The 72,089-nt window shown below is 45.1% G+C and overlaps 1 protein-coding gene and 1 non-coding gene across 3 annotated transcripts; one reads left to right on the top strand and one right to left on the bottom strand.

Moving 5' to 3' along the window:
• Nucleotides 1–4,476: 4,476 nt before the first annotated feature.
• RD3 (RD3 regulator of GUCY2D) lies at nucleotides 4,477–38,595 on the bottom strand. 2 transcript variants are annotated; one of them, XM_054023308.1, is made up of 3 exons: nucleotides 38,441–38,595; nucleotides 18,616–18,936; nucleotides 4,477–6,973 (listed from the first exon to the last, which is right to left on the bottom strand). In XM_054023308.1, the coding sequence occupies exons 2-3, from the start codon at nucleotides 18,915–18,917 to the stop codon at nucleotides 6,676–6,678; spliced, it is 600 nt and encodes a 199-aa protein (XP_053879283.1). In that variant the 5' UTR covers nucleotides 18,918–18,936; nucleotides 38,441–38,595; the 3' UTR covers nucleotides 4,477–6,675. The 2 variants fall into 2 exon arrangements, with proteins under 2 accessions (XP_053879283.1, XP_053879284.1); XM_054023309.1 differs by lacking the exon at nucleotides 38,441–38,595 and adding an exon at nucleotides 37,910–38,122.
• Nucleotides 26,993–27,064, top strand: TRNAE-UUC (transfer RNA glutamic acid (anticodon UUC)). Its single transcript has one exon. It is a non-coding gene; the product is annotated as a tRNA-Glu (tRNA).
• Nucleotides 38,596–72,089: the final 33,494 nt, after the last annotated feature.

Raw genomic sequence — 72,089 nt, forward strand, 5'->3', positions numbered from 1 at the left:
CCTGGGGCAGCCCAAGCATTCATTGCCCCTGGCTGGGCTGCCTGGGCCCTGACTGAGTGCTGTATGGCACATCGGCGCCCTGGTTCTGGTTGGGGGCTCTAAGCACGACTACAACGTTAATAACAACACAGGCTAGCGCCCAGGAGCCAATACAACCACAGCAGCGACTTTAATGAGCACTAGGTTAGAGTAAAACCATCAGTTTCCGCTCCTCACTCGCCCATTTTGAGGTGCACCAATTAACACACAGACCTGATTGGAAACAGATTCGTTACGATTTAAATGCTGGGTTACAGCTGTAAACCACTTAGCTTCAGAGAATGTCAGCTCCTTGGCAGTTGTTTAATCCTAGTTCTTTATCTCCTTAAATCTCAACAGCTGCATGCTGCCCCGGTCACTGCTTGTGTGGAAGGGTGGCGAACAGGCACGGCACGTTGGATTTGGGCCTGTTACTGTTCAGTCATTCTCTAGACTTAGTTAGCACTATAAACGTGCATGGCACTTTGCAGGCAGGAAGCCCTGGTCCCTGGCCCGAAGAGACAAAGCCTGGACAAGTGCTGCTAGACGATGGGAGGGCCTGGCATGCAGGGATAAGACCATGTGGCTGGCTGGGTTTGTCCTGCGGGGCTCGTGGTGATTCTGGCTCTATTTTGAATTGCTAGTTTTGTTTGTAGCCTCACATGATGTTTAGGATCACGAGGGGGCTTTGGACGAGAAACGGGAAGGGGAAGTTGTTGTGGGGCTGGGTGGGGGACACACAAATTCTTGAGGTTGGGGGCAGAGAAGAGGAAGGGAAGGAAGGGGCAGCAGCAAGAGCGGAGGCATAACAGACGAGGCGGCCAATGAAATGTGCAGAGGGCCTTGGGAGGCGGGAGCAGGGGGCCAGAAGCAGACACCATTGGCCAGGATGAGAAAAGCCCCAAACTGTTTATGGCTGCTAATAACCAACTCATGCAATAGTCGATGTTTTGCCGAACACTCGTTTCTCCCCCTCCCCAGCCTCCTCTTGTAAAGCGATGCTCACAGTGTGATTGAACCAACTGACAGAGCCCTGGCTTTTTGGACTATACCGAGCCGACGTGCCTAAAATCCCTATGCCCGTCAAAGGGCATCTGCTGTCGCCTACTGGCTCTATGCACATCCTGGCCTGCCCAGCTGTGCAGCTCTTCCTGTGCCCGAAGGGGTGCTGAGTTTGGCCTTAAATGGTCAATGAAACCCGCCTCAAGCAGAGGCAACGTGTGTGTGTGGGGGGGTCATGCAGGGTCACATTCCTCCCTCCCCTGTTTTGCTGCTTGGCTCGTATTGAGTTAAAAGCTTATTTCTTATTTCCGATCTAAATTTGTCTAGCTTCAACTGCCATCCAGTGGCTCATGTTATAGCGGTCTCTGCTCCATTGCCGAGCCCATTGTTAAATATTTGTTCCCCATGTAGGTACTTACAGACTGTGATCAAGTCACCCCTTAACCGTCTCTTTGTTATGCTAAATACATCGAGCTCCTTGCACTATAAGACATGTTGTCTACTTCTTTAAACACTCTCATGTCTCTTCTCTGAACCCTCTCCAATTTGGCACCAGCCTTCTTGAATTGTTGGCACCAGAACTGGACCCAGTATTCTAGTAGCGGTCACCCCAGTGCCAAACACAGAGGTGAAATAAGCTCTCTACTCTGATTCGCGATTTCCCTGTGTACAACATTGTGACAAACAGAAGAGCGTCAAGTATCGGGGGGAAGCCGTGTTCGTCTGTAGCCACAAAAACTACAAGGAGTCCGGTGGCACCTTAAAGACTAACAGATTTATTTGGGCATAAGCTTTCGTGGGTAAAAAACCCACTTCGTCAGATGCAAGAGTCAAGCAGCTCCAAGCTACTGCTGTTAAAGCTCTCAGCTCTACAAAGAAGATGACCTTGCAGATGTATTGTGGGCATTGCTGCCTGAATTTCAGTGGGGCCGGGTACCCCCAGCTCTCATTAGTGTCAGTGGAAAACATTGTGTGTCCATTTCAATGGCCCAAAATCAGGCCCTCTATGATTTTGTGGAAGAAATAGGTGTATGGATGCTGCAAAAGCAACATTTATGGGTCCATGTGCTGACTTGGCTGTTCCCCCATCCCCAGCCAGCACAGCACAGCAAATCTCCTCCAGGGTGGGACTAGGAGGAGCAATGTTTGTGAAATTTGGGGCACGGCTGGATGTTTCTGAGTTAAAACAAGCTGGCCATGTCCTAACTGAGCTCTTTATAGCTGTGACTGTGATGGTGCCAAGAAGGGAGATTGCTATGGGCTTCACGGGAGCCAGGAGCAGGGCACAACAGCCACGCACCCAGGTCCCCTCGTCCTGCCTCTCTTCAGACACGCAGAGGAGGCATCTGAAAGTGGTCTGATGGGCCAGCTCCAGCCCTGCTGTAACCCCATGGTCGGCTAAGCTTATTATTCATGCCAGGGATGAATTTGGCACTTCATTTATTCATTCCTCTCTAAATGGTTGATCTTGCCCCGTGATTGGACTTTCTCCCACACTTTGGCATCTGAGAGTCCGTTGATATCAGAGGCTCAACTGGAAGCCTAAAGAAAATTCTGCAAAAGGTAAGCTGAGTGTTTGTCCTGCTGAAAAGGAAGAGTTGTGTCCTTCTCCGGGAAATAGACACCTTGGTTAGAAAGAAGGAATGGTCTAGTGGCCTGACATTGACCTGGCAGCCAGGTTCTCCTATGCTGTAACCACAGGGCTGACATGGACTCCAGCTGTGGGTTTGAGCAAGGCCTCTGAAACTTTCTGTCCTGTCTCTCAAGGGTGCTGGGAGGACTACCGCTAATGTAAGTCTGTAGTGTACTCCGATGGTGTCGGTACTAATATAGTTTCCTACTACGAGAACGAGCGCATGGCAGACACGTTCTGTGTTGTAATAACAGCTGTATATCAACGCCCCTCTTTGCTCAGAAATCCATCGCATATTGCATTGATACACCCAGTACTAAAGGTGCCAATACAGAACATGCCAGTGCCTACAAATGACTCCAGTGCCATAGGATGCAATCCAAGAGCATTTAATACAATAGGTGGTTTTGCTAATACATACAAAAGTTGATCATAGGTTTTTTTAAGTGTTTGGATTAGTGCTTTTCTGTTAGGTTTTCTTGTTCCCTCTGCAGTGAGTGCACACATACCAGAGAGCTAAGACCAAGTTAATTCTGTCCTCCAAATTTATATCCTAAAACAAACGAATAAACACGCACTATCACATGTAACTACACACAGAGAACACCAAGTCACAAACCAATGATCTGATTGTCAGATTTTCTGCTCTCTCTGACGCCGAGTGGAAGTAGCCCAGCTCAAACTGGATCTCATTTTTGGAAGCCCTGAGTTTCATTAATGCAGCCAGAGCCTTTGTGCTCTCTCTCTCTAGGAGGACCATGCATCTAATAAGAGACCAGAATTTCCAGCACTGTGCAAAAGTGGGCATCTAGCCAGAATACTCAGCCCAGAGTGGTTCACGTAGAGCGGATGTAAGAGCTATTCCAGCACATACTTGGGCAGCTGCTGAAGATTTAGTCCTGGCCTTAGTTTCTGTTGTCCTCCCCCAGCTCTGCTTTTAGCCTGTGATTTGGGCATGTGGCATGCTGATGTAGGAGAACTCTGCCGACTGCCCACAGCACTGCGGGAGCAACATCAGTGGCTTTGGGCATGTGAGTAAGGGTTTGGCAGGCCAGGCCCTGTTCATGCAGAGTAGTCAGGAAGGTGGCCATTGTCCCAAGAGGGCTGCCCATTCCACCTTGGAGTATTGGTGGTTGGCTGAGGTGTTTCTCTCCCCCCTCTCCCCCTTACTTCCTCTGCCTAGTGCTCAAGTGAACACTGCAGCCATATTTGACGCTGTCCCTGTGCCTGTGAGAGAAGAAGGTCTGTGACCCATGCACTCCAAACTGCTCTCTTCCAGCACCCAGTGCGGCGGGTTTCAGATTAGCTGCCCCCTCTCTCAACAGACAGCATGGCAAAGTCATAGTCAGAACTCTGGGAGAGCACAAGAGTTTCCTGAAGCGATGAAAGATGGTTCGAGGGCACAAAAACATCTCTCTTTCTAGTCAGCCACACCATTAATGTTCTAATTCTATGCTGCAGAATTCAGACCTAGCATTGCACCGGGCCAGCCTAGCCCCGTGAACGAGTGGCCCAAAAACAGCCCGTGAAACTCACGCTACAGCTAGCAAAAGCTGCTTTTTATAATATCCACACATGCCCACTCCACCCCCACACCTCCCACCTGAAGCTACGTCCACACTAGGAGCACTTTATCGGTATAGGAATACCAGTCTACTACACCAGCAAAGCTCTCCTAGTACAGGGTTTACCCACTTTACCAACAAAGCTGCACTTTGTACCAATATAGTAACCTCCCCCCACCCCCATGAACGAAACAAGCTAACCCCTCCCCCCCATGAACGAAACAAGCTACGCCCCCTCCCCCATGAATAAAACAAGCTATTCTGGTACTAACGTTATCTCAGTACAAATTATTCCCTAAGAAAAATTCAGGTTTCTGCTTCAATTGTTCCTTTTAAAGCTTGACTAAAGGGCCAAACGTGCCCTTGCTGCATGCAGCCATGACCCTATGGACCTGGCTGAAGCTGGGCCTGTTTTTGCCAATGGTAAATGTGAGCCAAAATTGCTCAATAGCTCGGTGTAGCCCTTCTAATAGGCTAATGGGTGGATTGTTTCCGCAGGACTCATCCATGGAAGGGCCACTGCACACAGGGCCACTCCACTAACCATCCTGCTTCTGAGGCAGTTTTCCTCCCTGCCCTGTGCTCCAGGGGGGTCCTCAGGAGGCAGTCCGTGGTTCTGTATGTGTTTGTACAGGGAGAGGTTGAGCAAAGGGCATGAGCGTTGTCATGGGTCATGGTAAAGCTACCTGAGTGAACATAGCCTGAGACTGCATTACCTTCTCCAGCGTACCCATAGGGTGCTGCCCACCCCAGAGAAGGAGTTCTGGGGCCATGTGCCAGTGTGGGAAACCCCACTGCCAGGGAGTGGGCTGGAGGGCAAACGGAGAGTCCAGCGACACAGGGCCCTTGTGTGAATAAGCTTCACCTCCAGCCAATATCTGGTGCTGAGCAGGTTCTGGGAGTGGGGCAAACCCGCCTTCCATCATGCTGATCTGGGTCAAACTGCCCTAGGCAAAGCTTGCAGGGAGCCTCTTTCCCTTATGTCCTTCCGTAGGAGTTTTCCCACTGGCTGAAGAGCCCCTAGATGTTAAGCGTTAGCACCGATGCAGCATCAGAGACTTTTCAGACAGCAGAGCCAGTCCTCCCACTAGGAGTTCTCCCAAAGGATGGCAGGTTGGGCCCACTCAGAAATCTCCATTGGCATTTTCCTGCATCTTCAAAGGGCCAATTTCAGAACCTCTCTTTTGCTATAGTCTGAGATTTTTTTTCCCCCTTGAAAAGATTTATTGCCTCACTGGCCATCAACCCGTTATATCCAGAAAAGCTCTCTTCTTAATATCCAGGACAAAAAGATTATGAAACGAACCTACATTCTCTCCCTACAGCGGAAATAAATCACGTCAGCAATTTGTTGGAATGACCTCTAACACTCTGGGACATAGAAAAATCCCTATATGTGAATACTGATTTCCTGCCCCCTAGTTATATACTCCAGTAATCTGCTTTCAGACTCAACCTTGCCAGTCATTTCAATGCATCTACTTATTAAATGGAATATGAGCTGTAGCACTTACTGGAATTGCCTGGGTATCTCAATATGAGACAGTTTTGATCCAGTTGGGTTTTAATACTTGGGTTTATAACCTAATCTCTCCTTGCAACAAAAATGAAAATTAAGAGGGACTCGGGGGATTTTAATGGAGCCTCAAATGTGCACACACAGCCTTGTATGCGTGCAGTATCTACATGTGCCGGAGTCCATGTTTGTGCATGCAGACAGCATGTGTCTGCAAAGCTGGTAGTTCGACATCTGACTGACCTGCACATGCAAAAAAGTCTGCATGCATAAAACTGAGCATCCACAATTCTATGCAAAAATCGGCTGCTATTGAAAATGTGACCCTCATTCTAGGAAGTTTGTCATCGATTTTGCATGAAGAGACAGATTATTTTACAATCACACTGAGTGGAAATACGCTGGAATCAGTGTTGAGTTAAGAGGCTTCTCTATAGCACATACATGAATAGAATTTAATGTCTGTCTCAAATAGCTCAATCAGGGACCCTGATTTGGTGGGTCAGATCCTGCAAGCCTCACTGCTGCATGTTCACATGAGGAATCCCATTTAACACAATGGGGCTACAAGTCTCACGTGGTTGAGTGCACTGTGTTTGCAGACACCCAAGTAGAAGGCTGGGAGGGTGGTGGTAATGCACCATGCACCAAACTATTCTCCAATGAGCAGAAACAATAAAACTGAAATAAGAAATGACCATTGACCATCAACTTATTGTAAACCACTAAATTATAGCCAAAGCTAACATGCTAGGTGACAGAGACTATGTGCATCACCATCTGTCACTATAGCCACAGCTCCCAAGAGAGAGACAGACAGAGGCGGACAGAAAGAGAGCGAACTGGGATGCAAGTGAAATAACACATGGCTAGATAATGGTTAACTCATTCTAAAAACCAAACCAGCTCTCTCTCAAATCTCATTCTGGTTATTAATCGAGTCAGTAATCCTTGGCACTCCTAAACTCCGGCATACTCCATACTCTTCTGGTTGGCTCAGTGCCTCGCTCCACGTCCTCTGAAATGGTTTTGATGTTGCTGCTGAATGGGGAAATCCTGGTCCGGGATTTAAATGTCATTAGAGACAGGCTGGTTTTGTGTTTTGTGTTCCACTGCCTCGCAAGCTTCTTGGCCTCGTCTTCCTCTTTGATTTTCTCAGTGGCTTCCTGCAGGACAGAGCGGAAGAGCCGGGCTACTTCTTGTACCTCTGGCTCGTATTCAGCAATAAGTTGCCGGAATCTGAAAAAGTACAAGCAATGGCCAACTTTAATTTTTAAAAAGCTGAGCATTAGTCCAGAGTTCGATATAGAAATTCAATTCCCATTGGGAATGGGTTTGAGCACTTTAATTTGGGGGTATTTCATCAGCTCATAACGTATGATAAGACAGTTGTTAGTCCAGTACCAATTTGGTACAGCACTGGTCTGTGCTGCAAATCAGAGTGTATTTATAATAATAATGCTCCTATGGTACCTTTTCAGGGAGGCTCTCAGAGCAGTTTACAGGCACTAATGAATTTAGCCTCACTACAATACTGGCGGCTAGAGAGACAGTATTATTTCATTTGAGAGGTAGGAAAGCTGAGGCACTGAGAAGCAGAGTGACTTACCTAAGGTCACACAGTGAATCAGTGGCAGAACTAGGTGTAGAGCCCATGACTCCTGACTCCCAGTCATGTGGTCTAACCACTAGGCTGTGTTCCCACCTGCACCTGGAGAGCATGTAGTTCCACTCACCCGACTCTCATACTGGTAGCATCTATATTCTAGTTCTAGTTAAATGCTAGTGGATTACACCCATGAACAGACAGCCATAACTGTTTAATGCTGAGAACTGCATATATTTAATAAAACCAAAACTATATGATGCTTGTAAAGCATTGTAGATTCTTCTATAGAATTTAATAGTGATGAAAGCCATAGGTTTCTATAGAAATGAAATCTGATGCTGCAGGAATTGTCCTAAAAACCTGAAGAATGAAGTTCTTTCTATAGGTTTTTTGAACCATCCTATGGAATGTACTAGGAAATTACATCTCTGCAATAGCATTGGATAGTTTCATTTAAAATCCTACGGCAAGATTATCATTCCCTTGTATTCCAAAGGACTTTTCCACATGGGATGAAGTAAATCCTTGTGTAAATTCTAACTGTTTGGCCTCTACTGTGCAAGAATATCATCGTGAAGCACGATTGTACTGGTGAATGGCACTGAATGCGTGTTTTAACACTAGTTTTACACAGCCAAACATCTCAATGTGCTTCACTTCCTATGGTAGCACAGTAAACATATCTGAGCATTGCCCAGTGCTGCCTGGCGCTGAGTGCACTCAGCTCCAATGAAAGCTAATGGGAGTTCAAAGTCCTGAGCACCTGCCAAGACTGAGCCTATAGTCTCTGATCCAAAGCCCATTGCAGTCAATGGAAGATCTCCCACTGACTTCAATGACTTTGGAACAGTTCCTTAATGCAATAAACAAAGCCCTTATGGACTTTGACTATCGGAGGCACAGAGAACCCCTGAACACTCCCAGTTGGACTGAGAGAGTCTGATTCCATCAACCCATACTGACATGAGTGTTCAGGATGCATGTAAGCTGCACATGCTTTTACCGTTTAAAATAATAGGCCGACCGACTCAGATGCAGGGACTGAACAAGTGGGGGAAGGGGCGATGCTTACGGGTTAATATGTAAAGATGTTAATTGACAGAGACAATGTTGCTGGCACATTGGCAAAGTGTTGCTTTTAAGCAGTGCCCTTAGGCTGTGTTCTTGGCTCTTTGCTAGGTCCAGCTAGCAAATGGATTTACTTTATTCCCTCCCTTATAGTCAGAAACTTCCAGAGATGGAACTATCCAAAAATGAGGTCTTTTCAACACCAATGAAGTAGCCTCAGCATGTAGGAAAAGTGCCCTCAAGAGATCTTTCACTCCACAGGAATGAATTTGATGATACATTCTTGTGTTAGTACTCAGAACTCAGATTAGTACAACTGAAATCATTTTCTAAATCAAATTAATTTTCACCATCCTGACTATCTGTTGGACAGCGTGGCCAACAAGACTGGGATGGTCAGTTTCACTTCTGTGTTTTCATGAACAACAGAAGTCTACAGCATTTGAATAGGAGCATGTTTCAATGAACACAAACAACCCCAAAGCCTGTTTCACTGCCGTTTAAAAAAAGATTGAAATAATTTCTCTGAGGTTTCGTTCTTTTTAAACAAAATGTGAATGTAGATTTAGCCACTTGACTCTGCCCATTAAAATGTCACCACATTAGGGGCACATAAATGCAGCAAAAGGAATTGCCAAGTGTGATGCATGGCTAGAAAGGGTTAAACATCCTGCAAAATAAATAACCCTCAAAAGACATGTGGGGAGATAATATTTGTGTTTTTGTGTATTTACATATGTACGAGTAGTGTGGACAATGTAACCAACAGTCCTGTGCTGGATTCTGTGCTGGATTCTGATAGCTCAGAGATCAAAAGAACATCCTAGAATTTAAATGAATTGTGAACCCGGGATATCTCAGTATTCATCTCTCTTTGAAATGTCCTGGGAAGGGTGAAGGAACAAGCATATGGCCTTATGTTAATTCTATAGCTAAGTACCGGTGATGGACCTCCTTCAAAGTCCTGCTGAACACCTTCTGAATTCCAACTTGTCAAAAGACATGAAATTGTATAAAAGATCCTGGGGTCCTGATTCTGCCATCTCAGCTCTGCTTGGGCTTCATTGGGGGAAGTTTGAGTTGCACGACTGAGGTCCTAGTTATGCTGGTACACCCTGAATATGAGATTTGGACATTGCTATAACCCAGGGGTAGGCAACCTATGGCACGCGTGCCAAAGGTGGCACGCGAGCTGATTTTCAGTGGCACTCACAGTGCCGGGTCCTGGCCACCAGTCCCGGGGACTCTGCATTTTAATTTAAGTTTAAATGAAGCTTCTTAAACATTTTTAAAACCTTGTTTACTTTATATACAACAATAGTTTAGTTATATAATATAGACCTATAGAAAGAGACCTTCTAAAAACATTAAAATGTGTTACTGGCACGCGAAACCTTAAATGAGAGTGAATAAATGAAGACTCGGCACACCACTTCTGAAAGGTTGCCGACCCCGGCTATAACCTATGAACTATTTTGGAAAGAACTCTCTGCAACTACAAAGCTCACCATCTATGCTATGAATCTGAACCTCAGTGGACTGAACTCATGTCTGTAAGTATATTGATCTTTTAACCATACTCACGCTGTTGTTTTTAAATACATTTTAGTTTAGTTAATAAGAATTAGCTGTAGCGTGTATTTGGGTAAGATCTGTAATATTCAATAACCTGGGAGATAATGTGTCCAATCCTTTGGGAGTGGTAGAACCTTTTCTTTTATATGATGAAATAAGATTTACAGAAATTTTCATCATATTTGACATGGAGGCCTGAGGCTGGATCACTTTAAGGGAACTGTGTTGTTTGGAGTTCTGAGTAACAGGTAAGGTGATAAAGAAGCTGTTTTATGCTGGTTTGGTAAATCTAAGTATTGGAATATCCACCAGCTTTATGGGGACTGTCTGCCTCATTCTTTGCAGTTCACCCTAATTGAGTGCCTATAGCTGGCCCCCGCTGGGACTCCGGTCACACCAAGTAAGGGATGTTCCTAGATATAAGGTGCAAAATATATATGTGGAACAAAGAAGGAACTATTTCTCAGGAGGAAGAGTGGGCAGGTTATCATAGGCTCAAGGCAAGAGCCAGCTCACACTCCAGCTGAGGTTTACATGTCTATTTGTGCTGCTGCTGGACAAAAATATATATTAACCATGGCAACTTGTGCATCACAGGAGAGACTGTGTTTCCTAAGACAAATCAACTTATTGTTATTTTTAACAGAGTAAATATATGACAGCAAACTTTTTTCATCCATAAGCCACTTTTGTGAACAGCTAGTTATTGCAAAACTTTTATTTTTCTGTAATTTTTCCATTTTTTTAAAAAAAGTATTGACTATCCCAGTCTCAGATCGTTTCCTCCTCTCCTCCAATTTAATTTTGTTGCTTTTTGGCTTCTTAGGGTATGTCCAGACTACCCGCCGTATCGGCGGGTAGCGATCGATTTATCGGGGATCGATATATCACGTCTCGTTAAGACGCGATATGTCGATCCCCGAACGCACTCCCCGTCGACTCTGGAACTCCACTGGAGCAAGAGGCGGTAGCGGAGTTGACGGGGGAGCCGCGGCCGTCGATCCCACGCCGTGAGGACCCAATGTAAATCGATCTAAGATACTTCGACTTCAGCTATGCTGTTCACGTAGCTGAAGTTGCGTATCTTAGATCGATTCCCCCCTCCCTTAGGATGAGTCAAGATGGATATCATCTTACTTCTGTGCTTTCTTACAGTAAGATAAGAGTCCTTAGTCTTTACTCAGGCAAAACTCTGTAGGAGTGTTTCTTGAGTAAGCACTGCAGGATTGGGCCTGAAGTTTGTCACTTGTTGAGGGATCCCTCATGTGACTGGTGTGTAATCAATAAATCGTGTGCAGGGTGGTGGTTTCCCACATCAGGTCCTGTTTCTCATATTTCAACGTCTAGAATGGGTTTGTGCATCTTTTTCTCCTGTACCTTTCCCCTTCTTCAGCACTAATGATAGACATGTTCTTCTGAGCATATAGTAATTGTACAAACATCAAATTATGACTGTTTCCAACCCAAGAAGGAAGGATGAGGAGGGAGTCAGAACATTCCACTCACTGAACACTACTGCCCATCATCTAGGACTTTGCCAAGGGAAGTAATGCTTAGCTGGCATATGCTTAACAAACTGCCTCCCTGGTAAGAAATCTGCATGGCTCCCCAGTCATATTAACTGGATGCTGCAGGGGAGGAACCATCACCAACAACAGAGGGATGAGTTGTCAGACAAATACTGTCTCATGCCAAGAAAGAACCAGAGACACTTGCTACAGAGGTTGCTCAGAGCAGAGTGTTTAATCACAAAATCAGGGTCACTATGTTTTCCCCCTAAAATGTTTGGGTTCTCTTACATACCAAAACAAGCACACAGAATCATAGGACTGAAAGGGCCCTCGAGAGGTCATCTAGTCCAGTCCCCTGCACTCCTGGCAGAACTAAGTATTATCTAGACCATCCCTGACTGGTGTTTGTCTAACGTGCTCTTAAAAATCTCCAATGATGGCGATTCCACAACCTCCCTAGGCAATTTATTCCAGTGTTTAACTGCCTTGAAAGTTAGAAAGTTTTTTCTAATGTCCAACCTAAATCGCCCTTGCTACAATTGAAGCCCATTGCTTCTTGTCCTATCCTCAGAGGTTAAGGAGAACAATTTTTCTCCCTCCTCCTTGTAACACTCTTTTATGTACTTAAAAACTGTTATGTCCCCTCTCAATCTTCTCTTCTCCAGACTAAACAAACATAATTTTTCAATCTTCCCTCAAAGGTCATGTTTTCTAGACCTTTAATCATTTTTGTTGCTCTTCTCTGGCCTTTCTCCAATTTGTCCACATCTTTCCTGAAATGTGGTGCCCAGAATTAGACACAGTACTCCAGTTGAGGCCTAATCAGTGCAGAGTAGACTGGAAGAATTACTTCTCGTGTCTTGCTTACCTGCTAATACATTCCAGAATGTTGCAAAAAAAGTAAACATCTGTGTTACACTGTTGACTCATATTTAGTTTCTAATCCACTACAACCTTAAGATCCCGTTCTGCAGTACTCCTTCCTAGGCAGTCATTTCCCAATTTATATGTGTGCAACTAATTGTTCCTTCCTAAGTGGACTGTTACTTATCACCTTATTGTCTTCTAGATGTTTGCAAATTGATTACTTAATTATTTGCTCCATTATCTTTCCGGGTAATGAAGTTAACATGACTGGTCTGTAATTCCCCAGGTTGTCCTTATTTACCCTTTTATAGATTGGCACTATATTTGCCCTTTTTGAATACTCTGCAATCTCTCCCGTCTTCCATGACTTTTCAAAGGTAATCACTAAGGGCTCAGATATCTCCTCAGTCAGCATCCCTGATGCCATTCAGAATTGCCCTCGGTGCATTCCTGAATCTTTTCTCAGATATGGAGACCATCATATACTAAGCATTTCCATGCCAGTATTAGTCAGATTAGCAGGAGTATCAGTCAAAGTGTGGAATGCAATATTGACTGATCCAGCAGTACTGGCTTCAGTGTAAAAGGTGTGACACAGAAGTGGTGGTAATACTATTCACAAGGCACAGAGATTAGTATCCATCAATTCCAGTGTCTATTGTTACACTAAGGGTAGGTCTATACTTACCTCCGGGTCCGGCAGTAAGCAATTGATCTTCTGGGATTGATTTATCGCGTCTTGTCTAGACGCGATAAATCGATCCCGGAAGTGCTTGCTGTCGACGCAGGTACTCCTGCTCGGCGAGAGGAGTACGCGGCATCGATGGGGGAGCCTGCCTGCCACGTCTGGACCCGAGGTAAGTTTGAACTAAGGTACTTGGACTTCAGCTATATTATTCACGTAGCTGAAGTTGCGTATCTTAGTTCGAAGTGGGGGGTTAGTGTGGACCAGGCCTAGGACACAGATTTCTTACATGCAGTTGTTCAGTGGAATCAGGGTCACCATTCTTCTAGGCTGGATTAACACCCTAGCGTTCTGTCAGAGAATAATTTCAAAGCAGACAATCCTTTCTGATTAGCAAAGCCCCTCGTGCTGAATAGGTAACAGCATTTTCTTACTCATCAGAAGATTACATCTTTATTTACAAAGCATAATTTGTGAACAAAGCTATTCTTTAAAATATCTGAGGTTAAAAGTGGTTTCTTAGGACAGGGAACTGTCCAGTGGAAGTTGGTGTTAATTCAGGTTGTGCTGTACGCCAGCCCATTTTCTGAGCAATGCTCTAACCATGCCTGTTTATGTTCTTTCTAGGACCCCAATTCAGAAACACACTTAAGCATGAATGAGGCTTCACTTTAAGTATATGTTTTGGTGGGATTTAAGAACTTCTTATAGTTATGCAGATGCTTAAGTGCTTTGCTGAAGTGGAGCTATATGTTATTTGAATTGCTTAAATAAACTATTAACTGCTAAATGCTGGTGATAAGCCGCTAGTTGATTCCCAAATTTATTTTGTTAAACAACATTTTGGTTATACTTTGCAGCAATAAACAGACTCATAGACTCATAGACATTAAGGTCAGAAGGGACCATTATGATCATCTGGTCTGACCCCCTGCATGCTGCAGGCCGCAAGACCCTTCCCTGGACCCTACCGTTGAAGTCCCCAATCCTGTGTTTTAGTGACTTCAATCGGCTGGGACCCTCCTGCTAGTGATCCCTGCCCCATGCTGCGGAGGAAGGCGAAAAACCTCCAGAGGCTCAGCCAATCTACCCTGGAGGAAAATTCCTTCCCGACCCCAAATATGGCGATCAGTAATACCCCGAGCATATAGGCAAGAGTCTCTAGCCTGACCCTTGTTGGCCATTATGCTGTTCATGTACCATTGCTTGGTTTTCCTTGGCTACTATGTTTTATCATTAAACCATTCCCTCCATAAACTTATCCAACTTAATCTTAAAACCAGACAGGTCTGTCGCCCCCACCGTTTCCCTCGGAAGGCCGTTCCAATATTTCACCCCTCTGATGGTCAGAAACCTTCGTCTAATTTCAAGCCTAAACTTCCCCCCGGCCAGTTTGTATCCATTCGTTCTCGTGTCCACATTAGTACTAAACTGGAATAATTCCTCTCCCTCCCTTGTATTAACCCCTCTGATATATTTAAAGATAGCAATCATATCCCCCCTCAGCCTTCGCTTTGTCAGACTAAACAACCCAAGCTCCTCTAATCTCTTTTCATACGACAGGTTTTCCATTCCTCTGATCATCTTAGTCGCCCTTCTCTGCACCCGTTCCAGTTTGAGTTCATCTTTTTTAAACATTGGAGACCAGAACTGCACACAGTACTCCAAATGAGGTCTCACCAGCGCCTTATACAACGGAAGCAGGATCTCCCTATCTCTACTAGATATACCTCACCTAATACATCCCAAGACCGCATTGGCTTTTTTCACCGCCACGTCACATTGCCGACTCATAGTCATCCTGCGGTCCACAAGGACCCCTAGGTCCTTCTCCTCTTCCGTTACTTCTAACCAATGCGTCCCCATCTTGTAACTAAAATTGTTATTATTCGTCCCCAAGTGCATCACCTTACAGCTTTACTGTAGAAAATTATTTAACGTTCAAAAGATTGCATTGTTCACACCAACCCCCACCCTCCAAACAAATCAGCTTTGCAGCTAAGCCGGTAAACTGTAAGCAAATAAACTTTTGATCTCAGTAATTTGTTTCTCATTCAATGTCAGGTAAACTATAAAATCTGCTTCCTTTTTTATAGTCCTTACTAAATTATAACCCTTAATAACCTGTGGTATTAATGATACCTTAGTTTAGTAAAATCTGATTTGCTCTTAAGTATGCAATTTTTTACATTTCTCTCCATCTTGGACAAGGTAAACAGAGTGGGTAGTTTCACTTTTGTTTCTAGTCAGTTTCACTTTCGGCAGGAGATGAGCCAAACAGGCAGTGATCAGATCTGGATTAGGGGTAGGTTTGAAGTTCAAGAGCAGTGAAATCCAACAAACTGTTCTTGCACAATCTCAGATCCAACTGTAGAAATCTTGTGAGATCAACTATGCTCCTGAAAATTTCACCATTGTGGGATGTATCTAAACTGGATCAATCAGTCCATCTAGGCTGTCAGCATTTCTAATATGCCTATCACTCTAGCATCTGGGTACTAGGATCGAAATCATAGACCCAGTGCAGTCAATGGCAAAACCCCCATTGACTTCACTGAGGCCAAAGATTTCAACCTAGATATATAAAACAGGTGTCTTTTGGTTTTGAATTCAACACAGAGCAAAACTGAATGAGTTTTAGGTTTATGTTGGCAGGAGATGAATCAGAATCCCTTGGAATTTGATGGAAACGATAGTTGAATTTAAGGTTTCATTTTGGGCCTATTTCTAGATCCCTCTTGAATTTGAAAAGGAAAAAATCCACCAGAGAAACATATCTACTTGTGTTAGGTTGTGCAAATGCTCATTTTGTACAATACCTACATTCTAGGCCAGTTTGACCTGACAATCTCAATTTAAAAACTTTAATATCTAAAGAGAGTGAATTTGCAGACATATATCTAATATCTAGCAAAAGCTCCTGGTTGCTTTTGCTAGATATCAGTCAAATGATGACTGGGGTGCTCATATGAAAATCACCTGGGTCTTTTGGAGGAGCACATGGCATTGCTGACAAAAGCTATCGGATGTTTTTTCTTACTATGACTCTTAATTTAGCAATTCATTCACATTATCAAAGGAAGAGACCTGCCCAACAATAGCAAATACAATGAACAGAATGAACCCTGTAATTTTATGACATAGCCCCTAACAATGGAGTCTGACTATTATAATCAACTTGCTGAGTATCAAAAAGGGACAGTGGCCCTTCAAATGCCTGAACTGGAAGGAAAAGCTATTGTGCAATCCCGATGAACCTTTTATCTGCACTTCACTGGAACACGTTATGCAGAATTGTATGCTGTCTCGCTCAAAGGCTCCTCTTCTAAGCTACAACTGTTTGTGCAGCCTCTGACTTTCCAATGACAAGTTGTGGGTCTTTTTAAATGCAAGATGATTATTTTACAAGCAGTTGTGTTTAAACTAATGGTGATCTTTATACTTATAGCATGACAGAATGTTATGGGATGCTCTCTATTTTTGAGAGAGAGAGGAAGGATTGAGAGTGAGATGGCCTGAGATTAAGTCACTGGACTCTGGAGCTCTGAGCTGAATTCCCAGCTCTGCCAAAGATATCTTGTGTGATCTTGGGCAAGTCATTTAATGTCCCCAAGTTTCTGTCCCCCATTTGTAAAATGGGGATAATACATCCTTTGCCTGTCTCGTCTAATAGTTTGTAAGCTCTTTAGGAGAGGGAGTATCTCTGGCTCTGTGCACGTACAGTGTCTAGCACAATGGGCCTTGGCCGGCACCTCTAGGTGATACTGTAATACAATTAATGATGATGATGATGGATCCTTTTTAATAAGGAAGGTTATGTCCTATTGTCCTTAGTCACAACTGCTTCACAAACACAGCCAACTAGTACTAGGGAGCAGATGTATTTACTGCAATGTAGGGCCAAGTCCTGAACAATGCTGAGCACCTGCAGGAGCCACAGAAGTCAATGGAAGATGCAAATGCTCAGCTCCTCTTGTGATCTGACCCAGGGAGAAAATGAACTGTGCTGTACGTCAGATTGATTTGGGGCTTATACATTAGAAGATGGGAGCCTCAAGTTTCGCCAGTAACCACCCACTGCCATCACAGGAAGCCAGTCTCATGGGATACGCCCATCTGCCAGAGGATCCTTGCTCAGTCCTCCAGAGGCAGGGGAAAAGAGCTCAGGTTCCGTTCCTTCCTGTGTGGTTTATAATGGGTTCTGTGTTCTGATTGTGAATGAGTGCATGGCCAGTGCTGTTTTGAACTGTTCTGCTTTCAGATGAATAATACTGGTAAAACCCTGCAGGGACCAATTTGGCCATTTTGGTTTAAACCATCAGTAAATCCTAGACTCTGCCATCACCTGGGAGCCCTGCAAGGGAACAGAGGAGCCTCTGACAGTCTCCCCATCCCATCCCACAGGAATGAATCAACTCCCCCACCGGGGGAAGAGGAGCGCCTTTCCCAGTCTCCTTGCATTTGCAGGAAGGATCCGTGCACGGGCAGCAGCAGAAGGGCCCCAGGGTGTGCTGTGGCTCACTTCCCTGCATTGTTGGCACTGGTGGCCAGAGAGAGGGAAACAGGAGACCATTAGTCCCGTTGGGATATACGTTCAGTGCTTGTAAAAAGGTATAAGCTCCCCCCCGCCAATCTTTTGTTTCCTAATCAAAACAATGGGAAATGTATCTTAAAAAAACAAAAAGAAAGGGAGAGAGGCTCAGGGCCTGATTCTCCTCTCACTTGAATCAGTTTTACTCCAGGGAAAGTGCACTACTCACTGGAGTCACTCCTGATTACACCAGGCTCGCTGCATTAACTTCAGTGCAGACCCCATCTTTAATATCAAATGTAAATAATACTCTCTCTACTCGAGGTTGACTCAACAGTGAGCAGAGCTTCCCCCAGCCAGTGTCTGGGCAGACTATGTGCATCTTACAGGTCTCAAACAAACCCTCGTGGTCCCTCCATAGTAACTCTACAAAGTAAGCCAAAATGGAGCATTTGCTGGTCAAAACACGAGGAGCTCGTTCTCAGCCTCTCTCAGCCGGAAGTTGCTTTTTGCATCTCTTCTTTGCAGCAGGAAATACTTTCATCTCTCACCCCTGTATTAACAAACTTTGACCCTATACTATTAGATCTTTGTTCCCATAACCTCCCAGTCTACTTCCACTTGACCCATTCTGCTTCCATTTAAAATTATCAGCTGTAGTAAATGGCAATAAATATCAGTGTGATCGTACATGTAGTGTTGCTTTCTGATTGTGAATTTGAGGTTCTCGTTATAACAAATAATGAATAATACTTAATACTTCTGTAGCACCTTTCATCTGAGGTATCCGAAAGCACCAAACATTAATTGACTCTCATACCAACAGTGCAAGGCAAGTATGATTATACCTGTTTTACATATGGGGAAAATGAGGCACAACGGTTATTTGGCCAGTGGTCATACAGTGAGTCACTGTCACAGCCTGCATTGAAACACAGGTATGCCAACTCCCAGTCCTGTGTTCTAACCACTAGGAAATCTGCCTCACTGCGTGGGATGCGCAGCAGTCCTGTGTCTACAAAGCCTCCATTATACCTGAGTAGGACTGGCCCACAGTAGGAGGGATGTATTTTGGTGCACATGTCCTCCAGCTGCAGCCGCTCCCCTGGGCTGATGTCATAGCTGTGCTTAGGCTTTGGGTAGCTAACCAGCCAGCCGTAGTCCACGCCCGTCTTTATCTTGCGATATTCATTCTCTCTCTCTCGTTGCTGTTTCTCTGCCTGCTTGATCTGCCAGCCTAGTTCCATCATTAGTGTCTCCACCACCATCTCTGTGGGGCTCCTTTGGGAAATCCGGCTCGGTGGCTCATTCCACCTGAACCAGGAAGCCAGCGACATGCTTGCCCAGTTCTTTTACCTGTAAAGAAAAAACACATTATTGTTAATGCGTTCACTGCAGACGCTGCATCTCTCCAATTTGCGGTGCTGGATTTTCCAGAGCTCAGCACCCAGCACCTCCCCACCTAGACCAGTAAGTGCTGCTGGGTACTGAGCACTTTTGAAAAATCTCATCAATAGAGGCCCAGTTGTGCTTGGCCTTTGTGCAGGTTTGCAGGGGGAGAAGGAAGGTGCAAGGAGACACTGCCTCCCCCCCACACACACACTATGCCCAGGCATTAAAGGGCCAGCGGGTCACAATCACAGCATCTGAGCTTAGAAGAGCACAGTGCCTGCTGCTCTATTCATTTAACCATGGGGAAGAATAATGCACTAAAGGGAACAGAGGCAGGGTCAAAGCCTGAGCAGCTTCCCCTGCCAAACCCCTGCATATTTGAGAGCTGAGAGAGGGACTGTAGGACAATCCTTCCCAAACTCTCTGTGGGACAGAGTGGCTCCACGCCATCCGCAACCCACAGCTGGGCCCTGAATGTTCCTGCAGTTATCTTCCAGTAGCAATGGAGCTCTCAGGAGTTGATCAGGTATTGGGGGCAGCTTCACTGGTGCTGATGGAAAGTGGTGTGAATTACAATGATATCTCACATGTGACCAACCAAGGATCTGAGGATAGGAAAGTGCGTATGATCATCTCCATTTTACAGATGGGGAAACTGAGGCACACAAAGGCAAAAAGACTTGTCCAAGGTCATAGATTAAAGCTGGGACTCTCCTGTATGTACACATACACACACTCTCTCTCTCTCTCTCTCATGTTTTTAACACCATAACCATCACTATGGTTCCTTCCTACCATTCACACCTTTCTGTTCCAGTAAAAGTCTCCACCCCAGGAGGAATTCACACCAAAGGAGGACAAGCTGTGTTACCGCCACCATCCTCCCTTGGAGCTTCCACTGGCAGAGGTAGCTCCAGTTTGCAGCCAGGGGTCCCGAGTCCTGCCAGCAGACTGAGGCAGTGTGCCGAATCAGCACATCCTGCGCTCACTCTGGCTACACTCCCTTCTCAGCCACATCCTGCTAATGAACACAGCATATTATTGTATCTGATGACATATCTTAGTGCCCTGGTCATAAGGAATTCCTCCTAGTTAATGGCAGTGAAGTGTGGGCCAGTAGTTAGCAGACAGCTGGTCCTCCGGGCGGCCCTGTTGGACACTGAGTCGCTGCCTGGCCTTGGGCAAGTCATTTATACAAACCAAGGCACACAAAGGTTATCTGTAAAATGGTAACAATGATACTGACCTGCCCCACAGGAGCTTTGTGAGAGCTGATAAAATTGGGGGCAGGGGTCACATACTCCACAGCTTCTGTCAGCTGAGTTCATTGCATGCACCAGAGGCTCCTTGCATCTCTCCATTCCCTCCACAAGTTCTCCATGTGCTACCCTTCCACCCCCCCCCTCTATTCAGCTATTCCTTGCACCCCACCACCACCAGGGGTTCTTTGTGCCCCCTGACTGATCCCTTCCCCCATACCAGGGTGTCCCATTCTTCCCCCCCCCCCCCGCCCCCAACCCCATGCCAGGGGCTTTGCATGTGTCTTCTTTCCTAGAGGGTTGCATACTTCATTGCATATGTTGCTTAGGTAGGCAGAGCTGTATTCCTCCCATTCCACTCCCCCTCCCCTGCCAACGCTCACTCCCCTCCAGGTCCCTGCTTCCCCCCCCCATTCCCAAGCCTTAGAGGAAGCATTTTTAGTGGTGGAAGCAGGGTCCGAGAAGTAGGCAGGCCACTCATTCAGTATTAAACTGAACAGTCATTTGCTTTTCCAGGGTTTGCCCCCCATCAGGTACTCAGACAAAACTGCATGTGGTTTTGTCCAGTATTGGATGGGGGATGCCCTTTTGAAGAGAATATTGCTCTGCACAGGTCACGCTGGCGGAGGCAGAGCTACATGCTTTTAAAAAAATGGCACCTCCTGCGTGGCATGACCTTACACACACTGCACATTTGATGTCACACCAACAGGGGCAGGCCCACACCATTCCCAGAAGTACTGGAATGCCCAGTGTTCCAGGAATGTGTGAATGGCCACCCTACCCAGAGGGGATTGGGGTGGGAGGGAGGAGGGACCATTACAGCTCAACTATGTAAGCAATGAAGTGTATCCCCCCTTCATGGGGCTGGCCTGTTTCCTGCCTGTGCAGGGGCAGAACTGTGTGGGGTGTCATGTAATGCCCTGAGAGCAGTGCAGCGAGGAGAAGCCACTCGCATGCAGGAATGGGGTTGGACTGTGTCTGTCTCTTTGACATTCCTACAAACGTTTTTTCAAGTTTTCTGATTGTCACCAAAATCAAGCGGATTCTGCCCATTGATGCCTAGCACATTCCGTGAAGTTCTGGAATTCACTGGATGCAGCCTTCAAAAGTTATTGTGCTGCATACAGACAAACAGAGAAATGCCATCAAGTTGTGTTTAGGGCCTCGCTTTGCTTGGCCAAAAACATCTGTGAAATTCTTTGAGATCCTCAATTGAAAAGAACTGGAGGGACAATTTTTTGTCAGTAACGATGGGGTGAAGAACGAGCGTGCAGGTGCAGATTAGATCTAGGCTCAGCTCTAGGGCCTGGATTTGAGGCTGAATCCTGCTTTTGGGCTCAATGGTACTAAAGTCCTATGAGCTGCCTTCATAAGATTTCAGCACCAAGTAGTAGAAGCCTCACAAGATCAGTTGATCCCACAAAAGTTCCATCTTCCTGATTGCTGTTTAAGGAACTCAGGTAGCCTGTGCAGGGTTTGTAATTGAATTAGTATCGTTTACCCCTATTGGTTTTTGCCTGCCAGAGGCTGCCCATGCCAGCTATAGAAGAATTCAGTGAGTGCCAGTCACAGTCTCCTCAACACAACAGCTGCCTGGTTCCTTACCTGCTACGTTCTGTGTTGTTTTCTTGGAATAAAGCCTGAAACTGTTTCAGCTGAACCTGTCAGTTGTGAGTGTTAGCTTGTTCCAGGACATGGTGGAACTCTCAAGACCAGCCACTCTCATATTTCAGCCACATCTGAAAATAGGTTCAGGATCTGACCCAGAACCAAAACAAGAGTGGCAGGTCTGGAACAGGGAATTCAAATGTGAACACCCTCTCCTCCTATCTAATACACAAAGGGGTTTGGATCTGGGGGTCAGCTCATCTCTAATTATATTATTGCTGGTAGCAGTAGCAGTTGTATTAACCATAGTGTCATACAGAGCTTTTGATTTAAATGGAGGACTTACATGCACCAGGGGAAGGCCCTGGGACCCCCACTGACTTCTAAAAACAGATGACCTGACTGTTCTGGTGTGCTGGAACTGTACAAACAGGCAATATCACAACTATTAATGGAACAGCGAGGGCTGTCCTGGGGGGAAGTGAAAGCATGCATATGCTTGGACTATTATTTTCAAATTAAATGCACCTGTGTTGCTGGATGTGTTTAGATTGCATTTGGGCAGAACATTCAACACCAACGAGCTCCTCCTAGTGTAGTCATTTTAACAGCACTCTATTGTGTCAACAATAATCGCCATTACAATGGTCAGGATAGAGTCCGCAGCAGGTGCTCAGAGCATGAAGAAGAGCATGCACAAAACAACGTCTACTATTTCTTCTCCTAACACTCCTAACACTTACATGCCTTGCTGCTTCCGTCTGTTAGCCCTCAGGGATGGGCACAAAGGATATTTGCAGTGGAGGTTACAGAGAGGCTAATGTCAACCAGTTCTAGATCAGTCAGGAGATGACATGCCATGACTCAAAGGGGCATATGAACCAGGTGATGGGCTAAGGGCCTTGATCCTGCAAAACGCTTGGGACTAACCGAATAAGAGGTGTGGAGAGACGTCTCATGAGGAAATATTTAAGTCAACACAATAAGCGGGTTCAGTAGGCTGGCCAAAAATTTTCCATCTAATTTTTTTTTCCAGTGGAAGATTGTTTGCAACAAAATTAAGATTTTCACAGGAAGTATCTGCTTTATCACCATTTTTGATTATTTTTTTTAAACAGAAAACTGAAAATTCAAAACCCAATTTTTTTTTAGTTTTTAGCTGAACATTTTGGGGTTTTGAGGTTTTGTTTTTTTGATGAAAAAGTCAAAATTTTCCATGGGGGATTTTCCCCTGCCTCCAACCAACTTTAGTGCTCAGCATCTTACAGGACTAGATTCCAACAGGGTGATCCTACATCTGTGGATCCAGGCCTAACACTCTGAAAGGGTTCGCCCCAAAACGAAGAGTATTGCATCATGATGCAAATGTTGTGATGGCACCAGTTAAATATCACAGTGTCATTTATCAGCTTCATCCATTGCTGTGTGAGCAACAAGTTGGGTTGCCAACTTTCTAGTCGCACTAAACCAAATACCCTAGCCCCACCCCTTCCCCGAGGCCCCTCCCCCCCACTCACTACATTCCCCCTCCCTCGGTGGCTCGCTCTCCCCCACCCTCACTCACTTTCACTGGGCTGGGGGTTAGGGTGCGGGGTGTGTGTGAGGGCTCTAACTGGGGGTGTGGGGGCTGGGGTGGGGCTGGGGATGAGGGGTTTTGGGTGCAGGAGGGGACTCCAGACTGGGGGGTGGGGCCAAGGGATTTGGAATGCAGGAGGGGGCTGTGGGTTGAGGCTGGGGGTTGGGGTGCAGGAGGGGGTGAGGGCTCTGGGGTGGGGCCGCAGATGAGGGGTTTGGGGTGTGGGAGGGAGCTCTGGGTTGGGGCAGGGGGTTGGGGTGCAAGGGAGGTAAGGGCTCTGGGCTGGGGGTGAGGGCTTTGGGGTGCAGCCGGGGATGAGTGGCTTGGGGTGCAAGAGGGTGCTCCAGGTTTTGGGGGAGAATCAGGACTGGGGCAGGGGGGTGGGGCTTACCTTGGGCAGCTCCTGGTCAGCGGTGCAGCTGGGGGAGGCTAAGGCAGGCTGCTTGCCTGTCCTGGCACCACACTGTGTGCGCCCTGGAAGCAGCCAGCAGGTCTTGCTCCTAGGCGGGGGGGGCCAGGAGGATCCACGCACCGCTCTTGTCTGCAGGCACCCCCTCCCCAGCTCCCATTGGCTGGTTCCTGGCCAATGGGAGTGTGGAGCCAGTGCTCGGGGTGGGGGCAGAGTGCGGAGCCCCGTGGCCCCCCACCTAGGAGCCAGACCTGCTGGCTGCTTATGGGGCACAGCATGGTGCCAGCCAGGACAGGTAGGGACTAGACTGCCTTAGCACCACAGCACCGCCAACCGGACTTTTAATGGCCTGGTCGGTGGTGCTGACCGGAGCCACCAGGGTCTCTTTTCCACCGGGTGTTCCAGTTGAAAACGGTTACCTGGTCACCCTAGCAACAAGGAAGGCAGAAGCTATGAAGTAGCCTGGAGTTGTCCCAACATTAGGCTCTTCATACCACATCGCTGAACCATGCTAACAGCCATGTTTACAAAAGAAGGCAGGGATTTGGGATGGCTCAGGTTTTGAGTGTCCAACTGGAGGCCTTGACTTCAGATCCTCAGCATTTCTGAAAATCAGTCCCTAGGAGTCTCAAGTTGGGCACTCCAAAATGAAGCCTGGCAGAATTAATGGACTCTTCTGACCAGCTGGGTCTATTTTTTTAAAACAGGGTAGGTAGCAGCAGCCATGCACTAGCAGAATGAAAGCCTCATAACAGAGCTAGTCAAAAATATTCTGTCAAAAAACTTTCTTTGATGGAAAATGGCTTTTTTGGCAAATCAAAAGTTTTAATGAAAAGTGTCCATTTGTGTGACAAAAAATTGGATTTTCATAAAAAGGTAAAAAATGTTCAGTTTTAAGTAACTGAAAACTGGATTTAAATTTTTTTTTAAACTGAAGCTTGTCTTGGTTTGGGTTTTTCTAATGAAACACACCAAAAAGTTGAAGAAAATTTTCAATGAAAATGAAAAAAATTTCATTGAAATTTTTCACAGGGGAAAAAAGCAATTTCCTGATGAGTTCTCCCTCAATCATCTCTTGATGATGGCTGCTAGTAAACTGCACATCTAAGTCCTGACGCTCCACAGATTTACACGGAACATTAATAGGAGGTGAGAGTAGCAGCACAGTAAGTGGTGTGAAGAACCAGCAGTGAAGCAGTTAACACAACGTATAGAGGTGGTATATAATGTATTTGGCTTGGCTCTTGTTTTAAAATGATTACATATTGTAATTCACCTTCCACTTCACTTGTACGCTTCAGAACACTATCTCAAGCACTCTGCGAGCTAAGCACCAACACGTCCACTCCTCCTCTAGGCAGGATGACCTATAAGATAATTTCAACCTTGATTTTCTAGGTCAAATTGTGTACATTTGATTTTAAACATTAACTTTAATAAAATTTTTAAGCTGATGAAGCCCCTAGAGAGAGATGTACCAACTTACACAGGTCTGAATTTGGCCTTATACCTCTACACTTCTGTTGATGCCTTCATACTGTCACAAAACCATTTAAATAAGCAACTCAAATAGTTAAATGACTTAAAGCATAAATCTCATTGACTTTCAATGGAACATATGATCCTAAATCACTTAGGTGCTTTTGAAAGTCCCACCAATAAGCTTAGATCTAAAATCTGAAAATGGCAGCAGCCTCAGAAGCCAGGAGAGAAGGAGAATTTCATATCTAAGTTGCAAAGTGACTAAAGCTCTAGTCCCCAATATAGTGATAATTACCAAAAGCTCATAATCACTTAGAACTCAAGGTACAACTTGGAATATCCTAAGTGCTTCTGGACTCCCAGAAGTAGTAGTGGTCAAAGGGCTTTTCTTCTCCATATGGCAAGGAAATTGTTTCAAAAGTGGACCTTGCTGCAGTGAGCCACACCTTTTGTCACTTCAAGACTGCATTACTGCAAGGTGCTCTATTCAGGACTATATTTGAAGACCACATGGAAATTCAGCTAGAGTGGAACAAAGTTGTCTGCTTGCTTACTGGTGTGCCAGGTATGGAGCGCATTGCACGGTTACTCCATAGACATCACTGGCATCCAATTTAGTATTCAGGTGCAATTCCTGGTGTTGGTTTTAATCTAAAAAGCCCTGCATGGTTTGGATCCTGGTTATCTTTGAGACCACTTCTCTCTTCATGCCTCAACCTGGAGGTTGAGACCAGGTGGGAAGCTCGAGCTGACAAATCTAGATTAGTATATTTAGCATCAGAGTATTCTCTGTGAGGAGCCCCTCAATTCTGGAACTTGTTTCCTGTGCTGGTCCAGAAGTTCACGAGTCAATTGACTTTCAGGGCATGATGTAGATCTATCTATTTATTTACCAAGGCTTTTGCCTGATGAGATAAGCTGGGAGGGTTGGAGTTCTGTGTTGGCAGTGGGAGATTTCCAGTTTGATGCTATGTCATTTTAAGATGTAATTGTGTGTGATTTCATATTTTTTCCATGACCCTAAAAGTGCAAGTAATAAAATGAAAAATAAAAAATACAAATACAGTAGGGAACAAGATTTCTAAGATTACAAATTGGAGTTCTAGGAACTCCACAAATGTTATGTATGCAAAATCAGATCTTAATACAGAAGGACTGGGAAAGTGTGTTGAAAATAGCTAACTTGGGAGGAACCTTTTTTGGTAAGATTGCCCCATTCTGCAAGGGTTTTGCTCAAAAATCAGTCAACAAATCAATAAAGTTCAAAAGTGGAGTCTAGAAGTAATCAAAGTGTGTATCAGAGTGGGGCACAAACCTGGAAATGGTTCTTACAATTACCTCCCAGTTTCCTACTGGATCTACAAATGTAGGTGATATGATTGTTCATCAATGTGCATGTCACTAAAAGAATCCACACCATTAAAGAAAGGTGCCCCAAGAAGTCTATATTCTGTTCTTGGGGTCCCAAGTTTGAAAATATTGTACAGTCTAATTTTTAGACTCTTCCAGATTCAGAAAATGTGCCACACTGGATCAAACCACTGGTCCAGTATCCTGCATCTAACAGCAACTAATACCCGATCCTTCAGAAGAAGGTAAAAAACAAAGCAAAGATTACAAGTTCTGTGGGACAAGGACCATATATGTGTGTAAGGCAACACATACATACACATATATACACAGTCCCATGTGGTCTAGTGGTCAGGATTCCTGGTTTTCACCCAGGTGGCCTGGGTTCAATTCCCGGTGTGGGAATAGTGCAGCACATACACTTCTGGTGCTCTATAAATAATGATGCCCTAACTAGTTGTGCACATGAGGGAACCCTGGGGTGATTAGTTTATGCCCCGAAGCTTTGATTACCCTTATGTTAGCAGGCAGAGCAACAACCATTGGAAATGATCCTGCTCCTACTGAACTCCCATACAGTACAGTGGGAGCAGGTGCCAGTTCCCTTCCTATTAATGACAATGGTAATATCACCAGGATGACTCCAGTTCTTTCAAGCCAGCCTCTCTCACTTTCACATTACCACAGATGGCAATGTCTGCCTGTTGCAGATCTAGCCCACCTGTATAGGTGACTAAGCTCACATGGGAATGGTGGGCTGATGGTTCTGAGTCCATAACTCCATTACCCGAAAATACATCTATGCTCTGTTACATACTTAGATGGTATTTTTGTATTTGTGAGTTTACCATGTGTTCACCAGTATGTTATTAAAGGTTAAGATACCTTGACAGATCCAGTAAGAGGCACTGAGGCAAGCTCACTGCTAGAAAAAGTGGATGGTAGAATGAACTAAGATATTGTAAAGATTTAAATGTCTCTGCACTCTCACTCACATGACTGGGTAATTTATATTAAAGAGAAACTATTCTGCAGTTATTTAGAAAAGATGCAAATACCTACAACATTTAGCAGCACCTTCCTTCATCTGATACAGGTTGAGCTGGGTCACTCATATAACGTGTGGGTATTTTACCAATGTTTTTAGCAGCCAACAGGCTAATTAGTGCTATATTCCTGTCAATTAGCCTGTTCTTATTACTGTCTGAGTCTGACCTCACACTGGTATATACGCACCAGTGTACGCACAGCCTAGTGAGAGGAGAGCTAGGCCCTGTAAGGGTAACTTGTGAAGCTGAACAGATTATAACTGCCCATCATCTTCCAACTAGTGCAATTGCTGGCTGTTTTATTAGAGGCAGCAGGGCCCCTAATGGATAGAGCAGGAAACTGGGAGTCAGGAAACCTGGGTTTTAATTCCCACTGACTCACTATGGGTACGATCTTGCTGAGCTCTTCTTATGGCCTTCAGCTTTTTGATCTGTTTCAGTGGCTCTTTATCAAGAGCTGTGAGGGAGTGCAGCTTTGAAAAGTGTTGCTGTAGCCGGGCATCAGAGTGGTGCTGCAAGATGATAATCACTTCTGAAAAGAGTTCAGGCACACTGGTATCAATGGGAGTTTTGCCTGAGCAAGGACTGCAGGTTGACTTGTCCAGTCCCCACCAAGTAACTAAATGACTTGGGAATACAAGTCCCACAGGCTTTCAACAGGGCTTGTAGTCCTCAGTGTCCTAGGTGCTTTTGAAAAAAATCACATGCCCCAATAAGAAGGGTGTAGGGCAGGCAGAGCAGATGGCCTGCAATTCACACTGCCTGTTTTCTAACAGAGGGAAAATCCAGTCCAAGCATCTCATGAAAGCTACAGTCAGTGCTAGTTGTCCCTAGGTGGTTCTTGTTTGCATGAAGCTGTTTTTCCATCCTCTTCCTTTCTAGCGCTGGAAACCGGCCACATACACTCAGTGGAACTGACAAGCCACCCCCCCTCATCCTGCCATTGGTCTTTTCAGCCCAGGGAAGGGACCAGGGGCTCCACTAATTGCAACTGCTGTTTTCAATTTAAAGTCCACACTGGGGCTAATCATTAAGTAACATGAAATGTCTTTTCTAGGAAGGACACAAAGGACTGGGGCTTACAGTCAGGTTGCAGGATGCTGATGACCAAGAGGGCTCAGCCTGCCTCCCTTCTGGGGAACAGGGCTAACACAGCCATCTGTGTTAAATAACAACAGTGCTGCATCTGGCTACAAATCCTTCTGTTGGACAATAAGTCAGTTTTGCTGCTACTCAGAGTAGCCCATTCATGTTTCAGAGAGCTGGCTTTGACCATGCTCAGTTTATAAACTGGTCAAATACTAATAAATTAAAAATATTAAACCGTTCATAAAAATCTCCACTCCAGAAGTAGTGTAGAGTTTGAGGAATTTTGCCTACTCAACTCTATATTTCCTTTTGGAAATAACACCTTCTCCTCAAAGTTGACCATGTTTGACATCAGATAGTATATTTTACATGGTTGCTTTTTCAATGTACATATATAACTATACCTGTACCTGGATTATACAATATTTCTATACTTGTACCTGTAGCTGGATGTTAATATTGACCGAAGGGGAGTTTCCTTGATTGTCAGTGATCATGTTCATAGGAAATGCCATTGAGTAACCTTAGTTGTAAACAGCTAAACTAACGGCCCTTTCTGTGTAAGCATTTCCTTCCAGAGATGGGCCACTCCATCCCCTGTATCTTCACCAGCTCCCTGTGGCTGCCTCCATTCCTCTTCCAACTCTTCCTCCCTTGACTCCGTCCATGTTCCCCCTTGTGCTCTTTGTCTCTGGCTCCCTTAAACATTTATAAATATAAAGATGTAGAAGTGGAAGGGCCAGGAAGGGAGGAAATCAATGTGGGAGCTAGTGCAGACAATGAACTGAGGAGCCAGGAAAGTACCAAGCCCATATGTGTTTTCAACTGGAACACCCGGTCAGAAAGGGATCCTGGCAGGCTGTTGACTGTTCAGTTGGCAATGGTGTGCAGCAGGGCTGACGGGCTCCCTGCTAGCCGCCACACCGCACGACTCCCGGGAAGCAGCCTGCATGTGCTCCCTCTGGCTCATAGACCAGGGATCTCAAACTCAAATCACCACAAGGGCCACATGAGGACTAGTGCATTGGCCTGAGGGCCGCATCACTGAAATTTTTCCATACAACGATACAAAAGTATTGTCAAAAATGAAAAAAATCAAGAGTAATATAGTATGCTATTAAAAGTCCATGTATTAAACTTCTTAAAAATTGTAATGCTAAAAGTCAGTGCTAATTTTGACAGTCATTTCATTTTTGGCCACTTAGCTGGCAGCGTTTTGCATCAACCAGAGCATCAATATTAGGTTTGATATCCTGAGATGAAACCCATCTCAGTGTTGCTTGCAAATTGTACCACATTCCATACAAAAAACTACACTAAGAGAATGTTAAGGACTGCACATTATTAGGGTTATTATTATTAGTGCCAAAATTAGGGTTGCACACACAACTTTTTCTCTACTTCTTCTCTCTTTGAGACTTTGTGTACTGTTTCTCATATAATATATACCTTTTTTCTACACCCTTAAATTGTATAGCATCTTACAGTGATTTTTCTACTGACTTTTATTGCATTGTCACAGTAGCCCAATATATGCTTATTAGCAAGGACTTGCCACTTAGCCACTCAAGTTTATGGTAAGTATGAGTGAGGGTGGCAAATGTGTGTTATGATGGGAAGCTGTGTTGATTTGTGCCTGGGTTGTGTTGTGCTGGGAGATTTTGGTTGATTTGTGTTGCTGGCAAATAAGGGGTGTGTGCCGGGGCGAGGGGCTATCTGTATTTGGACTTGCTGGTTGTGTTGATATGTGAGGTGGCAGCTAGGCACAAGTGTGTGGCCGTCGGGCCAAGTAATCCACCATCTGTGAAGTCTCCCTCATACAACCAATGAAACTGTAGGATGCAAATTAGTTATTGAGTAATGGTGGTGATTGGTTGAGTCATCTCTGATATCACAATGGTATAGTACTCTTGGCACAGCACAGATACACACCTTTCTGTAGTCGTACACCAATTGTTAAGTCAAAATAGCTGAGAACTTCAAAGTTGGTTGGTAACAGACTGCAAAACCCCACTCCATCCCTTCCATGAGGCCCTGCCCCTGCCTCGCCTCTTCCCACCCCTTCCATGCCCCCGTTCCAATCCCTTCCCCAAAGTCCTTGCCCCAACTCCACCCCCTCTCTGCCCCTATTCCAACCCCTTCCCCAAATCCCCATCCCAGCCCCGCCTCTTCTCTGCCTGCTCCCCTGAGCACGCCACATTCCCGCTCCTCCCCGCCCCCGGAAAGTCCTAAGCGCCTCCCAACAGCTGTTTGGTGGCGGGAAGTGGAGGAGCGGGGACATGGTGCGCTGGGGGAGACAGGGGGTGAGGGGAGTTTGGCTGCTGGTGGATGCAGAGCACCCACTAATTTTTCCCCGTGGGTGCTCCAGCCCCGGAGCATCCACGGAGTTGGTGCCTATGGCAGGCTGCAGGAAATAGGGTGTCCAGACAGCAAATGTGAAAAATCGGGACGGGGGTGGGGGGTAATAGGAGCCTATACAAGAAAAAGACCCCAAAATCGGGACTGTCCCTATAAAATCGGGACATCTGGTCACCCTAGCAGGAAATAACTCCACAGGCTATATGCCCCTCATCCCTGGCCCCACCCCAGAGCCTGCACCCCCAGCTGGAGTTCTCACCCCCTCCAGCACCCCAGCCCCAAGCCAGCCCAATGAAAATGAGCAAGTGAGTGAGGTTGGGGAGAGCGAGCGACAGAGGGAGGGGGACTGGAGTGAGCAGGGGGTGGGGCCTTGGAGAAGGGGCGGGGCATGGGTGGGGCCTCACAGGAGGGGCAGGGCAAGGGTGTTCAGTTTTGTGCAAGTAGAAAGTTCGCAACTCTAGTTTTGGCTCCCTGGCTTCCTAGGTCTGCTCTCTACCCCTCCCCCAGCCCCACTACTGTGCTGTGGTATACATTTCTTTGACTTGCTGGCTGGCTATTCTGACTGCAGGCTGCTCATATAGACAGACCCTGATTCCCTTCAGGCTCCTACAAATCAGGCACGCTCAACTACCGGGAGTCTCAGTCTGACAGACTTGCTAAGTTTTATTAGAAGGGGTCTGCTCTGTTGTGAATCACAGGAGGTTCATCAGATGGAGAATGTGCTTCCCTGGCAGAAAGAAGAGTTAAGCAAGCAAAGTGTCTCCCTTTCTCCCCGATGCCATGTCCCTGCCTCCAACACCAACAAAAGAGGGCATGGATCAGTGTTCATGTCGCACTCCCCGTCAGTACCTGGCCCCAGCCCGGAAAGCTAATCATCCAACCAGCAGACCAAATTCGGTGATGAAACCTGATCACATGCCACCCGAGGCACATTGCACATACACTAAGAAAAGGCACCAATAAACAAAACGGAGGGAGGAGGCAGAAGGTGAGACTGGCAGTCAAATTGGGTTGAAAAGCAGGGCTTGGATCTTGGAGGGGCACATTGTCAAACTTACTATACAGTCCTATCAGTACAGGAATGCCACTGGCAAAATGTATTGGTTTGCCGGAGCCTTGGGGGTACTTGTAGGAGTAGGAGGAAGAAATCTACCGTGAAGGGCTTGGATGATTGTCTATGAAGTTAATTCAAAGCCCATTGAAATCAATAGAAAGACTCCCATTGACTTCACTTGGCTATAGATCTGGTCCTATATGATCAACCTGTTAGCCAGGCAAAGAAATTCAGCCCCTGGCTCACTAATGGGCTGGGGAGCCATGATGCTCCCTGCTGCCCAGCTTGCCTGTCTCGCTCACCAGCCTGAGGAATGGAGCTGGGCAGTCAGGGAGCAGACAACTGAGTGGTGGCAGTGCATGGCAGATACTGACACGCCTTTGAGCTTTCCGTACAGCTTGTGAAAAGGTTATGAAAAATAGTGGGGATACATTTTAAAAATGTGACAAACCCAGCATCAGAGATGTGATGATAATCTGTGAGCAAATGTGTGGAGGGAGTTTGGAGGGACTGTGGGTCACAGGGAGGCAAAAAAGTGAAACTAGGTGAGGGAAAGTTAATAATTACCTTATCCAAAACCCCACCATCAATCCAACCATCCTCTGAACAGCAACTGTGTTAAATCTGGAGACTAAATTCAATCACTGACATCTCAAATGGGAGTTTTAATCCTGCTTTAAGTGAAAAGCTCAGCACAGCCCTAATTATGAAGTTGCTACTGACGCCTCTGTAATAGTAATTATATAACATGCCATACAACTGTAATAAAAATATCTGCTTTCTTCCTACATCAACAGTTCTCCACTTTTTCCATATGGGGACCACTTTTTCCATACCAGGGCCCCTAGTACCACCACCCCTTCCCATCTAGTAGCCATGATCCTCTCACCTTTATACTTAGCAATAGGGGATGGACAGAGTGATTGTGACCTCCTGATACCTATTTGCAGCCTCCTTGAGGTCATGACTCTAGTTTGAGAACCCAATCTATGTAATAAACCATAAAAATGGAAGGAAAGTCTTGTACTTAAGAGGAAAGTTTGGAAGTCAGGGAATCTGGATTATATTCCTGGTTGTGCCACAGACTTCCTGTGTGATTTTGGACTAGTTGCTTAACCTCTCTGTTTCCTAATCGGTAAAATGGGCATAATCAAATGTATCTATCCCACCGGGATGTTCTGAGGCTTAATTCATTAGTACCGTAAAGCACATTGACCTTCTCACATACAAAGCAGGACAAATATAACAAGTTATGCAACATCTTTCTTGTTCCCAACAAGTGGAATTAAAAGACATAATTCTTGCGCACATTTCAATTATTCTGTTTTGTACCACAGTGGACAAAATATTCTTTGTTTTGCTTTACAAGCTGGACTAGCCAAGTGCTATGGAGGACACAAGATATGGGATGCAAAGGGAATTGTCACTGTAATTAACAGATGTCAGAGGACATGACCCTGTTTCAAATACCAGGGAGGTTTGGATAACTGAGGTGCCTGTAAGTGTAACACTGTAAGGCCATGTCTGCACTAAGGACGCTACAGCCACACAGTTGTAGTGCTGTGGCTGTGCCGCTGTAGGTGCGTATTGTAGATGCTTCCTACATTGGTGGAACGGGTTTTTCCCATCACTGCAGTTAATCCATCTCTCAGAGTGGCGGTAACTAGGTTGATGAAAGAATTCTTCCATTGACCTAGCCATATCTATACTGGGGGTTAGGTCAGGTTAACTATGGCACTCAAGGGTGTGGATTTTTCACATATGATGTAGGTAAGTCAATTTTAAGTGTAGACCAGGTGACCAGGTCTAAGTGAAACGTATTTATTATCAGTCTTTCTGTCTTTCTGGCTATAGGCTTTGCAGGGCTGTAAATAGTCTGACATGATTTCTATGGATGAACTAATTAGACAGTGACAGTTTGGAATGCTAGTAGTAGACTTCCAGGTAAGGCCCTATCCTCCCATCCCTTTCTTACATGAGTAGTGCTTACTGATTCAAGTAGTCAGTAACATCAATGGGACAAGTCAATGTCAGGATTGGGCCCTGTCATTGTATCAGGTTGCTTTTGCTAGAGATGTGACATGACTGACAGTAACTTTCAGAGGCATGTGATGAGTACATTTTTAGCTCCAAGTACAGCATATAATTTTTGTATTTTATATGGAGTAGATGTACGTACATTGAGCAGAGGATCTGGCCCAGTGTATATTGTACTGCTTAAAGGGTAATTTAAGGGAGAACAGAAAATGTTACACAAGGTGCTGTGAGATAAAAGGCTAACCACAAACCAGGAAATATAAAGACATCATATTTCTTCCAAGAGTTAAGATGCATACTGCAACTGTGTTGCATTTTCTACATTTAATGGCACCCACAAGATTGTGTAAGGAACCTTTTTATAAAATTAAAAGCACATGACCTTCCCTATGTTTGTATATTTTCTGAAATATTTTGATTCCTAGAGATTTGTTGTTATAGGAGAAAAACTTTTTTCAATGTGTTTTCAACATACACTTTAATTACAAGAGAGTAAAGGAACATGACATGGACTCAAGTATCAGAGGGGTAGCCGTGTTAGTCTGAATCTGTAAAAAGCAACAGAGGGTCCTGTGGCACCTTTAAGACTAACAGAAGTATTGGGAGCATAAGCTCCCAATACTTCTGTTAGTCTTAAAGGTGCCACAGGACCCTCTGTTGCTTATGACATGGACTGTGACATGAACACTGTAATGGTCGTGATCCAAAGTAACAGAGAAAGCATGTGTTTTGGCTGATCATGGGAAAATATAACAAGGAACATATGCTACCAAGCAGAAAAAAATATATCTACTCCAGATCGACAGCTGATGTAAGAGCCATAGCTCCATTGACTTTAATGGAACTACACTCGTGTAAATCCACATAACTCCACTTAAGTCAAGAGCTATGTTGATTTACAGCAACTGACCTTTATATGTCAAATAAAAAAAGCCAACAGAGTAGATCCCCAACTATGGCTAGGAATCTCCACAGCAGCTAATCTTTATGTTATCTGCAGAAGCAAAAGGGGTTTTGTTTTGTTTTTTACAATTTACTTCAAATGCATAATAGCATTTCACAGTCTACCTACCTATCAGAGCAAATCAGGTTCATCTGCTGAAACCCAGAACTATTTTCATGCCAATTTCCCACACAGACTTCAAGCACTAAACATTTTCTAATGCAGACCACAATAAACAAACAAACAAATAAATAATACAAATGATATCAGTGGAATGGCTTAAACCTAGTAAGCCAGGAAGTTCAGAATTAAGACAAACACTCTTTCCTTAATTCAGTCTTGTGGGTCAACGGTTGTGTAATGTTGATGTTTGCTGCTTAAGAGCTGCCATATTTTACCCCAGAAGTGTCTGCATGTCTGGGATGGAGCAGGTAATCATGAGATTCAAACATCTTAAGTCCAGAAAAGATCATGTAGTCTGGCTTCCTGCATAATACAGACTATCAAATTGCACTCAGTTATGCCTGCTGCAATAGAGGGAATTATTCTTCCCTACCACATAAATAAGTGGTAGAAAGGAATCCCGCAAGAACACATACCATGAGCAACATCTCTTTCCTCTCATTTTGTGGCTCATCTAATTTTAAAGGTATGTTCAAGTAATGTTAAGGATCTGGTGTAAATCCACAATACAAAAGGATTTCAGAATTAAAACTAAATATATATCCCTGACTCACCCTTTGTTAATCCTTAGTTATTGTAACAGTATTCCTTAGCCACAAAAGGGCAAGTCAAGGATGTAACTTCAGCTCAGAAATTCCTTACATTGTGGTTTATACTACAGGTTTATTTAAAAATAACACATTGTGCTTTGATTTATCTTCATATTAAATGGACAGAGTTATTGCTCATGCACTGTGGCCTAGAATTCCAAATTCTTATATCAATGGACCTGTTAAGGTTAACAGAGCTTCCTGTATTATTCCTATATTCCCAGCATAGACCAGACTATGTGCTATGAATATGCAGATGGGATGGTGTGAACTCTAGTACCAATCCATCATCTGGAAAGTTTTGGAGGGATAGTTTATTCACAACAGATAGCATAGTGGCATATGGTGGGAATGTATATTCACAGGAGCATGTGTATCTGTGTATAACAGAGTCACCATCATGAGACTAATAAAATTCCCACTGAAAAGATTTACTGTGGGCTAAATCCTGAAGATCTTATTCATTCCCATGCAGGCAAAACTCCTAGGTTACTACATGGAAATTTTGCCTGTGTAAGTATTGCAGGATATTGGGCTCAGTCTCAAAGTTTGGGGTAGTACAGTAGCTGCTTAAAAATACATATTGATATGAAATTAGTGCTCATGACAACAATGCCAGTTTTCCAGCACTGAAAACTTGACTCCTCTCTCCATAGAACAGTACAGAAAAGACAAGAGCTGGCAAGCTTCCCTTACTCTGTGAAACCCATTTAGTCCTGGGCTTCTCTGCAGAACAGGCTATCAATGATGCCCATTATGACAGCAGTACCTGTCCACTGAGACTCCAAACAGCCTTCCAGGAGGTAACTGAACTGAAACTAAATTGAGGTATTTAGCACTGAGAGCAGAATGTGTGCCTCCATGACACTGGAATAAATACAGAATAACACAACTGATTTCAGTGGAATTATTCTGGATTTACCCAGGTGTAATTGAGAGTAGCATTTGTTCTGGAGCACACACATCTTGATCTGAACAATACTTAGTAACTAACATTGCTTTTCTCTTGTGTTCCTTTTCTTTATATGTACCCTGTTACCCCATGCTTAAACTATCATCTTAGTGACCACTATTTAAATTAAGATCAATTATAACATCTGAGCTGGTAACTGATTTTCTTCAGAAAATACCAGAAGATCACAGGGCCTGATCCAATGCTAATTAAAAATCAGTGGAGTGACTCCCATTACTTTCAAGGGCTTTGGATCAGACCTACAGTTTTTATGGACTGAAAGCTCTGTTTTTTAATTTTAAATTAGAGGGGGATATAAAATACTATGATGATGAAGCGCATATAAGTCCTAGATAGATAGACAGACATATATTTTCATTTTAAAAACAGCTGAGGGTTAGTTTAAAAAAAAGCATAAAAGCATATGATATTTTATTACTGTCATCTAATTCAGTGACAGCACAACAAATATTTTAGGACCTAATTCTTCACATGTCACTCCAGTTTTACAGGTGTAGTCATTGCCATTGAGTCTGGTGGAGTTATGTCTGCGTAAAACTGGAGTAACTGGGAAGGGAATCAGCCCCCTAGTTTTTAAATTGTGTTTTAAATAAGGACAGCATCCAGGGGAAAGACCAAAACAAGCACAGTGGTATGCCAAGATCTAATTTAAAGTGGATGCATGACCCCTTGTAATGACTTGTCACAACATTCAATGAATGGTCTGTGACAGAGGCTGCCCAGTGAATTCTAACCAATTTTCCTGGTAGAATTGCCTCAGTCAAATGCAACTTTGCTGGATTTCAAGACTGCAGTAGTCTCGATTCACTTTTGTGTGCTTGTTTATTCCCCTGGAAGGTGGGAAGTCAAAAATGAACTTACTCCGGGCACTTTCTACGCCAAGTCGGTGATAAATACTGACAGCCAATGTCGAAACTCCTACAGGAGGCTGAGTGGGTTGTCGTGGAGCCGGACAGAGCAAGAGAGGAACTTACCTCCAGCCAGAGCAGACCGCGTCCCCGCGCTCCGGGCGAAGGAAAAGCCCCGCGGCCGCTGCTATTTCGCAGGCTCGGTTCAGCGCCCGACCCGAGCTCCCGTGCGCGGACCACGCCGCAGCGCCCAGCCCGGCCTCGCCCTCGGGCCAGCTCCCACCGCTCCGCTGGGCTGGGCTGGGCTGCCTGCAGGGGCCGGGCCGCCCTTTAGAGGAGCTCCAGCCTCCCCTCCCCTGGCACCTGCCCAACCGCCGCCCCTGCGCTGCCTGCCGCTGCGGTGCCCGGGCTGCCCCCGCGCGGCGGAGGGGACCCAGCCCCGCCCCCCAGAGGCACGTGCCCGGGCTGGCACCCGCCGAGAAGTTGGGGAGCGATGGCCGGCCCGGGAGCCAGGCAGGGGCAGTGCCCTGGCTGCCCACAGCCGCTACCCCCTGGCAATGCGCCCGCCCCACGTGTCTGCAGGCTGGACACACAGTCCCGGTCCCGGGACTCTGCCCGGCCGGCGGAACCCGCCCCGCGGCTCTCCTGTCTCCTTACCCGGGCCGGGCCGCGGCGGGACTCGGGCGAGGAGCGGGGGCGCCCGGAGCCGCTCGGCGGGAAGCCCGGTGGCCACGGGCGGTGCGCGGCGCCCGGCTGCACACTCCGAAGGGACAGGCGGGACAGGCGGGAGGCGCTGCCGGGTCGCCGCGGCGGGCGGGATCAGCCTCCGCTGAGCGCGCGGCCCCCCAGCTGCGGTTGCCATAGAGACCGAGCTAAGCCTAGGTGGGCTGAGAGCTGGGCTGGGCCGGGAGGAGCCGCGGGGCGGGGCGGCCGGGAGAGCGGGGCCACCTGCTCCATTGGCTGTCAGGGCGGTGGCTGCGCTGCCCCGCCCGGGCCCCAGTCCTGCCCCACGTGGGTCCCGCCAGCTTCTGATCTGAAAGCCCAGCTACGTGCCACATGGGCCCGAGAGCGGGGCCCGCGGTAATCGCTCTGCGACCACTCGCCTCGCAAGACTCCTCTGTGTTCTCGTCCTCATAGCGCAGCGCCCTCCCAGGGCTAGATGCGAAGTTCAGGGGTGCGGGTCCCTCCAGGGGCTCGGTTCAGTCCATGGGACCATGTGTAAAGTTCGTGCCTGGATCCGGAGTCAGCATCCAAACACTCCCGAAAGCTTGGAAATGCTCAGAGCCAGGGGTTTGCTTTGAGACCATCTCTAAATTCTTCTGCAGTCTAGGAGGGAGAGACGCTAATTTATTGTTACCATCTGTGTAGCCAAATTTCTAAGGCACCAGTTACCTTGGCATGAAGTCTACATCGCCAGTGTAAGTCTTAATAAGTACGGGCCCCGCAGCTCTAGCTTCAATATACAGTGATATAAAATGGGACATGGAGTCTGGAATTTTTCAGTGTAAATTGATATAATTTTGAATCCAGGGTGTTTAGTAACGAACAGCTACAGCTGTGCAAAATGCAGTACTGTCAGATCACAGCAGTTAGTGCAAATCTTTTATTGGTTGTGGGTCCTGGGACAGAGAAGGAACGAGCTGGTAGGGATGGGTGAGAGGCACAGAGATTGAGGGATGATGGCCTGGAAAGGCAGGTGTGTCTGGAAGGGGTGGGGGAAATGGACAATGACATCTAAACCATTCTGATTAGATAAAACATTTCTGTATCACTGTACATTTACTCAGGGTGGGAAGAGGATCTTTGTGTCCCTCTTGCTTAATCCCCCATGCTGGAGCCAGGCTGAATCTGGCCCATAGAAATAAACACTTCCCTGCCCCCAAAGAACTGTCTAAAGCAAATACAGACAAGAGATGGAGCAACAGTTCAAAACAGTGAGGATCTCAGGATAATTGATGAGATGAAGGTGGTTTCCTGAAGATGGAAGTATACAAGGCGGGATTAAAGGTGAATGGAAGATGAAAGCAGTCAGGCTGTTCCTGGCAGAGGGGCAGCATGATACGGAAGGAGGGAGTGGGAAATGGAGAGGAAGAAGGCAATAAGGCCCGAGGATTGGAAGAGAGCCGGGAGTGAGAAGGGAAGTGGAGGAATGACAGCAGAGGTGAGAGTGGGGGGAAGATTACATAGGAGTACAAGGAGCTGTAATCTGATGTGGTTGGAGATGGGAAACCAATGGAGGGTTTCATAGAGTGGAGGGTGGTAATATAGTCAGAGTGCAAAGAGAGGAAAGGTGACTTAGGCAGTAGTGGGTGGGAGGGTGAGGGACAGACAGTAATCAAGATGAGAGATGACCAAAATGTGGACAAGGTGGGAGAGCAGTGGGGAAAGTAAGGGATGTGTAGATGAGGGAAATCCTAAAAAGAAGTAACCAGATTTAGAAGGAAACCAACTATGGGGGCAGGAGAGAGGAGTCAAAGGTGACACTGAGATTGCCTGGGAGACAGGAAAAAGAGTGGAGTTCTCAGTGGAGTCAGATGAGAACAGGAGTCTATTAATCATAGTCAAGCACCTTGTACTGTGTGCAGGAAAGGCAAAATAGGTAAGTGTGAAACAAAGGGAGAAGAATATGGCTTGTCACCATCCCATGCAGCTTAACTCTCACCTTCTCTATGCCACAGACCATTTATGGCATCACACAGCAGACTGAAAATTCATTAAGGGGCCAATCCTTCTCCCACTGAAGTCAGTGGCCAAACTCCCATTGACTTCAGGGGGAGCCACACCCGGCTGAACAGTCACTGAGCCAAGGCCCTGATTCAGGAAAGCATCCCTGTTCAGGATATCATTTAAGCATATGTGGGACTTAAACATGTGCTTGACTTTAAGCATATGCTTATGTGCTGTCTTGAACAGGGATGGATTTAAACATGTGCTTAAGTGCTTTCCTGAATCAGGGCCCAAATTGTGAAGTCCTTACTCATTATCTATGTAGTACTTACTCAGGCAAAGTGCCCAGTGGAGATTTGGTCCAATGTATATGTCACTACAGGGAAGTGGTTCTGGGGATATGAATAAAGCAAAAGAAAGAGACTGGATGGCCAAAGGGTCAGAGCAGACCAGCTAGGCAGTCCCCTGTTTGAGCCCTGTAACAATATATATTACAGATGAAATTAAAAAACATGATGAGTTTTTTTTATTAAGTGCTGTTTATTATTAGATTGAATACCACAAGCAGACTAACAGAGATTAGCAGAGTCTTCTGCTCTAATTAATCAGGGAGGATTATGTATCTGTCCTCAGCCTCAACTCTAGTCCCGCAGGCTCCCCAGTATGCAGCGATTTATAACAACATTCAGCGTATGCTCCATCCAGCACAGGATTGTGGGGTTTTAATTTAATGCAAACATCACTATAGATGGCTAAAGTCCTTTAGGTTTTCATCCACAAAAATGTCTTTCAAAAGTCACTATCTCTAACTGCATCTCTACTGCAGAACAAACACTAGCTGGGAACCGCCCAGGAATGCCCTGCAACGAATCACTAAGATTTATGATTAAGGAACAATTTATGACTTTCTTTGGGAATATATGGGGCCTCACAAGAAAAAAATCATTCAAATCCCCCACACCCACCCCAGCAGGTGAAATCTAAGGGTTGCTAATTTCAGATTACATTGAAACTTTCTTAAACAACCATTCAAGAGAAGCAGAAATCAGTAGCTTAATGGAGATGTTCTTCGTTCTAACATAGATGGGGCACAATTGTACTCAGAACATTTTTGAAGATCCATTGAGGCAATCTCTTAAGACAAGATGTGGCATCTTGTGCAAGTACTTTTCACTGTACTGTTCACAGTAATATACATGTAGAGTTGTTTTAGTTGGTTTGTTTAGAAGCACACCAAATTCTGCATTGACTCACTGGAATAAATCCAGGCACAGTTACAACATAAATCACAACACATCCTTGTGGAGTTAAAAATAGAACCTTGGTCTTTCAGCTCTAAGAACATAGGCCTTGGACACTGGAGCTAAAGAATGATTCCCTTAACTAGAAGCAATAGTAGGTTCTTTATCTTCTTTGTAGGCCCAGCCACAAAAGGGCAACCTCACTCACACAAAGCCAGTACATTGCATTACACTGGGTTTACAAGTCAGAACAAAATTTGGCCAGTTGGTTGGTATTTTTGGGCTAAATTACTGATGTGTGCTCTACGAGGCAAATGTAATAGACCTTGCTGAGGGAAGAAGTAGGACTGGGACAACATTATTGTTTTCAAAGTTCAAAGCCCTATGGTTGTGAAAGTTGTCAAATCCATAGCTGTATTTTTGTAGCATTTATTTTCTCTCAGTAAAGTTGTCTTTTCAGTCACAGAGAAGCATTTCTTTCTGTTAATTGGTTCAAATCTAGTCAGTCTGCCCACGCAAAAGTACACTATCAGCAAAGAGAAAAAATCCATTCATTTTAGATGATGCAGAGAAACATCAGCTCAGAAAGGAGTCACTGTCTCGTATGACTGAGTACGACAAAAGAGGCTTTCAATGGGACTTCACATTCCGGCGGAGTTGAATGAAGGGCTGAAGAATGGACCGCCTCAGAAAAACCTGTTAAACAGAGCTGGGAACCTGTTAAAGGTATAGATATGCCCAGTATGGAATTTTTATCTTCAAATAAGCATATTCTTTTGTCCTTAAGAACATAAGAATGACCATACTGGGTCAGACTAAAGGTCCATCCAGTCCAGTATCCTGTCTACCGACAGTGACCAGTGCCAGGTGTCCCAGAGGGAGTGAACCTAACAGGTAATGATCAAGTGATCTCTCTCCCGCCATCCATCTCCAATCTGACAAACAGAGGCTAGGGACACCATTCCTTACTCATCCTGGTTAATAGCCATTAATGGACTTAACCTCCATGAATTTATCTAGTTCTCTTTTAAACCTTGTTATAGTCCTAGCCTTCACAACCTCCTCAGGCAAGGAGTTCCACAGGTTGACTATGCGCTGTGTGAAGAAGAACTTCCTTTTATTTGTTTTAAACCTGCTGCTCATTAATTTCATTTGGTGGCCCCTAGTTCTTATATTATGGGAACAAGTAAATAACTTTTCCTTATTCACTTTCTCCACACCACTCATGATTTTATATATCTCTATCATATCCCCCCTTAGTCTCCTCTTTTCCAAGCTGAAAAGTCCTAGTCTCATATGGGACCCATTCCAAACCCCTAATCATTTTAGTTGCCCTTCTATGAACCTTTTCTAATGCCAGTATATCTTTTTTGAGATGAGACGACCACATCTGTACGCAGTATTCAAGATGTGGCCGTACCATGGATTTATATAAGGGCGATAAGATATTCTCAATCTTATTCTCTATCCCCTTTTTGAATGATTCCTAACATCCTGTTTGGTTTTTTGACTACCCTGCACATTGCGTGGACATCTTCAGAGAACTATCCATGATAACACCAAGGGCTCTTTCCTGATTAGTTGTAGCTAAATTAATGTTGTATGTATAGTTGGGGTTATTTTTTCCAATGTGCATTACTTTACATTTATCCATGTTAAAATTCATTTGCCATTTTGTTGCCCAATCACTTAGTTTTGTGAGATCTTTTTGAAGTTCTTCACAGTCTGCTTTGGTCTTAACTATCTTGAGCAGTTTAGTATCATCTGCAAACTTTGCCATCTCACTGTTTACCCCTTTCTCCAGAGCATTTATGAATAAGTTGAATAGGATTGGTCCTAGGACTGACCCTTGGGGAACATCACTAGTTACCCCTCTCCATTCTGAAAATTTACCATTTATTCCTACCCTTTGTTCCCTGTCTTTCAACCAGTTCTCAATCCATGAAAGGATCTTCCCTCTTATCCCATGACAACTTAATTTAAATAAGAGCCTTTGGTGAGAGACCTTGTCAAAGGCTTTCTGGAAATCTAAGTACACTATGTCCACTGGATCCCCTTTGTCCCCATGTTTGTTGACCCCTTCAAAGAACTCTAATAGATTAGTAAGACATGATTTCCCTTTACAGAAACCATGTTGACTTTTGCCCAACAATTTATGTTCTTCTATGTCTCTGACAATTTTATTCTTTACTATTATTTCAACTAATTTGCCTAGTACTGACATTAGACTTACTAGTCTGTAATTGCCGGGATCACCTCTAGAGCCCTTTTTAAATATTGGCATTACATTAGCTATCTTCCAGTCATTGGGTACAGAAGCCGATTTAAAGGACAGTTTACAAACCATAGTTAATAGTTCCGCAATTTCACATTTGAGTTCTTTCAGAACTCTTGGGTGAATGCCATCTGGTCTTGGTGACGTGTTACTGTTAAGTTTATCAATTAATTCCAAAACTTCCTCTAGTGACACTTAAATCTGTGACAATTCCTCAGATTTGTCACCTACAAAGGACGGCTCAGGTTTGGGAATCTCCCTAACATCCTCAGCCGTGAAGACTGAAGCAAAGAATTAATTTAGTTTCTCCGCAATGACTTTAATGTCTTTAAGTCCTCCTTTAGTACACCTCTACCCTGATATAACACGGCCCGATATAACATGAATTTGGATATAACGCGGTAAAGCAGCGCACCTGCGGGGGCGGGGCTGTGCACTCCAGTGGATCAAAGCAAGTTCGATATAACGCGGTTTCACCTATAACGCAGTAAGATTTTTTGGCTCCCGAGGACAGCTTTATATCAGGGTAGAGGTGTATCTTGATCGTCCAGGGGCCCCACTGGTTGTTTAGCAGGCTTCCTGCTTCTGATGTACTTACAAAACATTTTGTTATTACCCTTTGAGTTTTTGGCTAGCTGTTCTTCAAACTCCTTTTTGGCTTTTCTGATTACATTTTTACACTTAATTTGGCAGTGTTTATGCTCCTTTCTATTTACCTCACTAGGATTTGACTTCCACTTTTTAAAAGATGCCTTTTTATCTCTCACTGCTTCTTTTACATGGTTGTTACATGGTCCTTGAAAGAGGAGCCCTCTGAAGTGAGTGAATTCCCCTTTTTCTACTACCCTTTCCGCTGACAGAGTAAGAGCAATAGACGTGCTATTATGTCCTGGTATGTACAAGTTAGGCCTTTCCTGTCTATTCTTCCTTTTTTTGTCTTATGAGAAAACAATAAGGTTTTTGGCTAACTAAACAAGGGAGGTCTTGAAAAACCAACTACTGTTTCTCCCATCTCCAACAGTGTCTGTATGGCTTATTCCAGCTCCAAGTTAGAATTAGTGAGATTGTTAGGATGGACCCAAAGAAAATAAGACCCTGAAATGCTGAAATGTCAAGGATGGACAGGGATTATGTAGCATAATACAAAGGGTATTACTCAGAGTAACCAAATGAAATTAAGGAACGTAGGCAGATATCAGGATAAGGTTTCAGACAATGAGATTTACATGACTGGGGAACAGTTTCCCAAGTGTGGAAGTCCCGTTCACGCAGGTCCTGACTAAACACTAAAAACATGTCTGGTGGAGAAGAGAGCTTCACTGCAGGGGGATGGACTGGACGACTTAACTGGAGTTTTCTCTCTTTAACTTCTGTGATGCTAGGATCTAAAAATACACAAGGCATTCTTAGCTGCATCCATTGTCTGCTGAGCCCAGCTAGTGCTAACTGTATGTTGACCTTGGCATACTTTAGAGCAGCCTGAGCACAGCTGGGGGGTGAGGGGGTACGTAAATTGTGCCACCCCTGGCCAGCCCTGGAAGGCATTGTGCCTCAGAACCACTCCCCTCCTGCTTCACCCTTGCTCCTGCTGTGGGTATGGGGGTAGATGCTTTCAGCTGGCTTCTACCAGCAACAAATTAGAACAGTGGCTTAGCTGTGTGGGCAAAAGTAGGCAATGAAGTCAACAGCCAAGGCTCTGTCCATTCCCTGCTCACCTGCTGTATGAGGCATGAACTGATCATGCAGCCCCTTCTTACTGTGCACCCAAGGTCTGGGTAGCCTGCAGAGGGGCGGCCGTGGGAAGTCACAATCTAGCCCTAATGAATCAGCAACCTGAGGCAAAGCTAGCGATGAGGGTGCTTTGGGTTTTTCAAGCCCACTCAACCTTGCTTTTTAAAAGTGTGGCCTTTGTTGCACTTTGAATTTCATGGAACAAATTTCCCCTCTGTTAAAACCATTATTTTTCAGAGGGAATGTAATGCTAGAACCCCATATTCTGGTATTTCTACCTACAAAGAAGCCCGCGCTAGGCAAACAGGAAAGATCCTTGTCTGAAAGGCATTTTCACCCTGCTTTCTGCACCACCAGGGGAATAAACCTAAAAATCTGCAGGAGTGGCCCTGACTTCGTCTCTTGCCAGAACCAGCAGGAACTGAGGTACACATACTTAAAAGTATTTAGGTGTCAAACTTCTATTAAAATCAATGGGAGTGAGGCACTTCAATACCTTTGAGGATCTGGGCCTGAAAACTTATGTTTAGACCTCAACTTGGCTTCTCTTCTTGCCATTTAGATGTCTATCCTAGTGGAAATTCCAGGTAAGGATTTGTGACTGGGTCTAATTGTTCAGCTAGATTTTGGTAACATAGCAACAGAGCTATTGATCTACTAGTTTCCAGAGCTACATTTCCTCCAATTGAAACATATGCTGATGGAGTGTTGTGGAATTTCTACTTGGTTTGCTGGCATAAATCAGTTATTCATGGATACATGCCATATTAATTACATCCACCAATTTATGCAACCACAGAAAGGGAGGTCATATTTAAAACTCTGGTTCCCAAAATTCTGAGCTTTATTCTGAAGTTAGAACCTGTGATTTTTGGCCAGTTTCTAAATTGGGTTAAACAATTTCTTCTCTTTCTAGGCCAGCCACATCTGCTGTTCCATGTGCCCATTACCCAACAGGCCAGTGAAATGTTATTGGATGCCCCAGAAGGGCTGCATTGATGAAGTTAAAAACAATTATTCAGCAATGACATCCCCTCCCAGTTTCATAAGCAGAAAATGATTTATGCAGATGCCCGTGGCAAACTATATTCCCTACAGCAGGCATTTAGTCTGGGTGCAATCATTCATTTGTTCTGAAGCTTTACCTGCAGGTATGGGTTGTGGCATCACATTGTGTCACTACTTGCTGCACCATTGGAGTGTAAAGTTACACACATGCAGTGTGAAGGCTGAAAATGGAAGCGGAATATACAACAGCTGTTGATCGGCAACTGTCAAAGCTATATTTGGGATAATTCAGGCTCTGCCTAGTAGAGATTCTCTAATGCATTAAATATTTTGCAGTTCATCTGCCATATTACCCTCTATTCTACATGATGTAAACCTTCAGTCTGATGAGAAAATATTTACATTCTAACTCAAGAAAGACTATTTGTGAGGTAACTGCCCATTTTCTATTGTCATTGTATCGTAGCAGCTTTCTGAAATCTGTTGCCATTCTAAATGGTTAAACAAGCTATATACCAGTAAGAGTAATCTGCTCTTCTGTAATATGGTTAGGACTAAGGTATGCAGTTAGAGCAGTGGTTCTCAAAGCTGGTCCACCGCTTGTCCCTCACCCCGTGCCATTTCCCGCAGCCCCTATTGGCCTGGAGTGGCGAACCATGGCCAGTGGGAGCCATGATCGGCCGAACCTGCGAATGCAGCAGGTAAACAAACTGGCCCAGCCCACCAGGGGCTTTCCCTGGACAAGTGGCGGCCCTAGTTTGAGAACCACTGAATTAGAGTGTTGCTTAAGCTCTAATCTCAGAAAAAGCAGTGATTACCCACAGAAGCCAACTGGCAGACTGTTTATAGTATAATCACAAGATAACTTGTGAGCTGTTCAGAGTGTATTTGTCCAAAGATTAACCACATTTAGCAGCTTAATAGTTTTCAACTTTCTTCTTCTGGCACTTCAGTTGATATACAGCAAGCAAAGTTTGCAAAAATACTGTATAGGATCTGTGACCGCTTGTAACTGACAGCAGAAGAATGGAGAGGTCTCAGTTAACGGTTACTAGCAGTTGTGATGTAAGAGAACTTCAGATGGTGTTTCTCCACTTGGAGAGCAGTCTAGGGAGGAGCAGTGGGGGAGGTGCAAGCTATCTGACCCTAGATCAACCTCTCTCTCCCCCCCTACACACACACAGCACATGTATTCCCAGGGCTATATATATAAGTTCCAGGTGGCTCCTTTAAAGCCTTTCCTCCATTTGCACAGCAACCCTTAATTCAGTTGGCCACATGAGTATTTCACATCTCCAGGACTGCAGGCTTAGGCAGCAGTCTGGTGGCCCAAACTTCTCTTGTCCTTGGCCATGGGACTGCCACACCCCTGAGCAACATGTTGTCATAGATGTGAGAGAGTGGGGATGGAGCCACCAGGGCTTGTGAAGGTGAGATAGGGGGGACAGCCATCAAGAGAAGGGGCAACCAGAGAAATAGAAAGCTAAAAAGAGGACAGAAAAAGAGGAGAGAGAGAGAGATGGTAGCAACTCTACTGAGGCCTGGCAAAAGGGAACATGGGGTTGGGGAGACATAGGCACCTAGTTGTCATTTTACCTTAATGGAGGGAACTTTACTCTCAAAAAAGCCTGTTAAGCGAGGAGGTGAGAGCAGAAGGGATTCCTTGAGAAAGGGAGCTCCTGGGTTGAGGAGGAACTGCTCTTCTCTTGCACTCCATTTTTAGAGGGGCACAGTAATACCCAGGTTCTTGGCATTTTTTGTTTATTGAGAAGACTGTTGCCTTTGGGTCAGGAAGAGGGATAGATAATGCCTGAAGCTGCCATTTCAATCCATAAAACACTGTGCTTTCCAGGCGGTCAGTCTAGATCAGGGGCTGCATCAGATTTCGGAAATTGTATGGAGGACCGGTTAGGGGAGGCAGTGCCTCCTCAAACAGCCAGGCGTGGCTCTGTCCCTGCCCCCTATCTGAACCCCCCTGCTTCTTGCCCCCTGACAGCACGCACCGGGACTCCTGCCCCATCCAACGCCCCCTCATTCCCTGATGCCCCCCCCCTCGGGACCCCTGCCCCACCCACACACACCCTGTCCCCTGACTGCCCCCTGGCCGTCCCATCCAACTCCCCTCTCCTTCCTGACCTGCTCCCCTGGGACCGCTGCCCCATTCAACCCCCCTGCTCCCCACCCTCTGACTGCCCCTACCCCTATCCACACCCCCGCCCCCGACCAACCCCCCCAAACTCTCCTGCCCTCTATCCAACCCCCCGTCTCCTTGCCCCCTTACCGTGCTGCCTGGAGCACTGGTGGCTGGCGGCACTACAGCCGCGCCGCCCAGAGCACCAGGACAGGCAGCCATGCCGCTCAGCTAGAGCCAGCCACGCCACCGCGCAGCACAGAGCACGGGGTCAGGGCCCAGCTCTGCAGCTGCGCTGCCCCAGGAGCTCGCAGCCCCGCCACCCAGAGCATTGCGCCAGCGGCGCAGTGAGCTAAGGCTGCGGTGGAGGGGAACAGCAGGGGAAGAGCTGGGGGCTAGCCTCCAGGGACAGGAGCTCAGGGGCCGGGCAGAAGGGTCCCGCAGGCTGGATGTGGCCCGCGGGCCGTAGTTTGCCAACCTCTGGTCTAACTACTGTAACAAATCCACAGGCACACAGGAACTCTGGCTGTCATTATCCATGCTGCTCACCATGACTATTCAGAACCCCACCGGAGCAGCAGGGATCGAACTGACCCTCCTGCTCCTGAAGCCGAGGCTCCCTGCTGCTTGAGCTACAGGAGAATGGCTGTTCACTAGTCTATTAGACAGACCAGGGGGTGAGGTAATATCTTTTACTGGACCAACTTCTGTTCATGGAAGAGACAAGCTTTGGAGCTACACAGAGCTCTTCTTCAGGTCACAGAGCTCTCAAGTGCCGTGTAGCTCGAAAGCTTGTCTCTCTCACCAGCAGAAGTTGGTCTAATAAAACAGCAGTTCTCAACTGGGGGTCTGTGGCCCCCGGGGGTCCGTGAGCCCTTTCAGAGGGTCCACAGAGCCCCGGGACTGAAACCCGGTGCCTCGAGCCCCAATGCTGAAGCCAGGAGCGGTGTGGAGCTGAAACTGGCAGCCCCTCCCCCCCACCATCCCTTCAGAAGCAGCATGGGGCTGAGGCTGGTGCCCAAACCCCCACAGCCGGGAGTGACGTGGGGTTCAAGTCGGCAAACCTCCCCCCCCCAAAGCAGGAGCAGCGTGAAGCTGAAGCTGGAAGTCCCAGTGCCCCCCTCCGCTGAAGCTGGGAGCTGCACTGGGAGCCCCCCCAGCCTGTACACAGTCCCTAGCTACTCCCTTGCCTGCACCCTGAGCTACCCCCGTCTGCACCCTGAACTACCCCCCTGTCTGCACCCTGAGCTACCCCCTGCCTGCACACAGCCCCTAGCTACCCACTCCCTGCACCCTGAGCTGGCCCCCTGCCCGCACACAGCCTCTAGATACCCCCTCCCTGCACCCAGGCTGGGTGGCCTCCTGAGTGAGTCAGGGGATGAAGGTGGTGCTCTGTTCTTGGACCCTGCTGTGCAGAGCTGGCTCAAGCCCTGCCAGACCTTGCCCCCCCCAAATAGAAGTAAAACTATGCCTATTTCCAAGGGTCTCCCCCCAGAGCCCTGGCATTTTTATAGCATGTTGAGGGGGGGCCTCAGCAAGAAAAAGGTTGAGAACCCCTGCAATAAAAGAGATTACCTCACCTACCTTGTCTTTCTAATATTCTGGGACCAACACAGCTACAACACTGCATACACTATTCTATTAGGCATACAGGGACTATGACACACAGTTGAGCAGTTCCATTTGCATCCAGTGTAGGGCAGAGGTGACACAGCCCTACTAGCCAGCTAATTATTCTGTGTGCGTGCTGCTGTGGGAACATGGAGGAAAAGTGGAAGTATTTCAAGGAACCACCTGCCACTTTGCCTCACACTTATTTATGCAGCAATGAACTGACTCGTATTTTTGTACACCACTGCCCTTTACAAACTCAACTGGACAGGTTATATTATATAGGGGAGCTGGTAACGAACCCTCTATTTCAGTTGGGTGCATCTGAATCCCCCCAGCCACACTTCCAGGATGTACTTATGCTGCTTTTCTTCACTTGAACTGGGCCTTGTTCACCTCAGAGAGATCAATCAATTGTAATTGCCGTTGATAGATTGAAATTCACCTAGTGTCCACACGTAAAAGTACCCCAGTTAATTGATAGGCAGGCCTCACAAAGTTACCCTGAGAGCTTGTAGGAGTAAAGCCTCAGTTAATTGTGTGGTAATGTGTATGCAACACAGTGCAGTCAGCTCTGACAGCTGTCATCTTTGATAGTGCTCCCAGTCAGCCAGCAACGTAGAACCAGAAGCAGCAGGAGGTGCAAAGGTAGCATTAAACTCCTACTTTCAGCAATGTCCTTCTTAGATTCCTCCCTGCCCAGAAATTCCCCGCCAACCATGCTCCCATATTACCCCTGGGAAGTGCTCCTGATCTGTATTTCCTCAGTGGGCAATCCAGTTGTAAAATGCTAGCTGAGACTACAGAATACTCCCTTCTCCCTCCCACAATATCCTTCTGTCCATGCTCCCATTCATATGCTGGTCCCCTCCCCAAATTCAGTAATGTCCCCTCTCTGATAGCTACAATTCTCCCGAGGAGTGTAGCTACTACCTTTGCTCCTCCTGGGATTCAGGGGGACATAGATGGCAGGTAGGGCCTGTGCTGTCCCTCTGCAAAGGGGAGAATTTCACCCATTGTGTATATATCAAGACTTATTTGGAAACACTATTTGGCCCATACTGGATTACTAGTGCTTAACGTAGTTGGAATTTCCTTATTAGCAAGCTGCAGTATTGTAGTATTGCTTGTATATTGACCATTCTATTTGCTGCTGTTTCTTGGATAATGATTTTCTTTGTACCTAACTCAGGAAATGAACCTGGGGGTGGGGAAAGTGTGTGAGAGAGGAAACTACAACAAAGGCTCACAAAGGAGATATTTTTTCCAGGTTTGCCTTCCAGGTTTGTCTGGGTTATATAGTGCTTACAATATATGGCTTTTGTGTTGCTTGGCAACTTTCTGAAACACTCTTGTTTTGAGCAGCGATGTAGCAGTTCAAAATGTACATTAATGCTTCCAAATACAATCCTCTTAAATTATTTTCTTCTATTCTGTTCAGTGCTCTGATGTCTCTTATTGATATATGTCAAAAAGAACGTCACTTCCCCGCTTTACTCTGCAGAGCCCATTGTAGGTGAAGTGCCTTTTTAGACCTCTCTTTTCTTGGGAAAGATTCAGCAGGTTTATATAATTGTGATACAAGCTGTGCTGAATAAAGGACCAACCCCTGCACCCTTACTCCTGCTTGGGCACTTAAGTATGTACTGAAGCTCTTTCCTGAAGCCGAGTTTAAAGCAATAAACTGGAAGGTCACCTCTTTCTGTCACTGAATGAGAATCCAGCTTTCATCATAAAAATTATACCAAAGGGACTGATGCCACCCCCCTTTACACCAGTTTTTGGGGGTCAGTGGAGTCACACAGATATAAAGGTGAGGTAAATGAGTGGAGAACATTGAAAGGCACATATCAGAGCCTGGCTTGCAGAGCTTTCCCTCTAACACTGCTGAAACTGCTATGGGGGGTTGTCAGCTCTCTTGGTAAGACATAGAATATGGAGTGCAGTTTTCCATTTCCCCTCTCAACAAACTGGATAGTTCTTTTGATGTTATTTTCCAATTATTAAAAGAAAGAGAGAAAAGGTCAAGAACAGAGAGCCATTGTGCTGCCATTATGGGCTTGAGTCAATGTAGAAAACAGAAGCTGCGTGTAACCTTAAACATGTGTTAGTAGCTATTGTGATCATTCTTCAGAAGGTCACCATAGCCTAGGGTGACCAGATCACTGACAGGAAATATCGGGACCCGGTGGGGGAGGAGGGAGGATATCGGGATGCGTGGGGGGAGGGTGGAGCAAAAAAAAAAAAAGCTGTTTTGCAGGTGCTGCGCTGTGGCCACTGCCCCTCCCCCCGCCAGGGCCCCAGGCACATGTGGCACGTCTCGCTGCCCCGCGGGGAAGGAGCCACTGGAGCGAGAGACGTGGGGCTCTGGACCCTGGCAGCGGCCGGGGAGAGCGGCTCAGGGCCGCGCAAGTGGGCACGTAAAGTTTATCGGCTGGGGGGGGACCCCGGCCGGCTCCTCGCCCTGCCCTGTAGGGGGGTAGCGTCCCCACCCCGCGCCAGCATGTCCCGCCGGCCGCCTCAGGCCAGGTAAGGAACCAAGTCCCTCCCTCCCCTGGCTCCTCAGCTGAGCGGCATTCCTCCTCCCTCCCAGGCTTGCAACTGGAATGCCGGCGCAAGCCTGGAGGGAGGGGGTGGTGGCCGGCTTCCAGTTCCTGCGGCTAGTGAGTATGGGCACCGGGCGGGCAAGGGGGGCTGGCAAGGGGGCAAGGAGGGTGACAGGGGGGCTCAGCTGAGGAGCCAGGACGAGGCGGGAGGGGGCGACTCGGCTCCTTACCTGGCCTGGTGGACTCTTCTTACTTTGTTAGGGCTGTTGTCTGCATCTTCAGCCGTTGGTGTTTGAACTCTGTTTCATCAGGCTGGCGCTAGAGGTTGATTCCATCATCCATACATACCTCATTCACACATCTAAACTAAACTAATAAGATTACAGCAGGGTTTTGCAAAAATGAAGGTTGCAGCAAGCCCTTACAAAATGGAGTAAGCCTGTTGGTGTTTGAACTCTGTTTCATCAGGCTGGCGCTAGAGGTTGATTCCATCATCCATACATACCTCATTCACACATCTAAACTAAACTAATAAGATTACAGCAGGGTTTTGCAAAAATGAAGGTTGCAGCAAGCCCTTACAAAATGGAGTAAGCCTTGTAAAATGGAGTTTGAATTACAATATGGCAAACAGTGAACAGAAGTAGACAAGTGTAATGAATGGCAAACAGTGAACAGAAGTTACAATACTGAAACAGTGTAAGTATCAGTGATTTAAGCAGAAATTGGATTGACAGTGAAACTTACAAGGGCAACTGGCTGAACAGCTATGGCTCTTAACAAGCATCTTAATTGCCAATTAGCCAGTTATTGGGGTAACCGGTTTTATGAATGAATGTTGTTTCATTCATAAAACTTTACTTATGGAGTTACAATAATAAAGTGAACAATTAAAGACAATTTCATTCATCAGTTCTACAGGCTTAGGAACCCAATCTTATGGGATTCCACAGACTTCTGTATAGATTATTTAGGTTATTTTTTCTATCTACCCAATGGTAGTCTCAGTCTAGAAGTGCTCAGTCTAGAAGATACCATCAGAGATGCTTAGTTTTGCAGTTCTCAAACTGTGGATTTGTGTCTCCAGAGGTAACAAGCTTGTTAACAGCAAAAATGTTTTAAAATAAATACATAATGTATAGAGGTAAGAACTAACAGATCTCAACTCTATTGTCCCTCTGCAAATTTGTGTACACAGGGTCAACCCCTTACCTCTCTTTAAAAGTGAAAAGTTTCAAAAAGTTCAATGAATAGAAGATTGTTGGGGCAGAATAGATCTGGACAAGGAGAAGTCTGGAGATAAATGTGAGAAATGAGGGACATACGTTTTTTTGTTAAAATATTATGTTTGCTGTTGAAAACAAAAATCCAGAATACTTGATGTTATTGTTTTAGTTAAATAAAACAATTTAAATGTCTGTGTGGTGATGTTCTCCTCCTAATACAGTCTGGCAAGAAAATCCTCCAAATATTAATGATTAACCCCTTGAATTGGAGATAGTTCACCTCCCAATGACTTCATAAATATCTGCTTCAATTATCTTTGATAAATGAAATAAGCAAACAATCATTCATTTTCTGATATAGCTGTAAAACTAATCTGAAAAGTTTTCAAAATAAATCACGGTTTAAAAATGTATAGTGTGTACCTTCTAAAAATGAAACCTACATCTACCTCTGAGTTGTGAAGAATATATTTTAAGGTTATAACAACCAACAAGAATGCACTTTTAGGTAGAAACCCATGATTAAATCGAGTCTTACTAACTAGTGATTTAAATCATGATTTAAATCAAATCCACCCTGCCCACTTTGGATTAAAAAAATTAATCCGGCCCTGATTAAAAGTGATGTGACAAAAGCCTGAATGACCAAGCCTTTTGAAAATAATAAGCATAATGGTCCAGATTTTTAAAGGTATTTAGGTGTTGCTGAGCTCAGGCGCTAACTCTCTGTGGGCACAGCTTTTAGCAGCACCGATAACACCCGAAATAGAACAGAGAGAGTGCTCAATGGAAATATATAGGCAAAAAAATGGCCTGTTCCACTTACAGCTGCCTACAGATAAGGGCAAAATTACCTGTCACCAAAGAGCAGATGTGCACATTAGCACATTGTTCATGTCCTACAGTTTGTGAGCTGTCTCAAGAGTCCATTAGTACAGTGCTTCCAGTACAATGTGCTGCCAACATGGGATCTGATTCCTTTCATAGTCTGAGAACCTTTAGAAAAAATGTGCAGATCGAATGAGCGTACTCAGATGAAATGCAACATTAGTGCTGAGATTTCAAGGGCAAAGCAAGCCAGGACATTCAGAGTAGAGGTTCTCAGAGTAGTCTTAACACTACCACCTGCTGCCTACGTGTTACAACAGGTTCTTTTAGAAGGAATCTGTTTCTATAAGCTTTCTGGGAAGAGGCACAGGATGAACACACAGTTAGTGCTCCCTGCAGAGAGCAGCATGTGCATTAGCCAGCAGACCAGGCCCCCATGGTGCCCTATAGCTGGTAGCTGCATCCTTAGAAATGGGTGTAGACTTGTCATTGCCGGGCCAGGGAGCTTATTCAGGCCTCAGCGAGGTTATTGCTAGTGTGAGGAGAGGCAGAGGCAAACCAACGAAATGGAAATAACCTTACATTTATCAACTTTATAAAGGCAAACCTAGAAATATGGCAGGAACATTAATAATATGAAGTAACATCCAATATTCACCGAGGAAAATAATATACTGTAAATTACCATCGTAATAAAAGAAATTTGTCAACAACACATTGTGTCACCTCCAAGAAGGAATCAACTTCTCCCTGGCTGCAAAGTCTAGTTTCACCCCTGCTGTCCTGCTCCTTTGATTCAGCCCTTTGACAACTGCGCCTCTTTCCAACAGGGTGACCCGTGAGTGACAGCTTCTCCCCTGGAGAGCCACACCCATTCCCCAGGCGCCCAAACTGTATCTGTCAGCATCCCAACGTTCAGTCTCCCTGGTCAGTTGCTCTGTGCCCCTCACAGCTGGCTCCTTGCACATCTCCCTTTGAGGTCCAGCTTTCCTCTCCCCAGCAAATCCCCTTTATACCCCAGCACTGACTTTTTCGTCTCCTTCTCTCACCATCTTCCCACTGGCTCATTCCAGCGGATTCTGAGCTCCCTCCCCAGCTTGAGCTGCCCTCTCGCTGCCTGTCTCCCTCCCCAGGACAGCACTCTATACTGCTGCATCATAGCTGCGGGCTCTAATATTACCTCTCTTGGTTAAAACTACAGCAGATGCCAGTGCCAGGCTTACTACACTTCTAGCAGTAACAAACAGAATGAACCACCTGGTTCCTAGTACGGAGCTCTGCCCCATAATGTCCTTGTGTGATTCCTTCGACAGAGATCCTTCCCGTGGCTTCTCTGTATGTATTGGGGAGAGCTAGAACCGGGGGGAGGGGAGGCCAAAAATTAGCTCCTGCACTGCCCCCTTGGCATGTTTTTCTGCCATGTGCTTATGTACAAAAGGCAATCACAATTTGGCCATTTTTTCTTATAAATACCAGTTTCCAGACTTACACTCTACCTAAGCAATATTGCTCTTCAAACATTCTGTGGTCTTTCTGCTTGGCTGTCTGGAAGTTGAGGCTCTTCTGGCTATCTGTAAATGATCTGCACTGTGCATGAATATGGAGGTTTCTGTTCCTTTTCTTGTTTTGGTCCAAAGTCCTAATGAGAATAAAATGAACTTCAGAACAAAAGTGAAATCTGGGGAGTGCCCTCAAATACACACAAGGACGAGTTGTGAGTCCTTGTTAACTTTTTCTGGCAAGCTAGTAATTAAATATGAGTTGACACTCCAGAATACACAAGGCAGGAGTCATGTGTAGTTAGTGATTTGGTATGAGACCAAGCGTGTGTGTGAGAGATTCATCCCTGGAGGTCAAGGCAGTTCTAATCGGGGTGACTTTGGTATATATAACTGAATTATCTAGTTCAGTACATCAGTATATTTCTGATTGGTGTGGATTTTATCTGATAACTTTCTGTGCCATGGGCCAAATCCTCAGCTGGTATAAATCAGTGTAGCTCCATTGACTTATGCAGATTCACACCACCTAAGAATCTGGGTCACAGTCCATATTTCAGGGTTATCTTTGCTCTATGCCCTTTCTTCCTTGCCTCCATTTCATCCCTGCCCACCCCCTTGCTTCATCATTTGTGTTTGTCATAATCCCAGGTAAACTGTAGACTGGAGATGAGCCCGAACTGGAACACCAAGAGTTAATTCCTTTGAACTTTGGGGAGATTGGGATCTGGAGCTCAACTTCTTGGCTCGGCCAATTCTCTGCTGTAAACATTTATCCAGCACAAACCTGATGCTTCAGGAGACAATAACCAAAGATTAGAATGCTCAGCTCTGCAGAGGGGTTTGTCATGAGTCATGAAACACGAGTCAGCAAATGAAAGAGTCCCGCACAGTAGCTCAGATACTAAGACGCTGACAGAGACAACTGCTAATGTATTCTTAGTGATAGAGTAGAGAGCTATAGGAGGATTAGCTCTGTAATGTCTGAGTCCAGTGTTCCAGAAACTGCACAATGCTTTGCAGAACAACACTTCATTAACTCTACTGAAAGCCTTTGTGGTGGATTTGGAAGAGGCACACGGAACGTCATGCTGAATCATGGGGCTCAATTCTTGGAGTCAAATGGGAGTTACTTATATCCCTCAGGGAAAGAACTGGCCCCTGTGCATGTGTGTAAAATAGACAGAGCAACTAGAAGCACCCTTTCTAGAAATGCATTAAATATGTGAGCACATGCAATGCTCCTTAAAATCCATGGTGCCTTTTTGGCAGCTGAAGTACCGGGGCTGAGAACAGCAGGAATAAAGTATAGACTTTTCTTTGTAAGGACTGGATCTGAGGCCCATTGAAGTCAGTGGAAGGCTCTCCATGAGTTCAATGAGTACTGGTTTATGTTCTCAGACCTTTAACACAAGTGGTTGTGGTACATGCTTTTAGAACTGCAAGTGCTGGGTTAAATTCCCCAGTCAGTTCAAGCTGGGCGGGTTACATATGTGCAGTTGTGTGCAGGGTCAGCTCCAGGGTTTTGGCCGCCCCAAGCAGCCAAAAAAAAAAAAAAAAAAAAAAGCCGCAATCGCGATCTGCGGCGGCAATTCGGCGGGAGGTCCTTCGCTCCAAGCAGGAGTGAGGGACCGTCCGCCGAATTGCCACCGAATAGCTGGACATGCCGCCCCTCTCCGGACTGGCCGCCCCAAGCACCTGCTTGCCAGGCTGGTGCCTGGAGCCGGCCCTGGTTGTGTGCACTGTTTCCTATTCCAGCAGTGTCATATGGTGTCAATTTGAAGGCACTGGACATCGTTTAGTGTGGGAGAGTTATTGGTCTTCCTAAACCTACCAGCTTTGACGGAGTCCTTTGTTGTAAAGTACTAAAAGTGTAGAAAAGAAGCCAACAGGTTGATGCTGTGACACTATTGTATCTTTTAATATACAGAGTTCAACACAAAAAAACCTCAACAGCACCAACATGAAGAAAACATGAAGTTTCATTAAACGGAAGTGTTCACTGAGCTCACAGAATAGCATTTTATTTTCATGTCAAAGTGTACTGGTCTCTGACAGACAAAAGGCAGGATAAGTGGATTTCTGAGTGACAATAGCAAATTAAATGGAATCCTAATAAGAAATAGGAATGCCACCTTCAGCAGAAACACTGCTGGTTAAATCTCCCAGGGATTTGGAGGTTCCAGAATTCAAATGCATTCTATGACTGGATCTAACTGAGGCCTTGATTTTTAAGAAACTTTCTTGATGTTTGAGCCAATAGGTGCCTTGTGTGTGCTTTATTATTATAGTGACCATGAAAGGTCTAATCATCCTGAAGACCAATCCTCTTTTTCAGGGCCGGCTCCAGGCACCAGCAAAACAAGCAGGTGCTTGGGGCAGCACATTTCTAGGGGCTGCATTCTGGCGTTGGCCATTATAGGTGCCAACTCCGGGGCATGGGGAAAAAGTGCCCCCGCCGCCCCAGCTTGCCACCCCAGCTCGCCTCTGCTCTGCCTCCGCCTGCTCCCCTGAGCGCACCGCCACCGCTCCGGTGGAGCAGAGGTGAGCTGGAGTGGGGAGTGGTTCCTCTACCCCCCCGTTATTTCCTGCACCCCCCCCCACCCTAGCTCACCTCTGCTCCGCCTGCTCCCCTGAACGCACCACTGCTCCGCTTCTCCGCCCTCCCTCACCTGAGGGGAGGGGGGAGAAGCGGAGCGGCAGCGCACCCGGGGGAGCAGGTGGAGCGGAGGTGAGCTAGGGCAGGAGGTCACGGGGGGGCCCCAGGAAGCAATGGGGGGGGAAATACGGCACGCCCCGGGGAAGAGGCGGGGCTGGGGATTTGGGGAAGGGGTTCAGAAGGGGTGGAGCTGGGGCGGGGCTGGGGGCAGGGTGGCACGAAAAAAGGGGGGGGCGCCAAAAATTTTTTTGCTTGGGGGGGCAAAAATCCTAGAGCCAGCCCTACTCTTTTTATTCACAGAACAGGTCCATTGTGGGCAACTCCTACTCTTACCATGTGCCTCAACCCTGACTAGGAGGGACTACCTGCGGAGGAAACAGAGTCATCATTCAGTTTCCATTGACACTCAGTCCTTGACCTCTCCGCCTGACTGCCAACAATGGTGCCAATAAGTGGCAGTTGCCATGCGGACACCTATCCAAGAGGAACAAGACTCAGACTGTCAACCTAGTTAATGGGAAAGATCCTTCACTGGGTATAAATCAATGTAGCTCCATTTAGGTCAACAGAACTTCAATGATTTACACCAGCTGAGGATCTGGTCCCATTCTTCACTTCTCTGATTCTGCAATTAACAGGAGCAGTACAACTTGACTGACTGTACTGTGTCCCTTTATACAACCAAACTTGGCGCAACTGCAGATATATTATATATATGGCACGGGTCAAACAGCAAACATCAAAAGATGTGCAACAACAGAGATGACATTTTGCACCTGGTCTTTTGCTTAATAAAGTGGTTTCTCAGAATGTTAACTTTGGAATTTGGAATTACAATGATTGCTCTGTAGTAAATGAAAATATGTACTGTGCCTTCTAACAGTTTGGAATGGTTTCATGATGATCATGTCTAGGAAAGAAGGGTGGCACATAAACAGTTCCTATATGATACATCTTGGGAGCTGACTATATAGTTGTAGCCCTCATCTAAGTAAGGCTTTGGGCTGAGAAATAAGATTTTTATTGTAATGAACTATCCCTGGGATAAACTGTGTTTCAGGTAGCCAAGAACTGTACTGCATGAATGATGTATGAACTGGAGATAAAGACACCAATTCACGTAGGCTGTGACAGTCTGTTGGGCCAGCAAATAAGAAATTACATAGATTGAGTCGCTGTAAACATTACAGATTACAACATTGTTATAATGATTGTGAAACTCTGTAGGGTATGGCCTGGGATAACCTTACTTGAAAATAAAGGAAATACCAGAAAACTAAAGGTTTTCTATTGCATTCTATAGCTGCCACTTGAGATGTTAAACACTTGTTTTTTCTGAACAGATGTTTAGCATCTACATTTAAGGGAGGAGACCCTCACAGATTTAAAGGCCACAAACAACTGATCTGAAAAAATGTTTAAATAGGAAACCTGAAACTAGTAAGTAACTGACTCTGAAGTGAAGGAGTTTGGTAGGGCTTTTTATCCATTGCTCACTGAAGTCAATATAAAGATGCCCATTGACTTAAATGGTCTTTGAATAAGGTGCACACCCATACACCTCCCCACCTGGGGAGTGCTGTGTCAGTTCAGAGAAGTTATTATGAGGGACCAATTCCTGTTTTCACATTGATCTTAAACCAATGGCTTCAAATGAGTGACTCTGGATTTACTCTCCCATAATTGAGAGCAGAATTCATCTCTGGTTTTAAATGATATATCTCCACTGAAGTCAGTGCACCCACTTATCTAAATTTGTTCTGAGGAACCTATCTGTGTTGTTTCAGAGTAGCAGCCGTGTTAGTCTGTATCCACAAAAAGAACAGGAGTACTTGTGGCACCTTAGAGACTAACAAATTTATTTGAGCATAAGCTTTCGTGGGCTACGCTACGTTGAGCTTATGCTCAAATAAATTTGTTAGTCTCTAAGGTGCCACAAGTACTCCTGTTCTGTCTGTGTTGTGTCTATCAACTAGACCCATTCTGCCTCTGTGCAACCCACTGACTTCAGTCATGTCTAGTGTGTGGTGCAACTGAGGTCCGAATTTAGCCTACTGAATGTACTCTGTCAGATAGCAGAGTCCCCTGTGCTGTGACTGGACTCACTGACACGCTGTGGAAGATACGAACATTGCTCCAGCTATGATCTGAGTGAGGTCCTTTGAACAGGGGCAGTAAGGCAAAGCCTTCTACTAGTTATGTACATAGACACTTGCTTTAAGCTTTTGTTTTTTGTCAGCTGGAGGTCATGCTTACAAATATCACAGGTACAGGGGGGATGGAGAATAGTGAAAAGGAAACATCTATCTATCCATCTATCTATCTATGTTCTGATAACAGTGTCTATCACTACATAGTATTTGTTTTACTGAGATTAAAAAAGAAACACTCTTGCTAATTTAAAAGAATATATATTTGATTCCATACAATAGATTTTTCCACACTCCTCAGAGTCACAGTTCTTCCTCTGCCCCAAGGGGGTAATAATTTATTACTGGTGTCAAAGTCAGATTCAGGACTCACAATTTGTTAGACCACTCTGTTTATTAGCACAGTGCTCTGCTAATACACCCAGATAATGTGAGAACCATGCAAGACCCACACTGTTATACCAATAGAATAAAAACCAGCAGGATCTTATTAAGAGGGATAAGGCAAAGATGCCACATTTATACTGATAAAGCAAAAGATAAAAGTAAACAACGTTGTTTGACTACTTATTTTTTATACACACACACACACATATATATATACACACATAGAGAGAGAAAGAGAGAGAGAGAGAGGTTTATTTACACAATTATTTATTTAAGTTCTGCATAGGTGTTATAGTTACCAGCCTAGAAGTTGCTCATGCCAAGTTACTGGCCAGGTATCTTGGTCATGAGGATGGAGCCGAGTCTGTGTTAGGTGCACCTGATGCTCCTGGAGGTTGGCAGCAGAACCAGAGACTCAAAGTCATCAGTCTTTAGAGTTCATTCTTATAGGATTTAATTCCTATGTTAGTCTATGGGAACTGTTTTATCCTGCAGTTGCTGACTTAATTAGCAGATGGCACATTTCTGTTTAAAGTGGCACATTTCTGGTGGCTTCACACTGTTTAAAGTTTGTGTTTTTTATTCTTTCAGGTGATGGGGTGGATCCCAGTTTGCCCTTAGGGGGTTGTCTGGTGGTTCTACTCGACACATTTTTTGGCCGATGGATACTTCCTTTCTAGGCTGGCACCTTCCTAACCATCCATGTATATTAAGCATTTATCAGCATACATTCCATACCTTAACCATATTTTAATTTACTGTTTTCACCACTTTCAGGGTGTGTGCTAATTCATTTGAGATTCCCGGCCCTTTAATCACAGAGGGTGGGGGTCTGTCCTAGGAGCCCTTGAATGAAGTGAAAATCACTTAACAGCTTATATTGTTTGTTTATATTGTATCAATTACTTTAAGAACAAAGTTAATTAACTTGTTTGTAAGTTTTACATAGTAATAAAGTATTTTTTACAGGATAGATATAATCAATGGTTTCTACAGACAGTAGTTTACAAGTTTTAATGGAAGACCCAAGAGATTTTTGTACTTGGTGAAACTGTTGGATTTTAAAGTGTGGGGGACAAATTATGAGGGGGTCACTGTGACTTGCGGGAATCACTGTTAGTACCTTCTTTAATATCCCTACAACACTACCTTATTTTATACAGATAAAAAGGGCGCTAACTTAACAACAGGACAAAGAAAGCAGAACTGACAAATTTACCTGAGGCTAGACATACATATTTAATTTCCTTACTAACTTTTACCGATCTCCGGTTAATGTTCCACCATTAGCTTAAGTGGACTCATTGTTTATACCTTAATGTTTCTTTTCCTGACACCTGTATTTCAACATTCCTTATTTCTGCTTAAAAGTACATACAGCATTTCTTTAATCCATTCTATTTTTACAATATAATTCATTCTACTTTCACACTGGTCTATATTAATAGGAAATTCTGGTACCCCATTTGACAGCTCAGCTGTATTGGTGGGTACATTGGGTGGGAGCAGAGCCGAGCATCCACTCATTTCCCACTCCTCCCCACCCATCTGTCCAGGAAAGGAGAACTGGGCACACAGCACCCTCCTTCTGCTGGGCACCTAGATTCAGGGTCCAGAGAACCCATTAAAGGTTGTAATGCTGGCTCCATTTCCACTATGCATGGGCATATAGTCAAAATCACAGTCTACCCCTTAACATTGGGCCTAAATTACCTGACAGTTTCCCCTTTAAAATACTACTGACAATGTCAAAATGATTTCATATGCCCTAGGAACACATTAATGTTATTAATCAGTGGCAGAAATGCCCCAAACCCTGCTCTGCCTCACTTAACGAACAAACTGTTATCCTCACTGGCACACAAATCTAAAAACACAAGCAGGTGTGTGGAGGTGTCAGAAGCAGAATGAAGGGGGAATGAGTCATTTTTCTCCTTTGGAAGCTTGAGATAGGCTGGCTGAAGATTCTCAGCTGCCTGGCTCTGATCCTGGGCTCCCTTACTTGGTGGATTAGGCATGTTGCACTCATTCATAACGTCAGAGCATCAGTACCATGAAAATCTAGCTAAGGCTTCAGGGCAGCCTAGAGTGAAATTGTAAAAAAAATAATTTTTATTTGATGGCCAGACATAAAATGTAATTTTCAGTTACTTTTAAGGGCTTTGTCAAGTTACCGTCTGCAGGCATGGCCCCCCCCAGCTCCCAGTGGCTGTGGTTCACCGTTCCCGGCCAATGAGAGATGCAGGAAGCGGCGGCCAGCATGTCCCTGCGGCCCAAACCTCAACCCAAAGGACTGCATAAGATCCCAGAATCTTCTCTTCTCCCTTCTTTTACTGTAAGGATCAAGAGTTTTCTAAGTGGTCAGGTCTGATAGGTCGCCTGTATGCAATCGCAGCTGAAATATTTCCCTGGTGTGTTGATCCCTGGCTATTTTCATCATAACATTTTAATTACTACGTCTGCAAGTTACAGTAGTAACTGTCTTTGTCATTTCCTGTTCTTGGGGTGGAATTTTCACCTGTGCCTTTCCTGGTTTCGTACAACAAGGAAAATAACTGTGTGTTTGAGATTGAAAAGTGGGACCTAAAACACAGTCTAACGGGCTGTTAAACTCTGAGTCCTCTTCTGTGGATAGGGGAAAATGGGAATCCCTCTTCTCCCTTTATTCTTTCATTCTGTGTTATTTTTGTTCTCTGACTCAATGAAATTCTCCCAACCAGAGAAATGTATACAGTAGAGCAAGGAAAGTATGTGGCTTGGATGCTGGGGGAGAAGTGTAAAATGGTGACAGTACAGTAGGCGTGGCACAAGCCTTTGGTTTGCAATACCTAGAGTCCATTTGAAAGGAGAGAGGCTCCAAAGCAAATGGATTGTGAACTCCCCCATACTTGGGGAAGTTTGGATTCAAATTTCTCCACTTGGGTCCACCTCTAAATCCCAGTTATAGCACCATTTATGAGTCCCTCTCGACTATCTCGTCCAGGAGCTAGGGAATTGGCTAAGCACCTGAGAGAGTTCACAAGAAAGCATTCTGCCTTGAGGAAACCCATGTTAGAGATGACAATGAGGTAAGTAGCCCCAGTCCTTAGCAGTTATCTAATTATAGCATAAAATCTTCACATAATTGAACCTGATTGACAATTTCTGCTGGAAAAAAACTCAGGATGCGACTAGCAAGAATATTACAGGTCAAAAACAAGGTGCACTGATAAAACCAGAAGCTGTTCACTATCAGAAGCACCAAAGTCACACCGTTTTTAAGCAAACACAAACATATATGATGCTGTTAGAACTAGGGGTATATTTCTTAAAAGATGGTTCAGCTTTATAGCTGAGAACTTCACACGATAGATGAACAGACTATGAGCCACTGGAAGGTTTCCACAATTCATGTGTCATTTGTTAAGACTTTTACAAACACCAGCCTGGTTCTCAAGAAAATCCTTCCTCCGTCCTTTTTCACTCCATTGTTCACAGCTCCTTCTGCACTTGTTGTAAGCATCATTAGGAACAGACACCTTAATTGAACATGAAGCTTGAACTAATAATAGCGTAGTGCTCAAATACTCATTACTAGGCTGCAGCTATGCTTGAACATGTCTGTACAGGTGACAGACAACTAGGGACATGTCCCTATATGCCTCTTAGTTACAGCAAGGGTCTGATCCTGCTCCCACTGAAATTAGTGGTAAAATTCTAATTGACTTCAATGGGAGTAGGAGCTGGTCTATCATTAGGAAATTTCACCATTATTCCCACTGGATCATGAGTGCAACCATATACATAGGAACTGTTTGGGGTCAAAATGGTCAGCAAGATTAATTTCACTCTTGAGTTCTTTGTTTTTGTTTCTTGCTATGATATAATTTGTATATGTTTGGAGTGAATTTAGGGCTCTTGGAAGTGGTAGTTTAGAGTTGGCCTGATATGCAAAGTTCAATGGTGTTTTGTAGCTTACACTAGGTAAGTGTGAGTCTTTATCTCCCTATAATGTTGGGGCTGCATGAGAGGTTAATGAGTATGCTACAGATACTAGCTATGGGTCTTAGTCCTTCAGTTCAAGGAGTGCAGTCTTATGCTTTCAGCACTGAAGGTCCAGGTTCAAACCTCACTGACAACCCAAGAGGGATCAATGACATTGGGATCTAGGATTTCAGTTTGACCCTTTCTAGAGGTGAAGATTAGATCCACTGGCTGTCTTTCTAAAAAATAGGTTCTAGTTCAGGCACTAGATATGGGCTTGGTGCAGGAATTACTGGGTGAAGTTCTATGGCCTGGGTTTTGCAAGTGGTCAGAGTAGATTATCATAATGGTCCATCATTTAAGATTTAAAATCCATGACTCTGTATTGAGTGAAGGGCTTCAAGGGGCTTTGGATTGAAATGTGAGACATACAAGTAGCATTCTCCAGATAAAACTAGAGACAAAAATCCAGGGATTTGGAGCAATCAAATTTTTGAATAGCTCCGCTCTGGCTTCGCTCCAGCTCCGGGCATAAAACCTACTGGTCCGCGCTCCATTTCCGGGCTCCACTCCAAAGCCCTGCAAAAATTAATAAAAATATAAATTCCCCCCTCCCCTTTCTCTATTTAACCATCATGACTCAAATGTAAACGTTAAAAGATATATTAAAGGGCAATGCAAACAAACCACCAGGAGGGGGAAAACAGGCAAGCATTTTTGTTTAATTAATCTGATATGGCTGATTTCCAAACAGACTGGAATAGATAATCAAAGTGAGAACACAGGCTTTAACTCAAGATGTTGCTGCTATTCACAGCTCTGGACTTGAAGTATTCGGTGACCGGTCACAGAAAGTTGTTAATGAATCAGGACAGACACACTTGTCTCAGTCACAAGAGCAGCCAAATTTGAATTCTACCCACATGGGAAAAACACCAACCACCTTAACTCAGATGAAAACACTGATCAAATTTGACAGATCACCCGAGGTATAAATATCTAGGGCCAGACTTTCAAAGTGGCATCAGCAGAGATTTATCTGCATGCAAAGTTGCTCGCATGTGTTGTTTTTGCACTCTATCCCTTGTGCGCAGAAGAGATGGAATTTACATGTGTAAAACCCACTTGTGTGCAATTTGCATGAGCTGTGGGCAGGTAAAGTCCATCATCTGCATACACAAATGACGGACTGCATCCACACCGTGCAAGACTCAGTACCCTGTGTCACTGTACTGCTCCTTTGGTGCTAGGCAGGGCACAGGGATTGAAGCTCTGTCTATGCTAGATGCTATCATGGTCAAAATGTCTGAATTCTGCCTACACAGCAGCTTCCACTGATGGAACCGCAGGTGGTGCTGTATTGCACATGGGATTGTTGCAGGATAGCTGCATCCAGATTGCACAAACTGAAATCACGGGCCAGATTTTCTTCCTCATTCCAACTTTTTGGTGCTGCTCAGCACCATGCAGATCTGTTTGTCTTTGGCCAGCTGAGATGTCCTGCAGCAGGTGGGAATTTTTAGCTCGTACAAAATCAGTCATTTATGCCAGCATGGTCCCAGCATAAGGGGCCTGCCAAGAATGAGAGGGGAGCATAGCTGAAGCACCACTGCTTTCCACTGGGGCAGAGACAGGCAGAGAACTGGGGGGGCCATAACCAGGTCCCTGCGGAGCCCCTCTTCTGCTGAGCCAAACAGATCTTGCCCACAGCAGAGATTACTGAATCACTGCTGGCTAACAAACTTCAGTGGCTTAAAGCAGCAGCATAATAAGTAAATTGCTAAAGCATCTTCCTCCAGGGGAAACCCACCCACAGCCCAGATACTGTGGATTTCTGAGTGGTGTGACCAGCAGGACATGCTCATCCCCAGTGCCACACTGGAGGCTACTCCAGCATAATGGAATAGCTGGGGTAGCTTCTGTAGCCCTAACACTCTCTCCCATGGGTGAGATGGACTGGATGATCCACATAGCAGTGAATCCATCAGCCCTAACCCTGCCTGACCCCAAACCCCTCACCTGTAGCCACACAGGGAACTTCTGTATAGCTAGACTCTACTTGCACTGGGTGTAGGCAACCCATACACAGCCTTCTGAAATCCTGTGCCCGCTCAGCGGGGCAACTACACTTGTTCTGCTCTAAGAAGGGCTCTACACCTTTGGTGGGAGAAGCGGTGTTTTCCTTCAAATGAACAGTGAATAGAGTGACCATATATCTGTGGGGTGCATCAAAGAGAATATTGCAGTCAGCACCCAAACTGCAGTGGGGTTCTGGGTATTTCTGAAATGATATGCATTTGTCAGCAAGGTATTCTAATGGAAATTAAGAGCATTACAGGAGGACATTTAATATCTCGAGTGAGCGACAGAAAAATGACAGCCTAATTTTATGTTTCATTTTTAGCAGCATTATTCTGAATTGTAGGATAATACTTAGTTAACTGATTAGCCCTGTTCTCATTTCAGATAGTGGGATGCACTCAAGAAAGGTAGAACAAAGAGAAAATTACATTGTGTGTGTGTGTGTGTGTGTGTGTGTGCACACGCGCATGCGTGCAAGTACGCACGCACATGTTTTAATCATAACCAATGGGCAACATTTAGATTTTAATATAGATTTTAAACTGTAAACTTTTATTGATTGTTGGTGAACATGATAATAAAAGGAAATACTGCTAACAATACATGGTACAATGAATGTGCATTTAGCTGGGTTTGCATATTAATGAATACCTTTTAATTAAGCTTAACTTCAGTTAAAGGCAGACAAATCCATATTAGAAATAAGGCAAAAATAAGGATGACTGACCATTGGAACAAACTACCAAGGGAAGTTGTTGGGTTCTCCATCTCTTGATATCGTCAAATCAAGATGGTGCATGTAGCCAAACCAAAGTTATTGGGCTCAATACAGGAGTAAGTGGATGAAATTCTATGGCCTGTGGTATACAGGAGGTCAGACAAGGTGATCTAATGGTCCCTTCTGGCATTAAAATGTATGACTATGAAAAATTAAAATTACCAAATGTATACAGAAAACTTGTGCATGTGTTGATAATAGCATGAGTCAATATTGCTGTATTTTGTTTTCTTTTGTTTGTTTGGTACGTTATTATGGGCAAAAATTGGCTCGTGCAATGTAATCTCTATAGAGTGGGACCTGCTTATAACAATATCTGACATAGTGCGACTCTGCTCATAGTGCAGTGAAGCTCTAGAGTTGCTTCAATGCAAATAAACAGACTTTAATTCCTCTCATGCTAAATGAAAGCCAAGATTTGCAACAGTGACTAATAATTATGGATGGCTCCGCTTTTGACCTTGAAGAGGAAGTAGAGCTTCCTTGTCCTCAAGACCGAGCACACAGAAGTCTTGATGCTTGGTAGAGGCCGTCATAATGAAGAATCCTTTCCCGCCCTTCAGGCCCCCAGTGGAGAGGGCTAGTTCAAGGGATAGTGTCAGATTGCAAATCATGGTGTTCTTTTTCAACCACATTCTTTCCCTGGAAAGCCCCATGTATCCAGACATGGTTCAAAGGTGGATTTATAGTCAGCTGTTCAATTTGCGTAGGCTGTGCCCTTATTTATCGTATCAAGATCTCACAGCAGAAATACATGCTCTCATGACCACAAGGCCTGATTACTGTAATTCCCTCTGAGCAGGGCTTACCGCCTAGCTTCAACGACACTTCCAGCTTGTGTAGAGTGAAGCGGCACATTTGCTCACTGCCTTGAGCTACGTGCATATTATGAGCACCTGCATTCTTCACATTAACTGCCTTATATATAGGGGGATTTGACTTTGAGCTGACAATGTTGACTTTTAAAGCCTTTAATGGTGTAGCCCCTGCCAATATTCAGGACATCTTTTGTGAGCCGTGTCCTGATGAGTATCTGCACTCAGACGTCATCCACTGCTTTTGGATTCCTACCACGGATCTTAAATCAGCAGCTGATTGGGTCATTGCTGTACTTGATCATAGGGTGCACAACCTGCTCCCCCACTTCATTAATCTAGAATGCTCTCCCCCCACTCTTAAAACTCTGCTATTCAATGATCTTTTATCAATCAGACCAATTCCACTTTCCCTTCTTTCCTCTCCTTCTTTGATTCGGACTATCCCTGTCCTGGTTTCATTTGTTAAAGCTTTTAGAGGAAGTAAGTTTTAGGATGTTGTACAACATCACAAGCAATTTGCCGGGGGGTGGCTGGGATGCTTATTACTAAATCAATTGTGAATTATTAACAAATGGCAATCTTGTATGTTTTTGATAGGATTTATTTTCCTTTCCCATTGCCCACTCCCTTCCTGATCACATGGCCCTGTGTTAATCCAAGCCTGATCTTAATTCTTCAGAAACAGCATCTGTGGAGATTAAGGTCCATAGATCACACACTAATCAGTACCTGTCAAACAGTGCATGGGGGGACTCGGGGAGCAGGAAGATGAGACTACTATTTGACAAGAGTAAAGAGATTAGAATCTAGCCTGAACTGGGACACAGCTACACATTAGACCCAACCTCCCTCAAAATTAGCAGCTCACGTATGTCTGTAAAAGGCCAGTGCATGGAACACTGAACTGGGACTCAGGAGACCTGGGTTCTAGTCCTTGCTGTGCGACCTAGGCCAAGTCAATTCTTCTTTCTATGCCTCTTTTTACCCTTTATTTGTCTTGTATTTGAAGCAGCGATGACCAGTTGGTATTGAACCTTCTCACTGAGTAGCATTTGGTGGGCAATCTGATCAGCTGAGATGTTGAAATGTCCACTTACCTTTGTATTGTCTGAGAGTTTATGTATGAGCGACATGCTTTTTTGCTGTTATGGGTCATATCTAAGGATTCTATCAAGTTCTGCCAGGGTTTTAAGTATTCTCGAACTATTTCTGACAGTAGATGTTCACCAGTGGCTATTGTGTCATCTCCAAAGGGGTCTTCTTGGAATTTTCCCCTGGAAGCCTCATGCAGTACGGATGACTGGAGTATTAGGCCAGGGGGATAGTCTGTCCAATAACCAAAAGGTATGTTTCTTCTAGCAGAGTATAAGGTGTTTGCATCCATCAAGCTAGCTCTTACAGCACCCTTCCCCATGGAGGAATTGGCTGCCAGAATCAATGCTCTGAAAATAGAGAAAGGCCTAGCTGACATCCGAACCGAGAATATCAAAAATGTCAGCCCCCACACACAGTAGTGGGTCCTGCGTATGTTCAATACCTGTCTCATCCAGCTCAAGAAACTGAAAATCTGGCGACAAGACAAGGTAGTGGCCCTTTCAAAGCCTGGTAAGGAACTATCCAACTCAAAAAACTTTCAACCTAGCTCACTCTTGTGTGATATCGTAAAATTGTTTGATCACTGCCTTACCCCAGTTATTGAACCACTTCTTATCAACAAACAGGCCAGTGTTTGCCCAGATCGGTCATGGACTTGACAGCATCTGAACTTGACACAACATATTGAAAGATGGATATGAAAGAGGATTGATTACGGGAGTGGTGTTTGTTCATCTCTCAGTTGCCTACTATACTGTCAATCATTGCAGGGTCCTTGCCAAAGTGCTAATGAGAATGAAGAACCACCACAAACTTATACAGACCATACTGGAGGAACAGAAGATTCTTTGTGAACTTTTGTGGCAAATGGATTTGATGGCGACAACAGAAGAATGGCCTCCCACAAGACAGAGTCTTAGCACCGACATTACTCAATGTCTACACAAAACACCAGCCAAACTATCCTGGCACAAGGTGCTTTACCTACGCAGATGATCTATGCGTCATCACCCAGCACAAGGGGTTTGCCATATTAGAGAGTACTCTGGTGAACGCACTTAGCACCAAGGACAAGTACTATGCAGCCAACCAACTGCATGCAAACCCAGCAAAGGTGCAAGTCAATGCATCCTATCTCAAAAACTGAGGGGCCAAACCCAAACTCAACAGCAGCTGGCTTGGAGGCAAAACTTACTGATTCCATAAATCCCATATGTCTCAGTGTTACTGTCAACCACCCGCTCTCCTTTAGAACCCACATCAAGAAATCTAAAGCCAAGTTTAGCATACAAAACAACATTCTCAGGAGGCTGGTTATATCAAAGTGGGGTGCAGACCCATTCACTCTGAGATCACCAGTACTGGCACTCCTCTGCAGAATACGCCTCTGCAGTGTGGGCATGGCCCCCTCATGCAAAGAAGCTAGACCTTGAACTTAACACCCCCTGCTGATAAATGACAGAATGCCTTAAACCCACTCATGTCAACAGCCTCTACAGTACGTACTTCCAGGTGTTGCTCACTCCTGATATGCCCCAGGAAGTTGCTAGTAGAGTCGAGTGCACAAGGCAATGCACAGATCCAAGACACCCCCTATAACAGTTTTCTTGC

Source organism: Malaclemys terrapin, chromosome 3, assembly GCF_027887155.1.
Source record: "Malaclemys terrapin pileata isolate rMalTer1 chromosome 3, rMalTer1.hap1, whole genome shotgun sequence".
In the NCBI taxonomy this organism is placed as follows: Eukaryota; Metazoa; Chordata; order Testudines; family Emydidae; genus Malaclemys; species Malaclemys terrapin.

Excerpts from the sequence above, each read along its gene's own strand:
- RD3 (XM_054023308.1), bottom strand. The coding sequence starts at position 18,917 with ATGTCGCTGGCTTCCTGGTTCAGGTGGAATGAGCCACCGAGCCGGATT. Across the intron at positions 6,974-18,615 it reads TGTGGGCCAGTCCTACTCAG|ATTCCGGCAACTTATTGCTG; the intron begins GTATAATGGAGG and ends GTACTTTTTCAG.